Here is a 71,312-nt window from a genome sequence, read left to right on the forward strand (position 1 = left end):
TTTTCAAAGCTTCCAGAGCCAGTCTGCCATTTGCCTCACCTCCCACGTGACCTTGGGAAAGGTCTCCAATCACTTTGTCTTGTTTCTTCTTCTGGAAAATGAGAGAAACTGGGCAGGACTCTTGTGGTCTCACCACAGCAGCACACACCAACTCACCATCCACAACCCTAGAGTTTTTGTATCTTCCCAACAATTCCAGGGTTGGATGGTCTGTCTCATAAGCCACACAAGACATAGGCTACAGCAGCCCGAACAACCTCTATCAACCAAAAGATACAGGGGTTAATCTAGAGAAGATTTGACTCTCAGAGCCTTAGTCACTGTTCTAATTGTGTGAAGAGACACCAAGACCACAGCAACTCTTATAAAGGAAAGCATTTTTTTAAAAAGATTTATTTACAAGTGTTCTGTCTGCATGCCTGCATGCCAGAGAAGGCATCGGATCTCATTATGGACGGCTGTGAGCCACCATGTGGTTTACTGGGAACTGAGTTCATTTAATTAGGGCCTTGCTTATAGTTTCAGAGGCTTAGTCCATTATCATCCCATCAGGGAGCATGGTGGCAGGCGAGGCAGGCATGGTGATGGAGAGTAGCTGAGAGCTGCATCCTGACCTGCAGGGTTCGAAAGGAAAGGAGACTTGGCCCCGCATGAGTGACATCCTTCATCCAACAAGGCCACACCTCCTTATCCTTCGATTCCTGTCTATGAGTTCCACTCCCTGGTGGCTAAGCATTCAAATATATGAGCCAAGGGGGCCATTCTTATTCAAACCATCATGGTCAGCAAATAGGATACGGAAGAATTTGAGCAGATAAATCCCCTCTTCTCTCCAGGTCCATGGATTTCTGCGAGGCACCATTTTTCCAGCCCAGGACCACCGAGGAGGAGACCATGTAAGTAGCTGAACGACGTGCCGACTGTGCCATCCCTGGATTTGTCATATGAAGCATACAGAAATGCAACACCTTCCCCTGTCTCCCGTTCTCCCTGCCTCTCTCACCCTCAGTGTCCACCCAGTTAAAATATGAGTATTAAGTTCTTGTTTTAGGCTATTTTCTAGGTTACTTGGAGGTAAAGGGAGAAGAAGACATTGGCTGGAATAAACAAGAGTAGACCTACACCACTGCCAAGTCTCCTATCCCCATTCAGCTGGTTACCAAGTAACGGATAACCTGGTTACCAAGTAACAGATAACCTGGTTACCAAGTAACAAGCATTGAGAGGCCTTTCCTACTTTGCTCCCCCTGGAGCTGAGGAGATAATGGCTGTGCTGACAACTCATGACTTAGCTTAGAACCTTATTTAGACTCTCAGCAGGCTATTTCACTGACCAGTGAGCCGATAATGAGAAAGAAACTCAGACAGTCTATCTGATAGCAGAGCTCAGCTCCAAGCCAGAGTGTGTGTACTTTCTTCCCTGCAGCCCTGCTTTCTGTTATCCCTGCTTGAGCCAAGAGCTAAACAAATCACACCCAGCTGATAGCCACAGATAGATGAGTTGGCTCTGGTTCCTGCGCTCAAGTGACTCAATCCAAAGTCTAGGAGGACCACCTAAGCACAATGGCTACAGAAGAGAGGAGAGCCTGGGGAGGGTGGCCTTCCCGATCTAGTGTCCCCTCTGAGATGGAGATGCCATGAACATCTGAATGAAGGGGAAGTACTCTGAGGAGAGAATGCTGGACCCAGAGAGAGCTCAGGAGAGAGTCAGCTCCCGGTTCCTAAAATACAGGGCACACTGAGGCTATGACGCTGTGGCTGGGAACACTAAAGAAGGCATCGTAGATGAATGAGTTGACCAGAAAGTTCCTTAGTCTCAGCTAAAAGACTCGGAATTAGCCATGCCTCCTACTTCCTGGACATGCCCGATAGTAAGCGTCAGACGTGAACATGTCCCGTAGCCATGGCCCGTGGTGGATACTAAGATGCAGAGATGAGCACATGCCTCTGTTGTTCTGCAGAAAAGCTACCATTGAAAGCCATGGGTATGCCTAACATTCCCAAGGGGAAGAGCCAGGCCTCTACAGGCTCAGATTTGGTGTCTAGCTAACTGTGGAGGCTCTACAGCCTTTCTTGCCCTGCTAGCACATCTTCTCTCATATCCCCAACCCTATCCCATGGATCCACCATCTATCTATGGCCCCACACTGCTGGGCACTCAAGTGTCCTTTACCCAAACCCCGAGTGAGAACGGTGGGCATGATTGTTCTATAGAAGTTGGGAGAGATTTTTGTGACCCATTCTCCAGGCTGGGAACCTAAAAGTCCCTTTCACCTCCACCAAGTCCTTTGTATGAATCAAACCGTCTCAAAATCAAAGCAGTAGATCAAAATTAGGAGTGGATGAGTTGAAAACTGAAAGAGCTCATTTTCCCACCTAACTTCCCACCATGTGGAATGGTGGTAGCTGTCATAACACTGACCAGAGCTGGCAAAGTGACAAAGGGTTCCATGCTCTTTGTCATTTCAATCTCATTTCACATGCACCAGCTGCTGTCAGGGAGAGCCAGGATCCTCAGGGGCCCTGTTGCCAGCTCCTTCAAAGCTACATCTATTCCCAGACTGCTGCATGACCTCAGTGGGTGAAGTGGTTCCTTGATGTGGTAAAGTGCCCCAGACAGACAGAGAGAGACAGGAGGCAGGAGAGGTGGCCATGAAGCACTGTGACAGCAGCTCCCAGAGATAAAAGAGAAAGGATGAGATAAGAGCTCCGTTTAAAGAGGGAGCCTGCCTCTTTGGGTGTCATTCCCAGCTTGGGGTGTTCCCAGTTTGGTGAGTAGGTCAGTATGTACATAACAGAACAAATACATACCTGCACACACATGGAGCATTCATACATACATGATATTTTAATAATAGATAATATTATATTGAAAATTTGTCTAGGGTATAATTTTTTTCTTATCTCACTAGTTCTCTGCTTTCCAGGTAAGATTTTCTGCCCACCTCTGAGTTTCACGTGGTGGGTTTCCTCACTACAGAATAAAGGATGTGTTGTGAAAACCGATTATGAAGGGTGTGGAGGCTGTCTCTTTCAGAGTGACCATGTAGCTCTGTGATCTCCACATTTGTCTGAGATCTTAGACAAGCAAACTTCTCCTTCCTGGGCGTCTGTTTCAGCTTTCTCTGAGGCTCAAGGTATACTTTGTCATACGGACAGACCAACAGATGGACAGTCTACCAGTGATGCTTCCTGCACCGCCCTCGCTGAGTTCACTTGCCTTTCTTCCTCTTCCTTCCCCTGGCAGCTGCCACCTGTTGTTTTTCTTTTAAAAATTTTAATAAAATTGTCCTCAAGCTTCAAAAAAATTGAAAGACTTGTGCAGATTTGTCACACAGCAGCTAGAAATTGTTCTTTTTTTTTTAGTAAACAACACAATCTCAGGGTTCACAGTGTGATCAAATATCCTGCAACACCCAGATACAGAACTCTCCTTTCCCTTCCACAGATAAAATGGATAAACTAAGCAAAAAGAGACATAGAATTAAAAACCAAAAAGCAAAAGAAGTTGCGCTGAAGTACTCAGCCAAAAGAGAAAAGAGAGTTTACCAAGACAGAAGATGGAGAGTGCAGGAGACGGGGAAGAAGGAGTAGGAGGCTAGAGAGAGAGAATGCCAGGCAGGGATGGCTGAGGGGTAAACACAGTTGCTTCAAAGCCTAGTGACCTGAGTCTGGCACACACCTAGATCCCACACTATGGAACATGCACTAAGGCATGTGCGTGTATGTGTCTGTGTATGCAAACACACACAAAGTAAATAAATAAATGTAATTTTTTTACAATGAGAGGAAAGGAATGACAGATTGACAAGATAAGGAGAAGACAGCAAATCTTGTATAGAGCATCCTTCCCTGGCGGAGAAAGGAGGAATGTGACCAAGTGGCTACATCAAAGCCACCTCCGCACAAGGACTTTTGCCATCATGCCATTTGTCCAGCAGCTAACTGTCTTATCTGCTTGAACTACTGCAACAAAATACCGGAGCCTGGCCACTTTATAAAGAACGGAATTTATCTTCTCGAAGCTCAGGAGCCTAAGAAGCCCAAGTTCCAGGAAGCAGCATCCGCTCTAATGAGAGCTGTCTTGCAGCGTCCCGACAGAGCCGAAGGTGGAAAAGAGGGTGTCTTAGTTAGGTTTTGCTGCTATTAACAGACACCATGACCAAGGCAACTCTTCTAAGGATAGCATTTAATCGGGGCTGGCTTACAGGTTCAAAGGTTCAGTCCATTATCATCAAGTCAGGAACATGGCAGCATCCAGGCAGATATGATGCAGGAGGAGCTGAGAGTTGAACTTCATCTGAAGGCCACTAGGAAAAGACTGGCTTCCATGCAGCTAGGACAAGGGTCTTAAGCCCATGCCCACAGTGACATATCTATTCCAACAAGGTCACACCTCCAAANAGTGCTACTCCCTGGGCCAAGCATATACAAACCATCACAGAGAGCAAGTTAGCAATCCGACACTGAGAACCTGGCTGTACTAGTTAGGGGGCATTCCACAGGCTAATCTTTCTGAAGGGCTCCACACTCTAATCTCCACACACTGCTAATACCTGAATTTTGGAGTACCAGTCCACTTTGTATTTAAAAGAATTTCCAATGTTGTGAGTCTTGGTGGGACAGCAAAGCCTCCTCCTACATGCCATAGACACCTGCCTTGCCTGTAATCCCAAGGAGGCTGAGATAGAAAAAGCGATGCAAATTTAAGGCTAGCCTGGGCTACAGTGGGAAAGAAATTAAAAAGATAGTTGACTTCTATCCCATAATTATAAATAATCACAGTGCCTTATGTCCACTTTACTAGGACCTGTGGGAGCCAACATGGCTGTCACCAACCACTACTCAGTGATTTTTTTCCCATTGTTGTGACAAGAGCAACTCATAAAGGATAGGTTCAGGTTCGGCTTGGCCACAGCTCGAGGGCTCAATGTGTCTCCTAGGTGACTCTAAACCAGACAAATGGACACTGGAGATATAATGTAATTATAATCTCAAAAAAATGTTTAAATAGGTAAATACAAAAAGGTAAATAATTTTAAATAAATATAAATATATTTATGTGTATAAATATATTTGTTTTATAAATATATATATACACAAATAAAATAAATATAAATTTAAAATAAAAAACCATGGGAAGTGATTCTAAGTGTCTTACATAAGCATCCTTATAAACCTTTGCAGTACGTAACTCATTTAACACCCACATGTAGTAGGTATCAGCTGTCCGTTTCTAGGTTGGGTAATTATTAGAACTCAGAGAAAGGCTAGCATAGTGACACACACCTTTAATCCTGGCGCTCAAGAGGCAGAGGCAAGTGGATCTCCGTGAGTTCAATGACAGCCTAGTCTACACAATGAGTTCCAGGCTAGCCAGAGCTGCAAAGTGAGACCTTGTCTCGAAAAACCAAAAACAAAAGAGTTCAAAGCGGTTAGTAAACAAGTGTGCCTATAGTCTGACGCTAGAAGGAAACCGGACCCAAACTTAGCACTCAGGCACTTAGACTCCGCAGCCCAGCATCACACACCAAATCACCCTGACGCAAACACTGCCTGGAAACAATGCAGCAGAGAGTGGAAAGGAGGCAATCAAGCCGCAGGCTGGTATTTTTGTAGGAAGTGCAGAGGAGCCTGCGAGAATGGAGCTCCTCTGAGCTGGCAGGGAAGACCTGAGAACAGTGAGTTCAGAGACTCCAGCCCAAGATGCCACTTAGAGCTCACAGCTCAGCTGTTGCCTGAAATCTCTGCTCACATCCCTTACTCTCTCTACTCTATAAGGTGAGTCATGAGCCACAGTGTATTATCACCTCCTGCCTGCTTTCCAGTCTGCTGCAAGTCCCGGAAGTCTGCTCTGAGCACAGCCCTCATTCTCCATGTCTTCCCTGGGAGTGGGGGGTGCCCGGGGGTCTGCCAGGCCCACACAGGCAATGACTTTGCACTGAGTCTGGACGCTAGAAACACGAGTCCTCTCTTTTGTTCTCCTGTATCTCGTTATCCTCACAGCTTTTCTTGTGAACAGCTCTAATCTATATTTAGACAGTTGGTTTTTTTTCCCCCAGAACCGTGACATTTAACTTCATCCTCCTTGTTTCTAGATGATTTTCAAATTTCTGTCCAGCCATCAGTGACTGGATTCCCTCTGAGATTTGTCTCAGCTGCTGGATTATAAGAACACCCCCAAAGTCCCCACACTGCCGGCCAAGGCATAGATTAGAAACTGAGCATGGGAAAGCCAAGCTTAAGGACGGAATGAGTAGTCTGCCTCAGCTAGACCATCCCTTAAGCTAAAAAGAAAACCTGGTTACATCTGACTACAGTAGCATCTGGCTGCTCTATGTCCCTCATTCTGCCAAAGACGTGGCAGGGACACACATTCCCAAATCCCAAGTGCAGACGGTTCCAATATGCTCTTCCATGGCTTCCTTGAGCTCACAAAACAATTACATTGTTTTAAAGGGTAGAAAATGGTGTTGACTTCTTATATTCCCCTGGGCAGTGATCCTGCTATTTAAAAATACTCCTAATCTCTCCCAGAAGAGGGCGCTTGAATGTTATCTTTGCCAATAGCCCACTTATCTTCTGCTTGCTTTGTGGAACCTCCATCATCCAGTTAAACTCTAAAGGCATATCTACACATTTCCCCAGCAGAGCATACCACGCCTTCTCACCAGGGTTGAAGGAAGTCAGATGCTGTGGGCGCCACTCTCCAGACGCAGCGGGTTCCACTCTCCGTTCTGGCGCAAAGGGGGTGCGTGCGTTAGATCCTTTTTGGTTTAATCGGGAATAAATCCACTTTTCTACAGATACACTGAGTTTGATACACAGAAGGGAGAAACAAAACTTCAGGAGACAGGAGGCAGTGGGGGCACGAGTCGGCCAATTAACCACCTAGGAAACCATTAAGTCAGGCTTTCACCTTGACTTATCTTGCCAAGGCTTTGTCTCTCTTGACAAGTGTACACCCAGCGCCTAATTGGATTAAATTGCAACAATGTAAGCCATCCAAGAAACACGAAGCCTTCCTAACCAGAAAGCCTTCCTGCTGCTCCCGGGCAGTGTGTCTTTCTTGACTTCTTGAAGTCTCTCACCGCACCCTCACCCCCACCCTCACCCTAAGCATCTCTGAGGCCACCACCTAGGCAAAAGGTAAGAGAAATAAACGACCTGAAAGTTCTTCCGAAGTTATACGCTGGCCTAGGGTTAGCACTCACCCTATCAGCCTCCTCATTTGCATGTCCTCTGGAAACAGGATCTGTGGCTCAGCACAGCTATGAGCCCACCTAGCTTACATAGAGGTTTACTTGGGCCGTTTACAACATAAGCAAAGAAATCCAGTTTTGATGCACAAATGTAAAGAACTGGCTACTAACCAACCAGCATGCATTAGTCAGAGATGGAAGAAGCAGCGGGCGCTTCCTGCGATGTCTGCACCAGAGAGGAGTCTGATAGATTTGCATGGGCTGGGTGCCGTGCTGACCCAGAACAAGAACCTAAATTCTCTCATCCCAACAGCCTGGATGTGGAGAAGGTAAGGGAAACGGGAGGACTCAGAACACAGATACTGTCACCCCACTTCACAAGGACACCCCAAAAGGTGAGGACCTCCACACAGAGCCATACAGAGGGAAAAACAGGGCTTCTAGCACTCAACTCCAGCACTTTCCTGCCCTTGGGAGAGAGAGGAGGCACCTGTCAGCAGCTGCCCTGCTTCCTGTCCATGGCAAAAGGCCTTTTGTGTTGTTTCCTTGGAGCATCTGAATCCTGTGACTAAGCCAGCCATCAGACAAGCTGAAGAACTCATCTTCAGCAAGAACATTTCTGTGAGGTGACAGCTTTAACTGGCACATGGCCTGGCTTCTTAAAAGACTTTGACACCAGGGTTTTGGTTTGTCAGTTTGTTTTTTAACCTTGCTGGAATAGCAGCTTATACAGGGAGGAAGCAGGGATGGTGAGGGCGGGAGGGGGGGTAAGGATGACATGGGATGGGAATGAATAGGGTGGAGCTCCCAAGTTCTAAGGACTTGGTGGTCTGTGCCGCTTTGTCTCTGGAAGCAGACCCCAGGTTTCCAGAGCCTTAGCAGATGTGTACTTCCTGTGTCCCAATGCTTTCTTCTCCCTCTGAGAGGCAGCCTTGCAACAGGGCTATTACATATGGCGTTTGCATCGGTTCAACCCACCACCTCCCCAAGGAGCAGAGGGGCCCCAGAACCTCTCATCCTGGATTAGAATACTGCTCCACCCCCTCATCCTGACACCTGCCTGGGATTCACTTAGTCTGGTCAAGTGGGCCGAGTCTTCACGTTCTTCCCTGCCAAGAAGGCAGAGAGGGGCTCTGAAAGCCACACCCTGGGCTTCTGGCATGCCTTTCCTATACTGAATTGTCAGCAGTAAAGCACCTGGTCCATAACTGAATGTACAGTCTCCCCAAAGATGCTTCATACAGAAATGGTGGTTTGCTTTGGGGATCTGTTTATTGTTTTTTTGTTGTTGTTGTTGTTTTTAACCTAACCTAAACCAGAACACAGTTCTCATCCAGACTGTACCAATTAACTCCACAACCTTAAAGCTGCGAGTCTTATATGCATGGTGATTTCTCTAAAGAGGAAAATTATGCTGCATCACTTTTTTTTTTTTTTTTTAGTTCTGCAGCAGGAGGCCTTTACGCAATGCGGGATGTTGGCGAGTCGGGCTTTTGCTGCCCCCTCGTGGCGGAGAGTGTGTATCGTTTAGAGGCTGCAATTGCTGCGGTAGCTAGCAGGCAATGAGGTGGGTATAGATGATTTTGTGCAGAGTTCTGAGGAACATGGTTGGCTCTGGTTAAAGGGTGGGAATCACACATTTACAGCTGGGGCTGATGCCTTCCCAGCTACCCATCACCAGGGCAGGCCAGGTGACGCTCCCTAGCTCAGCAGATCTTAGAGGATCCTACCTAGATCACGTAAACCTAGTACCGGCTTCCTCACAGGGCGCCCTCCCTGACGACTACGTCGGGGAGGAAGAGGCACGGAACAGATAGTGTGCTTTTTCTCCGGCTCTACAGTCTCCCGCGGAAAGCAAAAGGCTCCAAAACCTAAGCTGTGGAGGGAGAGAAAGGTCTCCACTCGAGCCCTGACATGCACACCGTGAAGACTCTGTGCCCGACTTTTCCCGTCGAGGGCCTGGAGAGAACCCCCTCAACCACCTAAAAGCAAACACTAACAAGAAATAGCTGATGATGATGATGACGATGGTGATGGTGATGATGATGATGATTTCGCTGAAAATTAGTCCGAGGGTTACTGGCTGTCCTCTGTGACACAGAGCCCCAGCTTAGGGACATTCGCACAAGACCTCTCCCAGACTTTTAATAACCAAGCTATGAACTTCCATTCCTCAGAAGGATAGGGGGTAGGACGTTGGATCAATTTGGTTTACCAAGAACCGGGAGTTAATGAATAAACCGATTCCCTTTTTTGAGAAAGTAATTTCTGGCACGGACTGCTCTTGGAACTTCCCTGTGGCCTGTGACTGCTTCTGTTAATGTGTAAGAAGATACTGAGTTGGGCTTCTCATATTCGCTGTGGTATATGCTGTTACAGTTTAATAAAGTACCATGTGGTAGAATTTCATTCAAAAAATGTTTCCACAGATTTATCCCAGGGAATCTAAGAGTCAAGTCCTGGAGAGAGTCTTGTTTAGGTTGACCACACACAGAGAGGGGATGTGGGGTGTCCACTTAAATGGCACCCAAAAATATCAAAGCTTAGTGTCTGGAGGAGATGGATGTGGATGGTGGGATGGCTCAGTGGGTAAATGCGAGTCTGATGATCTGAGTTCAATTCCCAGAACCCTCCTAAAAATGGGAGGAAGGAACTGACTTCACAGATTTGTAGATGGTGGTAGATGGTCTACTGAGTACAACCACAGAAGAAACATGTCTACAAGCAACACTCAGCCCTGCTTGGACCAGCACAGAGAAAAGGGAGGAGCCACCTTGACTGGAACCCTGGAAATCGTGTCACAGGAGAGACTCTGAGGATGCTGAATGGCCTGGCTTCATTTCTGGTGCTGTGACAAAAGCAAACTGACAGAGAGCAGTTCAGCTGGGAAAGGGTTTCTTTCTGCTCAGTCACATCACAGTCACAACCAACAACTGAGAAAAAGAAATGTGTGCATGATCCCTCACTTCCTGCCTAGGCGCAGCATGATTTAGCCACTCTTCGGTTAAGGTTGGCTTCGGTACGTGTATTTGGCAGGAGAGTATGTTCCATGGAGAACAAAGGCTCACAGAGGCCACTGTGCCCCGGGTAGCTGGAGTTGCAGGCAGGTGTGAGCCACCCGGTATGGGTGCTGGGATCTAAACTCTAGTCCTTTGTTGTTAACCACTGGGCGGGCAATCATCCCAGCCCCGAGAGCTCCACTCGGAAACAGTTTAGGGCTCCTGCCTAAGACATGGTGCCACCCCACAGTGAGCTGAGAGTTCCACATCAATTAAGTTACATAAGACAGGTCCCTCACAGATACACCACTGGCCAAGCCAAGGTAAATAACCTCTCATTGACAGACTCTTCCCAGTTGATTATAGGTTGTCAAAATGGCAGAGCTAACTACGACACCCAGCAAAGAAGAATGAAGACTCGTGGGAAACTGAAGACATATGCTCACCATGTGGAAGGTTATCATGCAATAATTGCTTTGGCTTTGCTTGAGACAGGGTAACCCAGGCTAGCTTTGAACTCACTAGGTAGCCAAGGGTAACCTTGAATTTCTGATCCTGCTCCCTCCACAAACATGTGCCCCTACTGAAGGGTTTCTATAATGGCTGGAGAGAGAAGCCAGGGCGTGCTAGGCAAGCACCCTACCAACTGAGCTATGTCCCCAGCCCTGGATAGGAATAACTCTGAAGCTATTAGAAGAAAAACTCAAGATAAAACAAACTTACCAAGTTTTATTTAGCTAAGGAAGGCTTCGTGAGAGAGGCTGTACTGACTATCAGAAGTCTAGAGCACTCTGCTGCCACAGTCTTGGCAGCTGGCCTTGACAGTCAGGGCACAGACACAAGACAGAAAAAAACCACATTTGACTGATTAAAGTGGAAAAAGCCAACTTAGAAGTTGGGGGGTGGGCTTTTTTTCGTTTAGCCTTTTTATTTATTGGTGTGTGTGTATGTATGTGTATATAATGTGTTATTTGTGACGTGTGTATGATATGTGGGGGGGGGTGATGTGTGTCTGTGTGATGTGTGTGTGATGTGTGTGATGAGTGTGATATGTGTAGGGGTGATGTGTGTGTGTGTGTGTGTGTGGTGTGCTATATGTGGAGTGTGTATGATTTGTGTGATAAGTGTGTGAGAGGTGTGTGTGTGTGTGTGTGTGTGTGTGTAATGTACCACAGTGAGTATGAGAATCAGAGGGCAAATCTGTGAAGTCAGTTCCTCCTCCCATTTTTAGGAGGGCTCTGGGAATTGAACTCTTCAGACTTGCATTTACCCACTGAGCCATCCTACCATCCACAAGTGACTTAAAGTTTTATTTATTTCCTGTTCACATGAGGCTTCAGTTTGCTTTCTGTAGGAACTGAGAAGCCTGGAGTCAGCCAACCTACTGAACTCCAGGTTTCACTTTTACATGTGTATTTATTACCATAGTCAACTAGCAGTATTCTCAGAGGGAATGATAGCCGGGTATGATACTTCTGACCATTTAAGATTACGTTAAAGGTAACTCAAGCCTGCCCTTCTCACAGACATGGGAACTAAAGGTATAAAATGTTTGAGATGATCTTCAAATTATCCATCACCCTGGTCTCACGAATATCTTTCTCTTTGTTATCCAGCTGCAAGCCCAGAAATCGCCCCACAGACATCCCATGCTGCCTCTAGAATCGATTACCAAGTTCTTCCCTTGGCTCAGGTCCTCGTTTGCCTCCACAGATCCAGCCTGGGAGCAGATAAGCCTGGCAGGTATCTATCCTGGGACTCTAAGAGTGTTACATCTTAAACTGACCATTCCCCAATGCTAATAGAAAACCCCACCCATAGAAAACCCACATCAAATTAAGCAACTGATTCCTAAGCCCAACATCCAGCATTTGACATTTCTCCTTAAGCTGTTGAGAAAATCTAGGACAATCCCAAAATCCCATGGCACTAAGGCTAAAACAATTGTCTATTGCCTGGAAGCTCATTAGCAGACAATAACCCGAGAAGAGTGCCCGGTTCTCTAACGAAAGTGTTCTTGTTCCAGGAAATGCTTTCCCAGCTGAATTCATAGACCCCAGGTATCACAAGTTGCTGTGTATAGCGCATGCTGGTAAGGCATCTGGGATACAAAAAGCATGATTTCTTTCTACAGGATAGATACTGAATAGCTAAGGAAATGGGCCATGCTCATTAAAGGCATTTCAAGAAAATTGTCTCATTGCGTTCTTGCTCATGGGATTGTTCAACATGAATACTGGCCCAAATCTCCGTCTTTTTACAGCTGCTTCACTTCCCAACCCCAGTGTAGATTAAGTCCCTCCATAAAGGACCCCTGAGGTGTCCACTTTGTTTTTGGTGACAAGGTTCCGCTCACTGAGAGGCCCTCCAACTCCTCCATCTTTTGGAATTCTTGAATAAGATGGTTGACATTCGAGCTAAAATAACCATTGAATAGCCAGACACACAGGAACGATTCTTACCCTCCAAGACTCAGACACAGAATTAGCTGCCCCACAGATGAAGTCCTCCTGGTCTCTGCCCTGGAAGCCATCACTTCATCACCACGTTGTGCCTAGATGGTCCGGAGCGGTTGCACCACGCTCACTGCGCATGTGCCTCTCTCTCCAGAGCTCTGTCCCTCCTGCACCTGCGCATGCCAGAGCTCGTGGCCAGTGTCGTGTACTGCACTGAGCTACAATCAGGGCTATGAAGCAGGAGCTTCACAAGTCATTCATACTCCACGTCTATTTCCAGCTCACACTCATCTCCTTTGAAACTCAGTGTAGCTTGCTAAGAAGGACTTCTTCCGTTAACCAGGTCGGCCCAATCCATCTGCCTGGTTCTTCTTCCATTCTGGTGTTCTCTGCCGGCAAAGGGTCCGTAGGCGACTTTATGGAATGTGCTAGAGAATAAAATGGCTGTGCTGCACAGATTGATAGGATCAAGAACTAAGACTTCCACACTGGCCATGGTGGCGCACATCTTAATCCCAACACTCAGTAGGCAGAGGCAGGTAAATCTCTGTGTGAGTTTGAGGCCAGCCTCGTCTACATAGGGAGTTTCAGGACAGCCAGAACTATATAGAATGACCATGATCATGTCTCAAAGAAAAGAAACCTAAGACTTCCACATTACCATTGCTTTTCTGTAGCCAAGCTCATCGTATGAAATTCTCAAAGAATTACTTTTTAAAAAATAAATTTTAAAATCTTACTGCTCCGAACCATTCTTTTTCAGAAAGAGAAAGCTGCCAATTCTTTCATTCTTTCCTTCAAGAATGTCCTGACATCGGGAGCGAGTGCGTTATAAACAGCGACATCAAGAGGACTGTTTGGTTTTGACCTAGAACTGTCTGTATGTCACTTAGAGTCCCTTTCCAGCAGTTACACCACAGTATCCCGGCATGGACACCCCAGTGGCTTCTGGTGGCTCCAAAAAGAAGTGAAGGTTTTCGGTTTTGTAGGTAACTTGTGAACTAAGACTTGTCAAGACTTTATTAAATGTCTACTTGAGAAGAAAAGAGAAAGAAAAAAAGACTGTCCTGAAACTCCATGCAGCCGAATCATAGATGGGTCACTCTGCCTCTGTTGCAGCACCAAGGCAAACCCCTTGCTGGCGATGCTCGTCCATTCACCAAAACCTGCTTCAAGGCCCGAGATCAGCTCCGTGGTAGACCAGCTGCCTCACAGGAGCTAGGCTCTAGAACACTAGGAAAGTATAAACCTATTCCAAACCCCCATCACTGTACCTATCAACCCCTGGCCTGCAATATCAGAAACCTCTCCCAGTTGGCACCTTCAGCCACAGCCGCAAACCCTGTTGACCCACAGTGACATGAAGATGGTGCAACCCTTCACTACAGTCAATGCTATTCAGCTTTGACTTATCAGCAAGTATCTGTAGTAGTCTTTTTGCGGGGTCAGCAGTCTATGTACTATCTTTTTTCACATCCCAAATGCTACCCCTACTCCTGGTGCCCCGCCTTTACAGAATTCCTCCCTCCTCCTTCACTTTCTCCTCCGAGAGGATGGATATCCCCCTAGGTATCCTCCCACCACCCTGGTGCATCAATTCTCTCAGAAACGGGCACATTCTCTCCCCCTAAGGCTAAAGCAGCCCTGTTGGGGAAGGGATTCCACAATCAAGCTACAGCTCTAGGGACTGCCCCTGTTCTAGTTGTTGGGGGATCCACATGGAGACTGACCTACATATGTGCTGAACTACACATCTGCTACATATGTGCTGGGGCCTGGGTCCAGCCTATGTATGCGTTTTGCTTGGTAGGTCAGTCTCTGAGAGCTCCCAGGAGTCCAAGGTAGTTGCCTCTGTTGGTCTTCCTGTATGTACTATCTTTTATTAAACTGAATGCTGCCCAAGCTTTCCTGCTTCAGAACGGGAGAGCCTCCATCCTGTGTGAGCGGTATGTCAGTGGTGGTGTATGGAAGGGCCGCCAGACAATGAGTTGACCGACACAGCTCAGCCATTGTGGCAACTCTGAGGAATGTACATAAGTTGTGGGGGTTTTTAGTAAAACTTTCTGCCCCCAAGAAAAGAGGGGACTTGTCTTGCCTACCATTCATGTCTTAACTTGCCAACCAGGATGTCAAGTTACCCACGAACATGGCTCTTTCTGCCAAGTAGAATATCAATTCCAGGGAGGTCTTGGGAACTTAAAACTTTACTCAGCCTCTACTCAAAAAGGAAGTTTTACTCCAAATGGCTTCTTGTATTGGTGCAGGTGTCTCTCTTATGTTGGGGTCCATCCCAGGGTCAGCTTATAAAAGCAAAAACCATAAAAGCTTGTATACAGATGCAGGAAGTGCTGCCAGTTAGCTGGCTTAGGTTCAGGCTTATTGTAGCTAACGATTCAAAGCAGTTCCAACTGACCCCTTTTGTGATTGGTGTACAAGAACACCAAAGAATAGGACATAACAGGCGATGCATTCAACTTGAGTATGAGAAAGTTTCCCAGTAACAGCACATGAAAAAGTTTCCACGTAACAGTAATAACAACATAAAATGGCTGACTAGACCAGCAGCAGTTACCCAGGTCTATGTTGTGGATTTGGCTTAAAGCTTGCATTATGTTACTTGGGTTCCCAAGTTGCACGAGAATCCCGCATGTAAGTCCTTGCCCCCTGTTGGTTTTGACTAGTAAATAAAATTTCCAGTAGCCAGTGACTGGGCAGGGAAACAGAAGGCGGACTTTAGGATTCTTGGGCAAGGGAACAGAGAGAAGGAGGTAGAATCGCCATGCAGGAAAGGAGTAAGATGCAGGCTTGAGAGCCACCAAAGACATTGTACCAATCATGTAAGAGCTACAGAAGAGTGGCCCCAGGGGACCCCCTCATTGGGTCTTGGGTAGCAAGGATTAAATATAGATTTTAGAAAGTAATAATTTAGGAGTATCGATCGGAGGGGAGGCATTAGCAATGTGGATGTTTGGGAGTGGCCTAAACATTGACCTAATTAAGGCATATTAAATATAAGGCTGTGTGTGTGTGAGAGAGAGAGAGACTTTCACTCAGAACATTGGGGTGGGTAGCAAGGAACTCCACCACTGCTGCCACTGGGGAGATTAGAGTAGATGAATCCAACACAGCAGTAGGCCTTAACAGAGACACTGTATCAGGGATTAGTTACAACACAGTTAGAGCCAAGACCTTCCTGAGGCCAGAAAAGTACTGCAAATGGGAGACAGGGAGCCTCAAGTGTGAAGAGCCAGGCAGTCCCTGTTCTCTTACTAACGCCCTTGGTGTGCAGCATACTCTTTACAGAAGATGGAGGACAGAAGGGACCAAAATCAACTCAACAAGGAAACAAGGAAACAAAACGACTCAAGAACACATGAAGGTCACAGGCAGAGGCTTCTCCAAAGATATACAAATGCCCAACATCAAAGCTACAGTCAGATACCAGTTCACACCCAATACAGTAGCTATAAATTAAAAAACAGAAAATAGTGAGTGCTGGCAAGGACTGGAAACAAATGAGCCCTGTGCGCCACTGTGAGTGTGAAATAGGCACGGCACTGCAGAAAACAGGTTCACAAGCAATAAAATAAAACTGTCACCTGATCCAACAGTTCCACTTCTGAATAGACACCCAGAAGAGCTGAAGGTCTCCAAGAGACACCTGAATGCTTGTGTTCACAGTAGCATTATTATAATAGCTGAAAGGCGGAAGCATCCCAAACACCTGCTGACACATGAATGCATAGACAACTGTGTGCTTGTTTGGCTTTATAACAGAAGGAAATTCAGGCACATATTACCAAAAAAAAAAAAAAAAAATGAGGATTGTGTATACTAAGGAAAGCACTCCAAGAACCAAAAAAAAAAAAAACCTATGTGATCCCACTAATATGAGGCAGCTAGAATAGTCAGTATCATGAGGATTGAGAGTAGAATGGTGGTTTCCCAGGGTTCACAGAGAGGTATTGTTTAGTAAGCGTCAGTTTAACAACATAAAAAGAACTCAGGTTGGAGAGGATGGCTCAGCGGGGAAGAGCACTGACTGCTCTTCCGAAGGACCTGCCTTAGATTCCTCGCACCCACGGGCTGGCTTACACCTACCTACAACTCCAGTTACAGGGGAGCTAATGCCCTCTTCTGGCTTTCGTGGGCTTTGCCTCTACATGGTACACAGACATTCATGCAGCTAAAACACCCATAAACATAAACTAAAAATAGGTCTACACAGAAGACAAAAATGGTAGAATCACTATGGAGATGGGTGGTGGTGGTGGCAGTTGCTAATGGCAGTGACATGGCCTAAAGGCAGATGGGAAAAGACAGCTTTAGTCCATGAACATGGCGATGAGTGTCTCAACAAGGAAGGTATTGTGAGACAGTCCTTCCGTGTGCACTAATGGCCATCCACGTATGAATGTCAGCTGTGACGTTTACTGCTATTAACACTCTTCAATATGAAAGAAGGAGGTGGAATTCCAATAGGCCAGTGATGACCCAACCCACAACGAGGAGACAAGTCCAAAGACTTAGGTGAGGCCGGAGGGTGGTTTGTGGCTGTCAGTTGTAACATTGTTTCCCTCTTCTCATTAGCATCAGCCTTCAGAGTCAACCACAACAGACAGACGGGAAATATTTTATAAGAGGCCGCAGAGAGACATAGAAGTGTGCTGGGAACAGTTGAGAGGTGGCGTCTCTTCCATAAGTAATGGTAAGTATATATTTAATGATCATTAAATTTTCATCTGAAATGCATTTCGCATGTTACTGATTTCTCCGAACTTCATTTATTTTCCACTCTTCACTTTTTAGACACACTCATCACACCACAAAGGACACATTGTCCCACATTGGGCTAAAATCATAACAGACCGTGCACAGTCTGCATTTAGGGGAGTGACTCCAAACCCATAAGCCCGGCACACATTTAAAATTATTGGAATCCCAGAGCCCTTTACAAGGCTCCCAGTGTCTACAGAGGATAAAGTCGGGAGGCTGTGAGGTGGATCTTCATTTGCATATGGATGGAAATAAAAGCAAAAGCATCGAGCCATAGGGACACAGAACTGGGGAGATAATTTTCCAGTCTGGTACATTTAAAGTCCATTATGCTGAAACATTTATGTCTCCTGCTTTGCAAACATAAGAAGTCATATATATGCTAAACTCATAACATTATTAATTCATCAGACACTTACAGCCCCCCTATCTCCAGGAATCACAAGGAGTCTTTAAACAACAAATGACTTTTAAAGTAATCTCAGCATATAGTGCTGAAGTCAGCAGAACGGATTCTCATTAAAGGACAGAAACATGACATCACTCGAGAAGACAGTTCAGCACGAAAACCCTGATGAGACTCTGCCATCCCATGGAAGTTCAGGTTAGTTGGGGAAGTACAACGGTGAAGGGGATACCCACCCTGTCGTAGGGCTTCACCCAGTGAAGGAGAGTGCTTCAAAAGGTCACATTGGGACTATTATAAAACCAATCAGGACCTTCAAAACTCCGTAGCATCGATTAAAGCCATGAGGTTGGGGAAGGGCAAAGCATCAGCTGGTACAGGAAGAAATACTTGGAAGATTTCCTACCCACGTCTGAAGTCTCCCTTGTTTGCTTATAGCCTGGGATGACTTAGTTTCATCTATGAGCTTGATTGAGATTTGGGGGAGAGTTGGTTCAAAAGTAAGGAACAAGAAAACCAAAACTGAGAAGTTAACAGTAAAATCAATCCTGGACTGGTACAAAAGACTAATTTGGTGGTGGTGATGGTGGTGGTGGTAGTGGTGGTGGTGGTGGTGGTGGTGGTGGTGGTGGTGGTGGTGGTGGTGGTATTTTATCAAAGTGGCCACAATAGTTCCCATAGCGTGTGATTTTGTATTAACCACAACTTACCTTACCTACTGTCCATCCAAGGGTAGCACCCACGTTCCTCCTTCCCCATTGGATCTGGGTGAACTACTTCCAAACCTGGGGAATATAAGAGGCAAGAAGCCTTTTCCTGTTTGGCATCCAGCTCACTGTTTAGTCCTTGTCCACGTCTTGGGACAGGTTTAGGACAGCAAAGTTTACAAGACCGGGTTCCTCTTGACAGCCATGTGGGTGCTGGCTCGCACACGGGGCCAAACAACCATGGACAGCTCCTCTAAAACCAGGAGCCCAAATCAATCTTCTCTCCTTTCTGCTGGGTCTTTGGGGACAGCCTGAAGAGCTAAGACATCATGCAATCATACTGCTGCCATCCCTCCAGGAAAGCTCTCTCCAAGCAAGAGTCCCTAAAGCCAACAAAGGAGTGTCATCCAGAGTGTGTGAAGAAAAAATTCACGGGCCTAGAAAAATGAGAAACTTTTCAGAAAAGAGAGAGCTCTGATCCTAATAAAACTAAAACAAAATACTCACTCTCAGGTAATGTGAAAAATTAAAACAACTGAATAAAACCTTACATAATTCAAAATTGGAAAAAATTAAAAGCCATGTTACGTCATGGACCCAAAATTACTTACTACTGGGGTTGTAACCAGGTGCAATCAATTTAGGAAACATTGTAACAACAGGTACAGGGGTTAAGCTGCACACACTGAAGGCCGGCTTCTACTCTGAAGTGTCCAGCCTGTGGACACTCACAGGCATCAGCAGCAGACAGCACAAGGACGTTCGCTTCCAGGCAGCCGTTTGTAACAGAAAACAAGTGGAGCTCAACTCTTTCCAGGTGGGTAAAGATAAATATGCTAAGGTTTATCCACAGAACGGAAAGCTTCCTAAAGAAGAATTCTAAAATAATTAAAATTGTGAGGAACATACACCCTGTCCCACTCCTAACAATTAGCAAAGGAGACTCCAAGTAGTCAGAGCAACCTTGCAAGGTCAGGTGCCACCCACGGTGATCAGTCACATGAGTGTGGTGAGCTCGGGAGGGGACAACCTTTCACGTCATCTGCCACTTATATGTATGTGGGTTTATCTTGACTCTTTATGACCTGTTTAGTTTAAAGCTGTTTAAGAGTGTTAAAACACTGCACAGGACCTGGGACAAGTTGGGCTGCTGATATTTTCTTTTTACTATGATTAAATATTAGCTTATTAGGTGAGGGCAGCTAGAGTCCTTAGCAAGGACCAATGTTTTATGTTCAATGTATTTGGACCTAGGTTGACTTAAGCCATTTTTATTTTGAAAATTGACGCTCATTTTTTATTTTATTTTTTTTTACATAATGATAGCTATATTGAGGTCTATAAACGTGTATGCTATTTTAAAGTATCTGTTGAAGGAGCTGGAGTCATGGCTTAGTACTTAGAAGGTCCTCACATAGAGGACCAGAGTTTGGCTGCCAGCATCTGTAGCCAGTATCTCACAACCACCTGTAACTCCAGCTCCAGGGAGTATGATGCCCTCTTCTGGCATCCATGGGCATCTCCCTACATCGGGAATATGATGCCCTCTTCTGGCATCCATGGGCATCTCCCTACATCGGGAGTATGATGCCCTCTTCTGGCATCCATGGGCATCTCCCTACATCTACAGCCCGCACAAAGACAACTTCACATATATGCACCATTGAATTGATTTTTTTTTTTTAATTAAAGAGGAGGAAGAGGAGGAGAGAACTGGAAATGACCGAAGATTTTTGTCATCCTTCCAAAATAATGAGTTCTTCTTTCATAGCTTCATTGATGTTGGACATACACAAACACACAGAAACACACACACACACACACACACACACACACTTGCCTACTTCCTGGGTCAGAAGCAAAGGACTTCCTTGTCAGACTAGGCAGCTCATACCCCATATTCTCATCAGTTCTCCTGCCTTCAAAATCCCATAAGGGTGTTGCAGAGCGGACCAGGTAAATGCTATATCTGCAGTGGGTTTATGTCACAGCTGAGGGGCCTCTTAATCACGCATGCATGTGCGTGGGTGCACACGTGTGTAGCGTGTGTGTGTGTGTGTGTGTGTGTGTGTGTATGCGCGCCTGTGTTTGTCAATGTTCAGCATAAAGCCCAGCACCCTTTTGGAAGGCCAGGTCTTACTGGATAAGCTCCAGTGCTGTAACTTGCATGACTCAGCAAATCTAAATTTTGATCCGTTATGCGACATCTCGTCCTTTGTGGGTCATGCTGTAAGCCTGGGGTTTTACAACTTGACAAAAAGACCTTCTTAAGGACACAGGTAAATGATCCTAGGGCTCAGGGTGCAAACAAGGGTTTGGGGGTGCTTCCAATAAAACTGAGATAAACATACAGGGTTGACTGCACTACAACAGCTGCAGTGGCTGAGTCTGTCTCCTTCCAAAAACAGATGTGTTGAGCAACAGCCCCACCTACAGACGGCTTCTGGAGCTGCAACAGTAAGAACATAAGGCGTCTGGTAGCTTTCTCTACTCCTTTTCCTCTCCTCTACTTTTCTGGTTTGTTTTCTTTTGGTTTTCCAGACAGGGTTTCTCTGTGTAGCCCTGACTCCTAGAACTCGCTCTGAAAACCAGGCTGGCCTCGAAATCACAGAAATCCTCCTGCCTCTGCCTCCTGTGTGCTGGGACTAAAGGTGTGCACCACCACCTCTAGAAAGACAAGTATTATCTTGTTCCCTACCACCCTGAAGGCTGCCTCACCAAACAGTGACCTCACGTGGCACTGGCCTCCGCATCCAAAGTCTCCTCAGGACAAATGCAAAGCTTTGCTCCCACTTAAACCCTTTAACTATAAAATGAGTTCTTAAAGCGCTCTGAATGTTTTGCCGGCAACACAGTTTTTGCTAAGTGACAAGAGCTCGTTTTTATAATCTATCCCAAAATCAGTCACCTCTTTTCTACTTATAATTAATATTTGCAAGCTTCACTAAGCAGGCTCTGAGATCACATTTCCATTAATAATCCAAATTATAAAGAATTCAAAACCCATAGTCTACGGTTCCAGGAAAGTCAGTTTTTTACCAGAACCTGCCCCAAAGGGATTCTAGGAGACTCCCAGCGGCAGTTTTTTCCTGCCATGTAAGTCCTTCCTGGAACCAGCCATCTGCCACCAGGCCCCTTATATCTACAACCCCTGAGGCTCTGCTCAGACGGCCATCTCTCTGCCTCCCACTCCCCTGCTTCCTCTAACAAGTGTATTCCCAGGAGCCGGCCCTTTGGTTTATTAGAGTGTCCCTAGAGACCCGAGTTGACATGGCGAGAAGCTAAGGGAAGTACCTCCAGAGTCATGTGACCACCCCTGCTTGGGTCCCCTCCCAGTACAGCAATGACACCGAGTTGTGTGCAGGGATGTGTAATTCTGTCATCAGAGACCTGAGTCTAGCTTCCTAGTAGCTGTATGGCTTCAGGAAGCCCAGCTTTCTGACTCTCCCTCCTCATCTGTACAATGGAGAGTGAGCTGGCAGCCTGTAGGCCACAAAGGAACTTACACACAGATATTAAAAAAGCGACACCAGACCAGATGCTCACTAACCGAGTAACCAATAGTGTGAACACAGTGCAAGTTTATAGGACCGAATATCGTCTGCACAGAAAGGAACAGGCATGCTGCAGTGCCCTGCATCAATGAACCGGGATGCTGGTATGTCCTGCATCAGGGGATGCTGGTGTGTTCTATATCAATGAACATGCATGTTGGTGTGTCCAGCATCAATGAACCTCTAAGGTTACACACTGAGTAAAAGAGGTTCCCCAGGAAAGTCACCAGAGTCACGTGAATCCGTGTCCATGAAGCATCCAGGATGGGGAAGTCTATAGAGGAAGTACACCCATGGCTGCCTGGGGCTGGGAGTTGTAGAGAAACCGGAAGGGAGCAGGGATGACAACCAATACAAGAAAGTTATCTTTATAGGCTGATGAAAATGACTTATAATTAAATGGTGCTTGTTCAACTCTGTAAATATGCTTTAAAAACCTATAAACTGAAGCCAGCAAGATGGCTGGGTAAGTGAAGGTGCTTGGTGGCAAGTCTGCTGACCCCCACCACCACCACATACATACATACATACATACATACATACATATAAATAAACATAATTTAAAAATTAAATATCACTAACTTAAATGCTTTAAATTCATAAAGTTTCTGCTTTGCAAATTAGAAATTAATAGATCCATTTAAAATGCTAAGTACCTTTCAAACGTATTTAGTTTGATAATGCATGCAAAGTACTTAACACAGTAGTGTCACAGAGTAAGTGCTCAATAAACATTAGCAATTCAACTCAGTAGTCCAACGTCAAGGCATTTCAGAGAGTCGTTCTTCCTCCCCCCACCCCCCTGAAACAATGGTAACTCAGTCTTTGGGCACAACTAAAACCTAATCTTGTAACCCTTATTTAAATCTGACTCCTCCAATGGTGAATCCTTGTGGGTCTGCCCTGATACTGGGAAACTCTAGCAGCTACATCTTACCCATCTAATGTCCCATTCCCAAAAGGACCAGAGAGTCATTCTTAAATAGCATAAAATACAAGCAAGCACTGTGTAGGCTGGGCTGCAGCAAGTGTGTTGTGTGAGCTGGCTAGTTTTTGTCAACATGACACAAACTAAAATCACTTCGGAAAGATCATCTCACCCACCAGACCAGCCTGTTCTCATGTCTGTGGGAGCATTTTCTTAATTAATGACTGGTGTGGGCAGGTCTAGCCTACTGTGGAGTTCAGAGACTCGTATGAACCCAACGTGGACTCATGCAGCCACTGGGATATTGGCTGCACCAGTAACTGAAAGAGGTGATTCTCAGAGCTTTACCTCTTCCAGCATGGGCTAAAAACTGCTAGTTATGCTTCTTGGACGGAGCGTCCAGGGCCTCAGCAGTAACTCACAAGAGGAAGGAGGAATTCCACGGTTTTCTAGGAACCTGAACAGGTGGGTGTTGACGGTCCCAGTGGCCTAAGGTTTAAATTAGAACAATGATATGACCTTCTTTCTGCTTACCTCATTCCCCTCTGTTGCTGTGATAAACACCATGACTCCAAGAAACCTGGGAGAGAAAAGGCTTTGCTTCATCTTATAACACCTAGATAATAGTCCATCACTGAAGAAAGTCAGGGCAGGAACTCAAAGCAGGAGTGTGAAAGCAGGACCGGAATCAGAAACCATGTGGGGGTCCTGTCTTCTCACCTGTTCTCTATGGCTTGCTCCGCCTGCTTTCTCATACAACCCAGGACCACCTACTCAGGGGTGACTTAAAGGGAATAAATTCCCAAAATTAGTCCCCTGGCCACACATAGGGCATGGCATATGCCCCCCAACACTCATAAGTAAATAATATGTGTAATAAAAAATTTAAACATCAGTAACTTAAACACTTTAAAAAGGTAAGCTTTGTAGCTTGTAAACTAGAAGTTGATAAGGTTATTTATGTACTAATGGAAAGTTACTGACTAGCTTGCCCTCCGTGGCTTCCTCGGCCTGTTTTCTTGTGCATCTCAAGATCACCTCCCTCAGTGGGCCAGGCCCTCCCACAATCATCAACTGAGAAAATGACCCGACAGAACTGCCTACAGGCCACTCTTCTAGAGGCAATTCATCAAAAGGGGTTCCCTCTCTCAAGGTGACACACCATGTATTTTGTAAAAGAGATTTTACTGAGACTTCTAGTCAATAGCTCAGGTGATGGAAACAAATCCCTCTCACGTCCTGCCTCTCCACAACTCCCTCCGAGTTCAAGCGGTGCCCACGGAATGGTGGGAAGGAAATTAGTAGTCTCCATAGCAACTGCATCCAACATGGGACGCAGGGTTATGTGGACCACAGGTTCACAGGGAGAGAAAAGTTGGTAAGGCTCTCACCAGCCCAAATAAAAGCCAGGAAAGGAGTAACAGGGCTTTGGGCTAGCGTAGAGAAGAGAATAAAGCAGACTAGGGAAGAGTCAGATCTACTCTGTAGCTAGAAGATTGTGTGATTCTTTCTACCCAGGTGGGGTTTCATCTCCTCAAATTTTACACAACAGGACTGAAAACTTGATGTGGTACAGGTTTTGTTTTATCTGGGTCAAAACACGTGAGTAAGAAAATGGGAGGCAGGCTCCAAAGTGCACCTAACATATCAGATACCATCTTATTAAACCGATTTCAAGAAATGGTATTATTGTTCTTCCCAAGCACAAATTAGCCCTTGAGTGTTCAGAGAAAAGCTCCGAAAGGCAGTGGCTCTGGCTGGCTAGCTAACTGTAAGGAGATCCTACATGCAGAAGGATTAACTGCACATGTGAATTTCCTCAGCTTCCGAGCCAAGTGTCCCACCACGCTGATGAGACCTCCAGCTCAGCTGCTACACACCGTAGGGCTATGTGAAGGATGGGAGCCACTAGGGCAAAGTGAATGAAACAAGAATGAAGGTGATTGGTCCCTTGCCCTTTGGCGTCTCTGGACTGTACGTTCTGTTCGCTCTAGGCTGGGAGGTCTAGGAAAGATGAAGATGGGCTTTCATATTTTAATACATGTAGACAACGCATCCATTGGCACATAGAAATGGTTTACAGCAACTGGGGACAAGGCCTTCACTCAAAGCGCTGTCAGAAGAAGCTATGGCCACTTCTTAAAACTTATTAAACTACCTCCTGGCAGAGATGCTAATGTTTTAAGACCTTAATGTTGTCTAATGATGTCACAGAGTCACTGGGGACCTGGGTACAATACAGCCATGGGAACATGACAATGGAGCAGCCTTTCAAATAATAGTCACATGAGGATAGCCTGCCTTAGTCATTCCCACCAATTAGTGGCCCAGAGCTCTAGCCTGGCAAGCCCAACTGGAGCAATAAATATGGCCTCCCAGGACACCACGCAGCTGAGGTGTTATTGTTTCCAGAGATCTGAAGTGACTTTTAAAAGAACCTCAATTAGTCACATGTTATGTGGAGACCCAGCAATGCTGCAGTTGGCACCCACAGGTTTAGCGTGGAGAGAGCTCAGCTGATGGGGTAGTGGTGGGACCACTGGGCCTCCGCTGGGATGGAGCTTTGGGCTACCTCACTGGCAACCTGACGACTGCTCAGTCAGTGTAGGCTGATGGCGATGTGTGAAACACTCAGATCTGGAAAGCGCGCTCCTACAGTGATGAAGTGATGAGCGCAGCCAGTGGTGGGTAAGAGCGGGAGAGATGAATGAGGGGGTGGTGCCTGTGCCCGCTGACTCCAGCAATGACCTCGGTTGGGGTAGGAGTTGAAAGTCATGAACTAAGGCCCGGAATATTCCCCATTCTTCTTCTCTGTTTGAAATAAACAGTCTTCAACTACTTTTGGAAGTACAGATACCTGAATCTCAGCCCAGAGATTGTACTCCCACAGATACAGGACAGATACTCAGGAATCTATATTCCTATACGTGTCCCAGGGATCCCAGCACAGCAAACACAGAGAGCCATGTTTGGACATAACGACTCAAGCTTGTTCGTTCCCATGTATCATAGCAATCACAGAACTGGCTGTGCCTCAGATGAGGAGACTGAGAAACCAGCATGCCCCTGGCTTTCACAATGACTTGTTTCTGTGTCACAGGCTAATGTCAGACTTCTCCCTCCCAGTCAACTCCTCACAGTCCTTTTGGCAAACACACACATCACACCAACTCAACTCAGCAAATGTTTATTGGGCACCTACGGTAGTCAAGGCACAGTACCAGGGGCTATGGGCACGATGAGGAGGGCTAGCTCTCACCCTCAAGAGGCTCACAGTCTATGAGGGAGACAGATACACTCGCAGAAATATAAGGCAGAATGAAGCGAGCTCTATGCCTGAGGTAAAAATGGCGGGAAAGCAGGGGACAGAGATAGCCAAACATCACCTCAGGTGATTGACAGCAGAATGGCCTTTCAACCAGTCCTGGCCAAGCAGGTACAATTCACACAGGTGGGACAGGAGAGAGGATGCTTCAAGCACAGGAAGCAAGTGTTCAGAGCAAGGAGAGCTGTCTGCCTCGAGCGGAGGGTGCTGAAAAGTTAACAGGAATCAAAGCCAGAGGCACGGAGCAATGCCAAATGGTAGAGGCTGTCTTTAGAATATGGGGTCATCGAACTTCATTCTGTAGGCAATGGGAGCCACTAATGATGGCCTAGTGAGGGCTCAGCCTCGTTTCCTGACTTCCCAGCACACTTCTGTGAGCAGCACAGGACTGACGTTAGTGCTAGCTTGCTGTTGTTAACTTTATGGCCTCTCATCTTCTCTAGGTCTCAACGCAGAAGCCAGCTCGGGTCTTAGGGCCACACACTCTTTCCAAGTCTGCACAGAGCTAAAAAGCAGCAACCTCCATAGGCAAAATTTGAGCTCTCCTCAACACCATGCACTGACTCCAGAAAAAAGGGAGCGAGGCTTCCCAGCACGGCTTGAGAGTAAGGAGCAGGGCACTTAGACCAAGCTGACTTTTGCAACCTAAGCGTGGCCAAGATAAATCAACTCAGAGAAAGCAGGAGAGCCACAGGAAATGGTGAGAGACACAAGTAGTAACATCAGAGTCACCTAGACTAAACCTTTTTTTTTTCCGGGAGGCTTTTGGGCATCACCATGCACCGCTCCAGGCCTCTGGGTCAAGAGACCCTGCCGCTCAACTCTCTGGAACCATCAGATTAGGTTGCCATGCACACAAATACAGACAGTTCTCTGCTGGCAGCGGCTCCTAGGATCCTGCCTAACTATCCAATGAAGAGGGGGAATGGCGCCCAGCTCCACCTGGGCCACCCCAGCCTGGGAGGGGGTGTGAGGCCACGGCTGTCCAGGTGGACACAGCAATGCTGGTCAGTGAAGGTTCACCCAAGACCTCCACACCAGCTGAAGTGGTCGCTTGGGAGGGGAGCAAAGAGGAAGGTGAAGTGACAGCAGGGTTCCCAAGGAGAAACGTTCCTGAGGTGCTGGCGTGCACCTCTGAGCCTGATGCCACGGGGCCCCCACCTCCATTGCTGATGGTCCACAGGCACGGGTAGGGGCTGCAGAAATGGAGAGATGGGAATCAGAAGTGATACTTGAGCAACGAAACACTACCAACAAGCACACATACATTGCCGAGAGGGCCGGCGATATTCCCAGGAGGACTTCTGGCAATGACTGTGTCTCTATTTCTACAGAAATCCAAGAGTCCCAGTGAAATATAGATGTAGTGAATAAGAAAGAAAAAAAAAAAACGGGCTAGATTCTGGTGCTGACCCTGCTAGTAATAAAAGCTACTCAATCTCAAACAGTGTTTCATCTCTCTGAGACTCCCTCCCAGCTGTCTACAATAGTTAAAACTGTGAATGGAAGGGACTTGGACTGTATGAGTTGTGACATGGTCCCTCTGTGGCCAAGGCAGGGAATGTGTGACAGACCAACAGGATACTGCCCCCAGAAGCCCTTGGCTATGACTCTTCTGCCATCATTAGCTCTGTGACCTTGGTTGAGTTATTTCCTATCTCTGAGGCCCATCTTCTACATCCTCCAAAAATGAAGAAACAATTCTGTACACCACAGAGATTGTTGTATGCAATGCCAAACCGTCCGTACCCCACCCATGGTGTGTCTATCATGCTCACATCCCAGATCCTCACCTCTCAACTTTGCTCCCTGGTCCAAAGCCTGGAGAGATGGGCCAATTGCATCATTGTCCCAACCCATCAATGATGTGGCCACAAAATTAAGAGCTTATTGCTAAACAGGGAATTGCCCACCACCCTTTCTCCATCAGCAAAAGAGCCATCCATTGTCACCTTCTCCTATTAGCTTAATGTCAGAACAGTGACTTAAACGGACTGAAACGGACACATCCTGGAAGCAACGCACAGAATCCTCCAAGTGCCCCTAGGAGCGAGTTCCTGGCGCTGCTCTTACCTGGGCCCTGGGTTGATTGGGCCATTGCTGTGGGGTACAGACAGGATGCTGGCATGGGGTGTGGAGGATAAGGAAGTCCAGCTGTCAGGTCCGGAGAAAACTTGCAGATTGTTGCTTGAGCTTTCTATCAAATTCACTTTGGGGGAATAACAATAGTTCAGTTGACAGGACATGTAAAGACAGCGGCCAGTGACTTTATCTCAAGGCAGCTTATGCCACAGGCAGAGCCGTTTGTTGGCAGCTTCTGAAGTACACAGACAAAATAGGAAGGTTGTGTTTATTGAATGCTAACTACAGCCCAGGTGCTACTGAGTTGATAACCTTCCCCAAAGCCTCGATGCCATCACTTTATCCACAAGCCTGGGGGGAGAGAGGCCACTTTGCTTTGTGCAATGCACACCTGCCTACTCCCTTCATCGTGTTCACTACCCTTCAAGAATGGACCATATCAGCATCCCTCACACAAAGCCCAAGGGATGCCAAAGCCCAAAGTATATTTCTCAGGTCCTGGCCTCTATTCTCCTTAGAGATCCCAGAGATTTGAACTTTTCAAGAGCAGCATCTTTTCACAGGAACAAAGCACTGCACAGCCTCGTTTTGTGTGTAGACTACAGAAACATTGGATATGGAGAAGCAGAGGCTGCATAGAAGTACCAGGGGAGGGGAGACGAGGAAAGTAGGCAGGTATACGGAATGAGTCAGTCCAGAAATCTAGCACATGGCATGTGAGCTAAAATTACTGTTGTGTGATGGGCTGAGGGTATAGCTCAATGGGCTGAGTGCTTACCTAGCATGAGTAAAGCCCAAGATTTGATCTTGTGAACTAGACATGATAGTATACTGCTGTAACCCCAGCACTTGAAGATGGAGGCAGGAGAATCAGAAGTTCAAGGCCATCCTTGGCTATGTGAAACATTGCCTCAAAATAAATAATAACAATGTACTATGTCCTGAAATTTTACTAAGAGAATTTTTTTCTTGTCCGAAAAAAAACAGGGTTTCTCTGTGTAGCCCTGGCTGTCCTAGAACTCACTCTGTAGACCAGGCTGGCCTTCAATTCATAGATATCCCTGCTTCTGCCTTCCAAGGGCTAGGTTTAAAGGCATGGACCACCACTGCCCGGTGAGAATCTATTTCATATTTTAAATGAATGCTGATTTGCCTGAACATAGTAATAATCCACCCACCCCCTCTGTGTGTGTGTGTGTGAGTGTGTGTGTATGTATGTGTGAGTGTGTGTGTGTGTGTGTGTGTGTGTGTGTGTGTGTGTGTGTCAGTATATTACTGTATATCTGTGGTGGTCCAAAAAAAATACAGCCCCCATAGGCCCATAGGGAGTAGCACTATTGGGAGCTAAGTCCTTGTTGGAGAAGTGTATCACGAGGGGTCAGGCTCTGAGGTCACTGCCACTCCCTGCTGCCTGTGGATCCAGAAGTAACACTCTCAGCTACCTCTCCACACCATGTCTGCCTGCATGACAGACACAGAATTCAGAGAGGAGAGAGGCATCCCCCATATCGTGAACGTCACTCACTCATTGTATTTAGTGTGGATCACTCGTGTTTAGAACAGGAATCTCCATATTGGTAAGGTATTTGACCATCATGTGCCTCAACAGAACCTGGCAAATAACAGGTCCTCAGTAACTATTTAGTGCATGAATAATCAAAATTAAAAATTAAACTTTGCTTTCATCCCCATTAAAAAAAAAACAAATCTAATATGCTGAGGGCTCTGAGCATGTACAAGGTAGACAAGACTCCAGTCAATAAAGAAAAATAACAATGCCAATTTTAAAAATTAGGCTGAAAAATTACAGAAGTTGAGTTTGCATGACTCCAACCCAATTGAGAGCCTGAACAGCCCAGGCTGCAGTGCCCCAGAGGTGTTCTCAATAGTTCTCCCATATAGACCAAGAGTTCATAGACCAAGCCTTGAACACAGTGATAGGGCAGAGCCCTGGGGGGCAATGGGATGAGTGTCTCAGACCCCACAACTTGACTTAGTGTCAAACACCAACCTAAAATGGTCAGTACACTGACCCTGAGTCAAGACCTGGGATCAATTTAAAAAATGAGACTAAATCTACTATCAAATATATACCTACATTGTGTGTGTGTGTGTGTGTGTGTGTGTGTGTGTATACTATAGATGAAAAGAACTCCATCTTCAGGTACTTCTTTTTTACCAGCTGTGTCCCCACCACTGCCGTGCCCAAGGGTTTAATTAGTAGGAGCACACACCTGAGGGAGAATGGTTTCTATGCATGTAGGCAGAAGGGTAGGGAGCCTGCCGATGACCTCGGAGGCCAGCGTAGTGCTCACAGCCATGGTGTGTGTGCGGAGCAGGCAGAGGCAAAGGCGTAGCATACTGGTAATTGGTGTTTGCTGCTGTGCACACGCCATCCGGATTGGAAAAGATCCAGCCTCCCACTAGAATAGACAAGAGAAGAAAACAGAGATTTCCACACCAAAGTCAGGTGGCAGACGTCATTCTGGCTTAATTAAAGTAAACGTTGGTTTAGGAAACATGAGATGTGTGTGTAACTCGCTGACTGCAGGTACATACATACTAGGGCTGTTTAATATGGTTCCACAGAGGAGTGAAGGGGCCTCTCTTTTCTACCCAGGGGGGAAATGATACCTTCTGGCAGGAGCCTACAAGCAAGATCCTGAAAGCACAGAAAATGAACTCTGCACAGCAAACGTTTTACCGATTTTTTTCGGAAGCCGGCAGAACGCATCATAGATATGGTTGATGAAGATTCTGACCAGGATACCTTTACTTCTAGTGTGTTTCTAAGCAAAACAGGTGTAGCAGTATCAGCGCTGAACCAAGGAGCCTTCTCAGCTGAAATGAGAAATGGACACTAGACACTAGACAGGGCCCCAGCCGCTCACGCCTTACGTAGTGGCTGAAGATCGCCACCGAGACCTCAGTAATGTGAAGTTGGGTATGAGAGCCCGCTCTTCTGCCTGAAATATCGTAGATGTAAACAAAGTGTGCAGCATGCCTATTGCCTTAAGCTCATGCCAGACAGGTGGGCTTAACTGTTTCCAATCCCTCTGTCGTCTTCATTAGCTCTGCCTGGTAAGGGAGCTCAAAATAGCCCACCCCAAAATGCACATTTTTTATTATGTTCTGAGATAGCTATTCAGAGACCTTCTACCTAGGAAGAGCTCTAAAAACTGTCCTTGTCGGAAGATCCAGATGTGTAAAATCAGCAGCAATAGTGAACACACTTCCCTGGGGGCTCCCCCTAACTGGCCTTATCTAATGCTGCCCGAAAGACTTTCACAGGACATCACAGATTCCTCAGAAGTCTGCCAGTGGTGCGGCCTGACCTCCAGAGTGGAACTGCTTGCTCTCTTCAGCCATGCACAGAAGCTTCGAGGCTCTCTCTGTAACCCAACATCCTTTCTAGCCTTCAACCATGCAGCTCTTTCTTTGCGTCTCAGATTTCTCTATGCCCCCGTGCTCATGCATGGGCGTAACCTGTAGGCTTTTCCTCTATTTATCAGTCTGTTTCTTAGATTAAAATTATAGACATCTCAGAGAAAATTGAAAACTTCTCTACATTGATTAAGAGAATCAGGGTTCAGGTGTCTACTAGGCAAAAGCAAACCAGAGTGCTCTACTCCCAACCCCAAGAGCATTGAGTTTGCCCCATAATGTCTACACCTCAGGATGTTTGCTGAGAATATTACGGCTCCTGAATACTGAGAAGGCGTGCTCCACACTGTCCCTAACCTAAACAAGAAATCATTCAACTGAAGTTCCTTTAAAAGGCTTTCCTGGTAATTTCTCTGCAAGACTCTACCGACACAGGTGCATAGAACACACCGTGCAGTTTGGAGCTGCAGCTGAGTAAAGAATTCCATGGCTCTCACGTGGCAGCAGGGGTCATTCATTCCCAGCAATCCACTCGCATCTGAATTAAAGACTGCGCCAGCCAGAAGAACTCTGCCCAGTGAATATTCAGGAGTCAGTGGTCTTGGGGTTGGGAGTGGGGCACTCTGGTTTGCTTTTGCCTAGTAGACACTTGCATCAACTAAGCAAGTCCTATCTGGGCTCACAGAGAACAAAGCAGCAAGCCCTGGGCCTGTATGGGTCTGCATCAGGTCTTCTGCGGATCTGTATGGCTGTTAGCGTGGGGGTTTTGTGGGACTCCTGACAGTGGGAGTCTCTGACTCTTTTGCCTGCTCTTGGGACTCTTTTCCTCCTATTGGGTTGGCTTGTCCAGCCTCAATATGAAGGCTTCTGCCTTGTCTTATTGAAGCTCGTTTTGTTGTATTTTGTCTCTTGAAGGCCTGCTCCTTTCTGAAGGGAAATAGAGAGGGGGTGGATCTCAGGGAAAGAGGGAGGAACGGGGAGGATTGGAGGAGAAGTGTGTCAGAAGGTCAACTTTACGCCCACGTCTCTGCCCTTGGGTTACCATTGTCACTTCAGAAGCCTGGCTCTGCCATGAGGCCTCTGCTGTGCTGGGTGTGGATAAAGCAGTACCACCAGGAATACCAATGCTACCTCAGAATGCCAGGTGTGATGGCCAAGCTCTCCCTGCCCTCCAGTCAGCTCAGTGGAGTCCTAACACCCAAGACCACAGCCTACTGAGGCACCTCATTGGCACTGGATGCCAGTTACAGAGCTCTTTCTTACAGGAGACCTAGAGAGTGTGGCATGTGTTACTTCCATTCAAGGCTCCTACCTAAGGTGTGCTTGGGCCTCTTCAGCCCACATACGTGGCTTCTCTCTGAGAACCCTGGAAAGGGCATAAACGTGCCCCTGGGGTGGGAGAGAAAAATCTCTAAGGGGACAGGTCTCGCTAGAACTTACACAGTCAGGACAGTAAAATGAACAAGAAAGGAGCTGACTCCCATGTGACCCCGAGTGTCCCCCACAGACTGTCCACTCCACTCACAGTGAGAGTAGGTCACATGCTGGCTCTCAGAGATGGCCTCTGGAACGTCCTTGAGGTGGTTTCTGAAAGAGTAACGAAAGTCACAGTGTCACTTACAGTCCAGCATTAAACACGTGAACCTGTCTGCAGGGCGTGATAAACTTCCTAAGTAAGAGCAGTCAAAGCTGCCACCCTCCCCAGGTTCACCTTCCTGGAAGCGCTGCTGAGACACCGTAACCACGGCAACCCCACCTTTCCTTTCCTGTCATTCTTGCAGCCATCACTTTTTACTTTGACTTGATTGGTTTTGTGATTCTTTTACATGCCTGACAAGATTCAGGCAGTAATCATAGCAGCTGGGCTCTGCACAGGGCTTTGAAACAATCCCAATCCTATACATGATATAGTAGATCCACCAATGCGCTTCTGTGGGAAACACTACACATTTCTTCTCTCTTCCTTCCTTCCTTCCTTCCTTCCTTCCTTCCTTCCTTCCTTCCTTTCTTCCTTTCTTCCTTTTCTTTCTTCCTTCTTTCTTCTCCTAGCTGTCCTGGAACTCACTCTGTAGGCCATGCTGGCCTTGAACTCACAGAGATCCATCTGCCTCTGCCTCCCAAGTGCTGGGACTGAAGGCATGCGCCACCACTGCCCAGCAGGTTTCCGAACTCTTTCCCTCATAGCATTGCTACTATCTATTTTGATCTAGATTCTGTCACATCCTGGATCTGTTTGTTCTTTAGGACTTCTGTTATCTGAATGGATGTATCCAAGTATGTCCTCTGCAACATCAGAAAGTTCTCACACATTAAGCAGAACAGACTCCTGTGGCATAGCATTTAAAATGGCCATCCCTTAAAATGATAACCTTTAAAAGGAAAAGGAGAGACTACACATTAAAAGTAATGAGTGGGAGGCTAGGCGTGGTGGTGCACGCCTTTAATCCCAGCACTTGGGAGGCAGAGGCTGGCGGATTTTTGAGTTCGAGGCCAGCCTGGTCTACAAAGTGAGCTCCAGGACAGCCAGGGCTATACAGAGAAACCCTGCCTCGAAAAAAAACAAAAACAAAAAAAAATAATAAATAAAGTAATGAGTGGGGACTGGAGAGATGGCTCAGAGGGTAAGAGCACTGCCTACTCTTCCAGAGGTGCTGAGTTCAATTCCCTGCAATCACATGGTGGCTCACAACCATCAATAATGAGATCTCATGCCCTCTTCTGGCCTGCAGGCATACATGCAGGCGGAATGCTGTATATGTAATAAATAAATCTTTTTAAAAAGTTAAGTGAAAAATATTCAAGCTTGGTCAGCAAAACTGGAACAGTGCAAAAGTGACTGTAGCTGTTCGTCAGGAGCCATCCGTAGAAACAGGAGCTGGGGCCACTGCTCTATTTCATTTTATTCTTCCATGGAAAGGAAAGGTGGGAAGTTAGCGAGACATTCACCCAAACTCAATCACAACCTGCTGCAGAAACAAACACCCTTGACTTGGTTTGAATTTTGTTGAGTTTGTTCGTCCCCTGCGTATTTCTGGCCGAGGCAGGACAAGTGTCAGCTCAGCTCAAGAAGCCTCGAGTCTGCAGAATTCAGCTTGCTGGCGAGCTCTGACTGAAACCTCACTCACCTCTCCTTGGCATCCAAGAAGGCCTTGGCGAAAGGGTTGTACTTGATTTTGAGAGCTGTTATCTTGCAAAAACAAGAAGTGTTAGTGAGACCGTGTGATACAGACAGAGCTTTTGTCTCCCCTGAGAACGTCTGTAAACTCACAATTCCCTCCACATGTCCCGTTGCTCACTGCCGCACTGACTAGTGCACTGTGGCATGAAAATGGTGACCGGCGTGCAAAGCGAGCAGGTGAACAAGGTGGGCACAGTGTCAGGAATCAGGAGAGCCCCACAGGGCTAACAGACTGCTCTCCCTTTTCCATTCCTCATTTCCATTCTTATCCAAGAATCCCTGAGCCCTTTCCTATCACACAGTGGGGAGCACAGCTCGGGTAATTCCCACCTCACTTACACTGTTCAGTTCAGTATCAAGTCCCTTGTTTTCCTGTAACCACTTACCCACCAGGCCATGTAAATACAAAGTCACTTCCCATCCACCATCCCTGTACATCATCGAACTCCACTCAGTCTGTGAACAGGACAGAATGCTGTGACATACCATTATATGCATCTGTCTGCTGACACGTAGCATTTACAATGAGAGGGAAATCTTATAAAGAAAAGGGAAAATGCAAAACTTTACAGTCCCGAGTCTGCATTTTCTCTCACCAGCTCCATCTGTCATAATGATCAGGACAGAGACACAGAGACATACTGAAAGACAGCCAGAGATAGAGGCAGAGCTAGAGAAAGAACCAGAAGCAAGGAGAGAGTATCTGCATTCATCTCCCACCAACTGGTACATAAGTGCCCTGAGAATGTCGTCTGTACCTGTTTTGTTCATTGCAGTGTTTCTAGCATCTGTGATAAGAGCCAGCATGTGCTGATATCCAGAAAATACTTTGAAGAAATAGTGAAAAAAAATATTGATGTCTGCAGGAGCCTATGACTCTCTGGATGAGAGGAGAAAAGTATAAAAGTCCAGCTTTTTCTTAAAAAAGGAGCAGAGCAGCTGCCCTGGTGTTTCTCTTGGGTAAAGCCTAGAGAGGTTGGGTGGAAGTGAGGGAGCCCTGGGTGCAGAGGAGATTCTCTCCGCCAGCCCCATACCTGCTCAACAACCAGGAAAACCTGTCTCCAGGGGATGCTGCTCAAATCCAAGGAGTGGCTAAGTCAGACTGAGGGCCTGTTTGCTAAAGGGGTCACTACTGACAGGCAGGTGGTTCAGAGAGAACTGTCTAGCACCTGTGGCCAGGCAAAGTTTCTGAGAATCTCCCAAATCAGGAATGACAAGAGCCAGTGGCTAAGAGCAAGCAGCAGAGAGGTGGGCAGGGACACTTCCCAGAGACACAAAAGCCACACTGACTTCCTTCAACCAGACTCCACCCAGAGAGAAGTGGAGAAAAAGCTGGCAGAGAGACTGGGTGTTGCCTTGAAAGACAGCAGCAGTGGGTGGGGTGGGGGGTCTTGTGGGAGGGTCTGCTCCTGCTGGCCCACTGCCAGGCTTCTGCCAAGAACCCGGACTACTTTATAAAACAGGAGCTACATATTCTCTACACACTTGCCCTGAACTAGCTCTGCAACATCGGTTCACCTATAGAAACCAAGATGCCACTTCCCTACCAGATGATTTCCAAGGCCCTTCCTGGGAAACAAAACACTGCAGATTCTAGAAATCGCCCCCTGGGGGGCTAAGTTAAAGCAGCCAGAAGTTACTGGATTTTTAACCTATCAGCTTGCCAAGGAGGAAGGGGCTGTTTCTGTGAGGGCTGCCAATGTGATGCCCTTTGGGGGGGGACAGTCTTGGCATAGTTATCAAGGTCTTCAACACACACGTTCCTCACGTGGAGCAAGCCTGGCTCTAGGTGCTCACTACACAAGCAAATTATGATAGATTACCTAGTGTGCTCACTGCAGAGTGATACATAATAGAAAATGAAACAACGTAAGTTCTGCTGAGGGCAGGAGGTTGTTTACATGAAATATCATGGTTCTGGAAGTATTATAAGAAAAAAGAGATATGCCTGACTGTAATTTCATAGAAAGAGAGCCACTATAGACTATAGAGTTGTTTAAGGCAGGAAGGAAAGAAACTTCCAAGCTAATGTTCACAAGATGAGGTCATTTATATGAAGAAATCTCTATGAAAAATCTCCATACATATCATAGCAAATGGGGAGGGGACACTTTAACGATGGCCGTTATAACTTCCATAAAGAGTACACTTCCAAAAGCAAAAATAATGCATTTTGCCTTTTACTTCTTATTTTTACCTTGCATACTCTGTGCTATCCATCATTGTGTGTCTTTTTAAATAAACCTATATTATCTTTTATGTTTAAGCTTAATCAAAAAGAATCCAGTGCTGCCCAGTTGCTCCTGGTGATTCTCGGGACTAACAGCCCCCTGAAGAACCGGATGGACTCAGAGCGGTTCACCGGGAGGCCAGGATTGAAATTCTAAAAACCCAGTCAATGTTTGAGATACTAAGAAAGAAAAAAAGCTGACTGTGCTCAGAGAGAGAAAACTGGCAAGCAGAAAAACCACAGGAAGACACACGTGTGGACCCCACAGCCTCCAGAACAGAAAGGAGGAGCTGCCCGCCACCCTGCCTGTCACACTCTGCTCAGAAAGGTCGGCAAAACAAAGACTCCAGGTTTCCGGTACAACTCAGGGTTTTATAGCACTCTACAACTGTGTCTTATTGGCTCCAGGAGAGGCTGCTTTTTGTAGGCTGCTATAGTGTGGATCTTGAGAATGTCCCAAAGGCTCTTGGCGCCCTGGGAGCTGGTGGAATGTTGAGGAGATAGGGCGGAGTCAGAGGTCTTCAGATCACTGAGACAAGCCCTTGGAAATAATTTGGGGAGGTGTTTCCCCCATAACAGTAATTTAGACCTGTACTGGAGTCTCCAAAACAGCCTACTAGGTGAGCCTTTCTCTGTATTGTCTCCTATACCTGTAGTAGTGACAGAAAAAGATTACTAACATACGGGCCTTTGGCAGACAGGCATTGGAGCCTCTACCCGCACCTCGCTGTTCAGCCCTATCACTGAATCCTCAAAACTCTAAATTCCGTTCAGTCTTGCTTGCAATAAAAAGATTCCCCACCAATTCCGACACATGCTCTTCCGTGTGACACTCACACACATCGATACTCGGGTTGGGGGCGGGGGGGGGAGATGTAGGCACAGGCACAGACACAGACACAAACGCCCGTCTACCTCCTCATTCTGATAGGCAGTCACAGCGATGAACTGAGTTTCAGGGAATGAGCAGTTCATGACCATTCGATGGGCGCCTCCAACACGGACTATGTGCACCTGAGGTTCATATTTATGCAGAGAATTCAGCATTATCTGTTGGATGGGAGAAAATGAAAAGTTTTGAAAAGCAAAGCTAAGCCCGGTGTATGTATCACCGTTGCTCGGCTAGCCAGCACCTTGGGTTCCTCCCAAGCTCAGCAACCCACCCAGACTAGGGACACACACATGAAATCCTGTGTCAGATGAATGGGGAGATGTTTTTCAGACCCTCCCAGCCAGCACTGCACTGGAGTCAGAAGCAGACAGCCCAGGAAAAGGTGTTCTTAAGTTTTCCGTAGCTGCCTAAATCCAGGCTCCCGTTTTCTTGATTCATCTACGTTCAGCCCAACCACGTATATTTCAATCCATTCAAATATGTATTTGTTCATATATGAAGAATCCCAGTAACTCGAAATGTTAACAGTACCTACAGGCTAAGGAGGTCTGACACCAGAGGGTTGTACAAAATGTCCCCTTCATGATTTAAATGAGAGGCTATTGAAAGCCTCGTGCTGTGAGATCTAACAGAGCAGGGACAAGTAACCTTCACATTTCCACTTTAGTAAAGAACGGTCTGGCTCACCCAAAGCCTGGAATTTCGCGACTTCTGCCTTCTAAACTATGAACTCCCATGGTCCCCGCCACTTAGCACAAAGAGAAAGGAGGAGGACAGACTCAGCACAAAGCCAAATACGAGGGCTGGGGAGAGGAGCAGGCTGTTCTTTCCCCCCCCCCCCCCCCCCCCCCCCCCCCCCCCCCCGCCCCCAAGTCCCATCTCCCGTGCCCCCAAATAGTCTGCATTTTATAAAGTAACTAAGAGCCTAACCCAGGGAGCTAGATTTGCAACCTGCCACAGAAATGGAGGGGGGAAGGCTCCACATCATGTTTACTCTAATTGGAGATTTTAAATAAAACCTTCCTTATTTAAGGTTTGTTTGGATTTTTTTTTTCTGGGAAAAAAAAACCCACAAAGCTGATTCAATATTCTATTGATAATTATCATAATGCCCAAGCAGAAGAAGTAATTATTTCATTTAGGAGCAGCTTTTTATTAAGGTATTTGTCTGTTGCCAACATGCCACTTATACCAAAAAAAAGAGTGGGGGGGGAGAGAGAAAAACAAAAGCCCGGTACCCACAAACATCTCCCTCCCTAGGCTGGGTAAAAAGCACCACACACAAGACAAAAACGGAAAAGAGCCCAATGATTAAGTAAACTAGCACACTCTCGTTCTCTTAACATCGGGAAGTCCATTAAAAACTGAAGCACCAATTAAGAGCTGTTTATTCCTGTTTACATTTGGACTCCAGGAAATAACCGGCTTCTGTGGGCAAAGAGGCTGGTGAGGACCTCTCTAATTGCCTAAATGCACCCTTGATATTTCTTGATTGGTGTGTGGGGAGGCCACGCGTACCTGCCCACCTCCATTGAGCTTGTTGGTCAGCTTCACTTTGCTGAAGGAGATGGGAGCTTTCATCCAGTGAGCCCCGAAGTTGGGGGAGTCGGGGTGAATGTAGACACAGCTGTGGCTAGAGACCTCTGGCTTGCCTGCAGGGACCCATTCACCATTGACGTACTTCCAGCGGTGACTGTCGGTCGGGACGAAGTCCAGTAGGAGAGAGTACATAGCATTGGGGTCCAGCCCTGTGACACTAATCTTCAGGACAGGGAACATCCTTCTGAAAGAAGTCAGAAACAGCCGTGTAGGGATCTTAGTGAACCCCTTCCCCTCCTGGCCCCAGAGGCCCCTCACCTCTAAGGAGACCTTCCATGAAACGGTCTGTAAGGGAGGCTACATAGATAGCAGCCGAGAGCACTGTTTTACCAGAGCCTCCTTTTAGGAACACGTTTGCCATCGAGGTTTGACTATAAAGCAATGCTCTGAGTGTTAAAATCTGCAGACCACCAGTCTGGTCATTTCATACAGAAGGACATGCAGACAAATATGTCCTCAGATGCTACATTCTCAGATAGCTTTCTCTCTCGCATCCTAATGCTGCAGACCTGCTCTCCCCAGACTTACATGGAACCCTGGTTGTGAGTAAAGATGATATAGTGTGTGGATGGCTGTGTGGAAAAGCCAGGGGAAACGGGATTTCAGCTGAACATTAGAGTTCCTTTCCTGCAGACTTCCCAGAGTCTCCCTCTACCCATGCACAGGCTGAACAGGGAGGGGCGATGTAAATATGGATATACTGATCCTTCTTCCACCCTTTAGTACACTGCCACTCTTTGCATCTACCTAAACATCTGGCTTCTGATCCTATTGCTTGTTGAGCACACACAAAGAGAAACCACATAGCAGCCATCACTCAGTCCCCGGTTTTTTTCTAGACTTCCTGTTTCCAGAAGAAAGATCAGAGGGAGGTGGTTCCTGCCAGCCAGGGGCAGGGTTGATAATGCATGTGCTTATAATGTCCAAAGTGACCCAAGGTGAGATTCTAGAATGGCAGCAGGGCTGGCCAGATGGAGGCCATAAGTCTAAGGGCAGCTTGCTAGTGCTTGGCGCATTCACTGGGCATCATAGTAAACCCTTCCCAAGAGTCAGCTCACTGAATTCCTGCAACTTTATGAAACTGCCCTGATGAAACATGAGCTTTGATAAATGAGACTAAACATGCATCAAATAAAACGTCTAGGGAGAAAATCCATCCGATAATGTGCTACCCTCCCACATTCCTGGCTGAGAATAGAGAGTCCCACCTCAACTTCCCTTTCAGGTCACCAGGAAGGCTGGTGATGTAACATCTTCCCTGTTCCCATGTCTTTTGACTTTTCCTTCATAGAAGCAGTAGCAGGAGGTTTCTCCATTGTTTTCTCATGATATCAGATTGAACTATTCCTCTTCTCTGTGAATTTTAATGTTTTCAATTATTTTGATAGTCTTGGCCCAGTGTAGAGGAGTTACTGAATACAAAAGTGTCATTTGCAAAGAAAGATAAACATGGACATTAGAGCAGTGACATGGAGACCCATGAAGTCATTCTAACAGCTGGGAAGGTTTCTTATTCATAGGAGGTATGGTTGCAAGTGGTCTCTGTCTTCATATCCCAAGTTTCTCCTAAAGGGACACATTTTGGGGTTTATTTTTGCTTTCTTCTACTTCATTTTACATTATAAACACACACACACAAGAATAGAGTGTGGTCAATCATTATTAGTGGCAGTGGTAAAGTGAAGGGAAGAGTCACATTTAGGAGTCAGAGGCAGGTGGATCTCTACAAGTTCAAGACCAACCTGGTCTACATAGTGAGTTCCAGGCCAGCCAAGGCAACATAAGAAGACCCACTCTGATAGATAGATAGATAGATAGATAGATAGATAGATAGATAGATAGATAGATAGATAGATAGACGGATGGACAAACAGACAGACAATAGCACAAGCATGACACATACAGTCATTTTGCAAACTAAAGCACCATGACAGATATAACATCAGTAGCATGGTATTGTAAGTAAGAGAAAAATCTGCAAAGAATATCTGTTCCCCAGACACACAGGACGGAACGATGCAACTGCTCAAGACATCAATGTGACATCAGGTCTACAGTGTGGCATCAAACACAGAGAGTCTTTGTATAGTTCTCACTTACCGTTAACAAGATAATTTAATGCAAGGTCACTATCCAGTGATAATAGTTACCATATGCGCTCAGGGGTTAGAGTAAGTTACACCTCGTTTAAGTCTTCCTTCTCCACAAGGAGATGCTTCTATGCCCCTGTTTTAGTATAAAGGCCCAAAGGTTTTAACAAGCCTATCAGCCAAGAGACTGGAAGAAAAAGCTGTATCTGCTGGGGCAAGGAGATGGAAACGTCCCCGTAGGGGTGTCCATAGAGGATGCTGTTCTTAGTCTCAAAGCTCAATAATGTGTGAAGAAGAAACCCATAATGGTATTTCCTCCTTCTTTCTAAAGTCAGAGATAAACTTGATACGTAAAGAAACCACGACTGCACAAGTATCACTCAGCATCACCAGCCATCCTAAGAGCAGACAACTAAGATGCCACACCGTGCCTTCAGGGACAGCTACAGCCGAAAAGCAGGGCAACAGAACATGTTGGTGAGGACGGCGAGGGACTGGAGCTCCTCTCAGAGTGCTGTGGAGGGATTCAAATGATACAGTCACTTTGAAAAATGGTCTGTCTGACTAAATATGGAGTTCCACTCCTCGTTTGTATGTATGCAGGAAAGATGAAAACACGTGACTGCAGACATGTCATAGCAACATTTTTACAAAAGCAGATCCACTGAATGATGAGTAGGTGCAAAATACGTTACATCCACTTGATAGGGTTTTATTTGGTCACAAAAGATCTGCAGTACTCCTGTGTGCTACAGTATATAGGAACTTTGAAAGCCCTGGGTTAAATGATAACATTTTCACAAAGCGTCACATGGCCAGAATAGCTAAATCTACAGAGGCAGAAAAGTAGACTAGTGGGCCGGTGATGGCTAAAAGATATGAGGTTCTTTGATGAAGGAAGACAATGAAAATGTCCTAAAATGAATTTTGGAAAGGGATTCTCAATTCTGTGAATATGCTAAACCTACTGAACTGTGTGTCTTACATGGATGAGTAATATGTTATATGAACCATATCACACAGCGATGCTGTTAATTAAAATCAAGAAGCATGGGAGGAGGTCCTATATGAAAAATGATCGAAAGCCGGGCGTGGTGGCGCACGCCTTTAATCCCAGCACTCAGGAGGCAGAGGCAGGCAGATTTCTGAGTTTGAGGCCAGCCTGGTCTACAAAGTGAGTTCCAGGACAGCCAGGACTATACAGAGAAACCCTGTTTCGAAAAACAAAAAGAAAAGAAAAATGATCGAATGATCAACTGTTTTATACCCTTTAGTGTTCCATTTGCCAAGAATTTTATAATTGTTCTTAGTTTTGAGATGGACATGTGAATTTTAATCACAATTATGGCCATGAGGAATGACTAAATCTGTCAGCTTGCCAAAGAACTGGATGAGACCTGTCTCTTAACCGAGCTAACCTCCTTCCATCTCATCTCCCCTGTCCCTTTCTTTGTCTTAACCCACAATGACCTTTGACACATTATCCAGACCCCTGCGGTTATCACTCAGGGCAAGGCTTTGCTATCAGGGATGAAATCCACATCTATCCAAAGTGGTTTTCTTCCTTCCTCTTTCCCCCAAAACTTGACTAAGCAGAGAGGGTCGAGAGTCTTTGAGGAGTTTAAAAGCCTATGGTGAATCAGCCTCTAACTCAGACTGCCAGCACTTAGTTCATCCTTGAAAGAGAGTCTCTTCAAAGCGGGGTGGGGAGTTGTGGAGAGGGGAGAAAGAGGAAATGTGACAAAGTGAGCAACGTGTCCCTAAACACCATAAGGGATGGGTCATGGGTATTGGGTTTTACCTGCAAACCTGGCTTTGGTTTCACTGTGAAGCTAGCTCTTCAGTATTCATTTCACTGACAGCAGCAATCTAGGGAGATAGCCTTGCTGAAAGAGGCTAGGAGGAGACAGGGCTTCAGAGAGGGGAGAGATGAGGCAGGCTCTGTAAGGAGAGGAAGAACAGAGGCAGTCCAAGGCAACCTTCAGGTCTTGCTCAAAAGCACTTTCCTCACTCTGATAACCAAATAGTAACTGTCATCAGATGTTCACTAGAGCTGTCAGGATTGAAGTGTGTGTGTGTGTGTGTGTGTGTGTGTGTGTGTGTGTGTGTGCGCGCGTGAATATGTGTGTGTTCATGTGCATGTATGTTGTATGATTATGGAACACATGGCCCATGAATGTTAATACATGAAAGTAAGCAGGCATGAGCCCAGGTGCAGCTGTGAAGTCCATAGAAATCAGAGGTAAAGAGAGAAGTAGCATCAGGTTAGAAGCAGATTGTGCAGATAGCTGTGATATCACTTGTAACTGTAAACAGTAGAGAAAGGAGTCCCCAGGCTACCCAGACATGGAAATGACCCGGCTAAGGGGCAACCTTCACTTCTTCCTCCTCTGTGCTGCCATGGGAGCAAGGCAGAAAGAGGAGAGAAGGGAGCCATTCAAGTACAAGTGTTCAGGGCTTGGCTCGCTGATCTAAGCGAACGAACGTTCTAGAAACTCCACACATTGGTAATGCACAGAGCCAGGCAGCTCCATCGATGTTACACACACACACACACACACACACACCCGAAGCCCCTCCTCCTCTAAAGCATAAAGCACACTGCCCAACGCCTGGGAAAATCTTGACCCCAAAAAGCTCAGCAGAGGTAAGGTAGTTTAAGAAAAAGATTTCATTCATAGCAGAGAACTACTTTAGCCACAAGTACACTGTTTACACGCACACGCACGCACGCGCGTGCACACACACACACACACACACACACAAATTCACATAATTAATAGGAATGACGTTAAGCACAAGTAACTTTAAATACTGAAAGAAATTTTTCTGAGGTTTTTTTTTTTTTTTAAAGGTTAAGAGACACTCTTTTCAAGTGGCAAAGGTATATTCTGCTATAACTTACTATCAGTTTGAACTGAGTAAAGCCTCTGAAGATCCTATTGCCTTTAGGAAAATACTTGAACCATATCTTAGTCTATTGGCTGTACTTCTTTAGATCATCGTACAGGGCCAAACAATGGAATGTAGCTAGCAGCGTGGTGACCCAGTAAGCCAACACACACAGAGTGCTCCCCATACGACAGCTACGAGTCACAAGTGCATCTGCGCTCATCTTTGGAAGGGACCGAATCCGCTTGAGAATGTGGGGTAGACCTTTGAAATTAAAAATATTTTATATAAAGAAAAGAAACATGTGAAATTAAATTTTCAAATATTCAACGCCATAAATGTATAGTACACACACGGGAGTCTGTGTGGAAAGTAAAAGACTGTCACTTTTACACAAGGTTGATAGCTTTGCTACTGTAATTGCAGTGTATAAAATGTGCGTGTTTACCGTATAACTTTGTCTTACAGTAGTTTATTGTCATGCAACAGCTCTCACATTCATAATCCTCCCAGCTGTACAAGAGACAGCTCTCTTTCCTTGCTGTGTTTTATTCAGAATTACAAGGCTAAGACACCAGAAATTAAAGGCTTTTTCTCAATGACAAAAGCCAGCCTGAGGTTCAGCTAAATTTCAACTTTTCTCTATAAGCAAAATTTCTCTCAAGGTGTAAGAAAAAGAGTCTGGGCTCAACTAACACTACTGAAAATGTCCTTCGGGTACTTTGTGTCCATAGGTACCCAAAGATGTGTGAGCACGCAGTGGGAGTCTCTTTCAAAACATTTGCATCTCCTCTGCTAAGCTCAATCTTTAAAGTTCCCCCAAAAGCCCCATAACAGGCTAAGCTTCACAGGATCTGAGAAATACCAGCAGGGAGCGGTATGGACAATTCCCACTCTTTGCAGGGAGAACGGAAGAAGAAAACTTCTCTTTCCTAAAACTGGGCATTAGAGCTTCATTCCCTGCTATACGCCAGCTTTCCTAACTATGTGAAACACACAATCAAAACTCATTCTCCCTCAACACGCACAAGGAAGCAGGCAGAGATAGGCCATGCGGCCCTTTCAATCCCAGTCTTCAACTAGCCAAAATCGTCTGACAGACAGGTTTGCTGTGCTTAAGAACAAACTATCCAGTTTCCAAATAAAGTCAACTTTCACATTATCTGAACAGGACTGAACACAGGTCTGCTCCAGGGGACAGTCATTCAAAAATTAATACCAGTTTCTGACAGTTGAGTCCACTTCCCCAATGCATGGGGCATGCTCCCCTGCAAAATAATTCCCCATATAATACATGTGTGTAAGACAGGTGGCCTCCATCTTCCACTGCTCTGATTATCTCAAAGAAATTAAGTTGGCTGAGTGACAGCCAGCTGAGACTGTCTTTAAGATGTTCAGAGCCTGCTGCCTCTTCTCTACCAAAGGTGTCTTACCTTCCTCGCCAAGCGAAGGCTAGCACAAGTGGGCTGCAGTCAAACTCACCTGCCGTTCTTGGTCACAATCATTTCATTAGTGACTTCCTTGAATCTCTGCCAGAGGGGAGCATCCTCCAGGATGATCTGAAGTTGCTTCTCTGTAGGGTCTCCCTTCTCTCTCCCTGCCTGGAGCTCACTTTCCACCACGTTAAGCAGGCGAGACACAGTGCCTTCACCAGCCTTCTGTGTGGCCAGTTCACTCATGGCTGTAGACCCTCTGAAACTTTACTGAGAGCTGTTCCCACTTTCTCTGCCTCCGGCTCCTTCCTTCCCTCACTTGCTGGCTTTTCGACCCCAGCTGGTCAGTGTCTGGGAGTAGAATAAGATGTCTTGGCTCTTGCTTAAGCTTCCAGTGTGACACCCCTGAAAGTCTCCAAATTATACCACCAACCTGTTAAGCTTCAGTTGGGGAGCAGGGAGGAGAGGGTTGGGGGAGGTGGAGAAGAAAAAGCGCTCTCTTAATTACTCACTGGATCAGGTGGGAGTCAGCCTGGCTTTCCCATTGGCCGCCCTGCCTACAGTAGACGTTTAAGAAGAGTACTCCATCCAAATTATCAGGCTTTTATCTTGTTGTACCTGAAGAGGTCTAATCGGTGTATTGAGGACCGTTTTCCCGTTAATTAAAATTATTCCAGGCCCGGACTGCAACAATCAGTCAAATCATGTCTGCGTATAAATTGTGGCATGTGGCACCTATAGAAAAGGAGGTGCTGGCAGGGGAGCCACAAACTTGCTGTCTGGGCAAGCTGTCCTGACAGAGTAGTCAGCTGAACTCCCTCCACCCTGATCTAGCAACTTGAACAGACACAGAAGCCCTGCAGACAAGAGCAGTCTATGCTGAGGGTGAAGGGCTCTGTGCCAAGACACAAGACCTGAGAATAAAGGAAGTTTCTCTGCACGCTACACTCAAGAAACTGAAGTCAGGAGGAAAAGAACTACAGACCTCTTTCCCCTAGGGGGCTCCTCTGTCATCTCCCCACTGACTGTACCCACCCACATTCATACCCTATTTACCTCTAAGGTCCTTTTCATTTCCAGCTTTGAACTTTGATCTTCCTCCCTCGAATCCAGACCCCTAGTCTCTCTTATCTCCAGTCCTAGTGAAAGGAAGGGGGGAAAGTAATTTGTCCTGAATTATTCTAAGAAAAACTCTGTACCTCCTGGGTGGGAATCAACGTTTTACATCATTGGACTAAGTGATGCTAATCGTTGGTCCAAAAAGGCTTCCAGTTCTCTTTTGGGACAGCCATGGCCAACGCTGTCCTTCTGGATTGAGTCCCCCTATTCCCTGAGGATGTAATTAGTAGAAATAGTTCCTTCTCCTAAAGACACAGCACAGTGTGGCTGGATGGGGAGGTAGAAACCATGAAGGAGACCATGAAAACAGCTGGAACACCCCAACCCAAGGAGAGCCTAGGGTGCTGGTTTATCTTGTCATAAAAGAAAACAAGAATGTCAGAGCAATAGGAAAATAAAAGCAGAAAACTTAGGGGGAAGTCTGAATGTGGAAGATGCCAAACACAAACTGAGTACCTACTAAGCACTCCACAGAAGTGATAGAAGAGAAGCCATATCTTCGTAGAACGGCCCATCTGACAGGGGAAAGAAGTGACATGAAGTAGTTTGGTTATCAACCATGGTAAGAAAATAAAGATTATGCAAAAGGGCGAAGTGGTGGAGGAAGCTATGCAAGGTGAGGTGGGGCGGGGGTGGGGAGGGTCCTGATTAGATGCCGTGCTGTAGAAAGGCTATTTGAGACGGCATCTCAACAGTGACGGAAAGAACACAGGGGAAGTTGAGTATCCAGAAGAGGGGACCCAGTAGTCATGGCTAGGACCAGGCAGGGACCTGCTAGAGGGCAGAGTAGTAGGACTCACTGCTCAAGGGGGGAATGTGGGCAGTGCTGAACTGGGTATGAGGGAACCAATGTCTAACATAAATGAATTAGTCCACTTACTGAGGCAAGGACGCTGAGGGGGATGGGGACTCAAGCAGAGCCACACTTTATTTGGAAATTGATGTCTCAATTCTACACATATTTATAATTTAAAAATGTGGTAGGCGCCAGGCGTGGTGGGCGCACGCCTTTAATCCCAGCACTTGGGAGGCAGAGGCAGGCGGATTTCTGAGTTCGAGGCCAGCCTGGTCTACAGAGTGAGTTCCAGGACAGCCAGGGCTACACAGAGAAACCCTGTCTCAAAAAACCAAAAAAAAAAAAAAAAAAAAATGTGGTAGGATATATACTGACCCAAAAGATAGTCACACCCTGACCCACAGAGTGTGTGCTGTGGTTTAAGGTGTGTTTTAAGAAGGGATCTGAAAACCTGCTCCCAGGGACATACCTCCTCTAAAGAGGCCATATCTCCTAACCTTCCCAAGTAGGTCACGTAAGCAAAGCCTGAAAGTTAGCATGTATCTCTGAGAGAGAACACGTGGCAGCTGGTTTTCTGGCTCTGGGTAACTTCCCTTGGAATGATTATTTCCGGCTCTATACATTTACCTGCAAGTTTCATAATCTCGTTTTTGTAGTTTTCTTTAAAAAAAAAAAAATCTTGTTTAGTTCCATGCCTCGTTTCTAAACTTGGGTTGTTTGTTTTCTTGCTCTTTAGGGTTTTGTAGTTCATTATATATTTTAGATACCCTGGTAAAGACTTTTTCCCATTCGTAAGCTGCCTCTTCACTCAGATGACCATGTCCTTTGCTGGACAGAAGCTTTTAGGCTCATGAAGTCTCCTTTGTCAATTTTTGGCCTGCTGGGGTCCTGTTCAAACCACCACCCCCCGCCCCTTTTTGTGCCTAAAAGTTGAAGCATACCCCTTGATTTCTCCCCTGTCTGATCCAGAATATCCAGCCTATCTTGATCCACCTGAATCTAGTTTTGTTCCAGTGACAGATGAGGGTCTACTTTCCATTCTTCTATATACTATCCAGCACCTTCTGTTGGCGATGCTGTCTTTCCTCCAGTGTATATTGTTGGAAATCAGGTGCTTATAGGGATGTGGACTTATGTGTAGGTACTCAGTTCTATTCCATTGATCAATGTGTGCCATTTTTATGCTGATACCATGCTGGATTTTAATTAATATATATACTATACCTTGAAATCTGATGATACCTCCGGCAGTTTTTGCTTGTTTTATTGTTCTGGGTTGTTTGGCTATCCAGTTATTGTGTTTCCTTCTGAAATGTAAGATTACCTTTTTTTCCGTAAAAAGAAACTACATTGCAACTTCAAGTGACTGCATTGCCTCTGCAGTTTGCCTTTATAGGGTGGCTTTTTCACAAAATTAATCCTACTGTTCTATGGAGTATGGGAGGTCTTTCCTTCTTCTGTTTTTTTTTTCTTCTTCTTCAATGTCTTCCTTCAGTGTCTTAAAGTCTTCAATGTACAGTCTTTAGGTTCCTTGCTTAGATTTATTCCGAGGTGATTTGGGGTCCACTGTAAACAAAATTGTTTTCCTAATTTTTTTCTCAGTGTAGTTCCGTTGGTGTATAAGAAAGTCACTAGGATTTATGTGTTAGTTTTGTATCCTCCTATCTTGCTGAGTGTGTGTATCAGCTGTAGGAGTTCTCTAATGGAATCTTTATGCTCTTTTATGTACAGAATCATATAATCTGGAAAGGAGGACACTGTGACTTCATTCTTTCCTATTTACCTTTATCGCCTTTATTTGTCTTACTGCTCTAGCTCAGAGTTCAAGACTATACGGAGTGGGAAGAGAAAGAGTAGAGTTCCTTACCTCAGTCCTGATTTGGGTGAAAAATGTTCTGAGTTTTCCTGTTTAGCGTAATGCTGTCACTTTTACTGTGTTGAGATATGGCCCCTGCATCTCTAGATTCCCCAGGAATTTTATCATAAAGAAATGTTGGTATAATTGATAAGTGGATATCTTCCAATGTGGCATGTATGTGCAGTGAAACACCCTTCTGCCATAAAAAGAATAAAAGCCGATCTATAACTCACAACAAAACAGATGGGACTGGATACTCCATTAAGTGAAACTAGTCACCAACATCCTCACCCTCACTGATAATCGTGTTCCTCTTAGTGGGGGCTGTCCTTCAAGCCTGGGCTCCTTCTAGAATTCAAAGCTACTCAAAAGGAAGCCTTTCTCAAAACAAATAAACAAAAGTAAAAGACAATGAAATAAAACTGGAGTCGATTGCTTGACTTCACTAAGATGCACCATTACCTTGATGGAGAATTAGAAGTTGAGTTGATAACAGATGTATGGATTGCTGTGGGGTTTTATTTTATCATTGTTGTTGGCTGTTGCACTCTTACACTTCGCTACAAATGTAGAGCTTAAAAATGACATCCTTTGTTATCTCACAGTTTCTATGGGTCTGAAGTCCAGAAAAGTATAGCTGGGTTGGTTCCCTGCCCCAGGGTTCACATGGTACAGTTAAGGCGTACATATCACCTTAACTGAGGGTGGGCTTTGAGGTTTCAAAGGCCCACACCATTCCCAGTAAGCTCTTTCTGCCTCCTACTTGCGGGTAGGGATGTAGGCTCTCAGCTACTGCTCCAGCACCCTGCCTGCCTGCTGCTATGCTCCTTGCCTTGATGGCCATGGTCTCTGACCCTTTGCAATCAGAAGCCACAAATTAAACACTTTCTTTTATAAGCAAAGATAGATAGATAGATAGATAGATAGATAGATAGATAGATAGATAGACAGATGTGTCAAATCAGGGTGAGGTGTTGCTCTTCTGCCCGATGACTTGACTTCTGTCTCACAGGCCCAGCAGAGCTCATTGTCATGGGAGGGTGGGGGTGAGGTGATGCGCCGTTAATTAAAGTGTTCAGTGTAGCTGACACCTGATAGTACTGCCATGTCCTAAGGCACATAGTGGCCCACGTGTCCAACTTAAAGGACAGAAATTAAAAGGAACACAACCCGAGCTCACAAGCTTGAGCCCCACTGAACGGTGCTGTTCTCCAGACACACACCAGGCAGAATCACGTCTGCACACTCAGTCCCTGCAGAAACCTAACACCTCCTTCTCCCTCAGCCAGCGCCACCAGGAAATTAACACCCACCCAGGTACATGGACGGAATTAAACTGAACAAAAAGACAGCTGTTCTTACCCCTCTTTTTTAATCACTGACACACAGCCCCAGGGATTACTAGCTTTGGGGGAGGATTACCCTTTCATTAGTGTCCGGGGTCAGTTCCAATACAATGTCATGGGAGCCTTTTAAGATAACCTCCCAGACCAATAACGCATCCTTTCCACGTCTGAAAGGTTAAATTTTGCAAGCGGCCAGCAAACTTAACTATTCATCAGATTCCTGGATGCCTCTTAGTTTTCAACAGAAATATTACACAAAATTCTATTTCTGCACCGAGTTTCCAAGTGTCTGTGAAAACAGCATTCTAAATCTCCATTGTAACCTCCAGTAAGGGACAAGGACTGGGAACTAGGCAGGTGGCTCAGTGGGTGAGGGCACTTGTTCTTCCGGAGGACCCGTGTTCAGTTCCCAGCACGCACATAGAAGCTTATGAACATCTGTAAAGCCCGATCCAGGGGATCTAGTGCCCTCTTCTGGCTTCTGTGGACACTTCCGCAAATATGATGTACATACACATAAAGACTCTTATACATAAAACAAATTCTTAAAAGAAGGAATAAATTCAACTGATCTTCTAGGTGGAAAAAGCTAAGAGAACTTGACTCCCCGACAGTTGTTACCAAACATCTACCATACTTTTGTGGAGCTGACCAGAGAATACACATATACTAAGAAACAAGTAGAGGCTAGGGCATGATGAGACTGCTCTTTGAGGAGCATCAAAAGATGCTCCAATCTTATATGCAGAAAAACAAACCATCTGCAGGCTGCTTGTGCATTCAGACTCCTTTACACATTCATACTTTCATTCATTTGGCAAATCGTTCAAGTGTCTTCCCTATGTTAGATGGTATACTAAAGAAATGAATGAATGGACTGTTTTGTTTTGTTAAGAACAATCTGCCACCAGCAAGACTACAGGAAATAATACGGCATGTTGTTCAGTCAAAAGGAAAATTATCTCCGATGAAACATCAGAGGAATCGGAAGTAGAGAACAATGAGAAGTGCATTCGCTGCGCTGAGCGACACCAGTCCTGACTAGGTCTAAGTACAAACTGAATGAAAATACTTGAAATCGACATGGAAGCTGGAGGAGGTAACGGAGTCAAAGTAAAACGGAACCTGCCAAATGTCTGAGAAGAAAGGAGCCTGGATGTGTAAAAGAAGTGAACAGTGCTATCGAGGGTAATCAGTACAGAATGCGCCAATACTGCATGGTTTTCATTGCTATTGGAGTGGGGGGCAGAGGGCAGGCATGCCTTTAACCCCAGCACTCGGAAGGCAGAGGCAGGAGGATTTCTGTGAGTTCAAGGTCAGACTAGTCTACAGAATAAGTTCCAGGACAGCCAGGACTACAGAGTAAAATTCTGTCTCAAATAAATAAATAAATAATAAAAGAGGTGGAACTTAAGTTTTAAAATAACCAAAAATAAAACAGAGAAGGAGATATGAAGACAGTGTAGACAGATATGTGAATGAAAAGACTGGCAGAATAGCAGAGCCTGGAAGTGCAGGTTAGGACAATTTTACTATGGTTTACTAACCCAAAACACTCAAACTCTACACTGATATTTAAAATTTTTAGTTTGCATCAACCATGAATATATTTTGCAAATAGAGGGGAATAAGAAGCAGACCAGGTCGGCTGGAGAGATGGCTCAGCGGTTAAGAGTCTGAGTTCTTCCAAAGGTCTGTCTGTTCTTCCAAAGGTCCTGAGTTCAATTCCCAGCAACCACATGTTGGCTCACAACCATCTGTAATGGGATCTGATGCCCTCTTCTGGTATGTCTGAAGACAGTGACAGTGTACTCATGTACATACAATAAATAAGTAAAATATTAAAAAAACAAAAGAATAAAAAGTGAACCAGGAAGCAGCAGCACTACCAAGCTAAGCAACTAGAGAAACTGCAATTATTTAATTTAAAAAAAAAAAAACAAACAAACAAAAAAAAAAAACAATGTTCCACTAAAAGCCACAAAAGAAGTCAGATGTGGTGGGCCAGGTCTCTGATCCCAGCACTCCAGAGGTGGATCAGGAGCTAGAATGCTGAAGAATGTTCATTCTATTCCTAGTGGGTTTTTTTTTTTTGGGGGGGGGGGTCTGATGATAAGATGTTGAACCTTGTCAAAGGCCCTTTCTGCATTGGGTGAGATGATCAAGCAACCCCTGACCCTCAGTCTACTTATACAATGATCTGTATACGTTGAGGTAAACTCGCATCCTTAGAATGAAAGCAGCTTTGTCATTTGTGTGATGGTTTTAATGTGTTCTGGAATTCAATCTGCAAAACATTTATTGAGAAATCTGCATGTATGTTTATAGGAAATGTTTTTTTCCTCTTTGTTGTGTTCTTACCTAGCTTTGGTCTCAGGATGGTATCGTCTGTGTAGAGTGAGTTTAGGACAGTTCCTTCATACAATGGTTTGTAAAGCGTGGAGTTCGCTCTCCTCTAAGTAGAGCAGATTTCACCAGTGAGTCTATCTGGTCTGAGTCTTTGTGGGTAGACTTCTTATTGCTGCAGTCTCATTGCCTGTTATGAATTTTTTTACAGTGTCTTCTTGACTTACTTTAGTAGGTCATGTGTATCTCAGAATATATTCATTTCTCTAGACTTCCCAGGTTTGTTTTTAAATGTTCTTAAAATAGTACCAAGTGATCATACTTCAATGGAATATGTTGCTCTCTTCCTTTATATCTCTAATTTTATTGATTTAGTCTCTCTCTCTCTCTCTCTCTCTCTCTCTCTCTCTCTCTCTCTCTCTCTCTCTCTCCCTTCCTCCCTCTTGCCCCCCCCCATGTGTTTGGCTAAGGGTTTGTCAACCCCATTTATTTTTTTTTCAAAACCCAACTCTTTGCTAGTTTGATTCTATATATTGTTTTTCCTCCATTTCATTACTTCTGTCCTGATCTTTATTATTTCTTGCCGTCAACTATTTTCTGAGTTTGAGTTGACCTTTTGTCTACCTGAGCTCTTTCTGGATTTTTAATGTGAACACACATAGCCATGAACTTTCCTCCTAGAGCTGCCTTAGCTGGATCCCCAAGATTCTGGCAAGTGTCCTTTCATTTCCCTTTGATTCTAGGAATTTAACTTCTCTCCACGATTTCTTCAGTGCTCCCCTGGTCACTCAGAAAATTATTCCTTACTCTATTTGTATAGCTTCTCTTACTATTGATTTGTAGTTTTATTCTTCCATGATATAAACTATTTTGATTATCTTATGTCTTACGATTTGCTGCATGTCCTAGAATATGCTGCTTTAGGGCTGCTGAGAAGAATGTGTGTTTTTATCTAGTGTTTGGCATATTCTAGAGTATTGTTAAAATCCATTTAACCTATGTTTAACTCTGAGGTTTCTTTGTTTTTTGGTTTGGATGGTCTATCAGGCTGGAGACTAGAGTATTGAAATCATGATCAATGAGTTAAGACCTATCTGATCTTTTATGTCCATTACTCGTATGTAACTAGGAGCTCCAATACTGGATGCACATGGACTTATAATTATTATAACATCCTGGTCCCTTTTATTAATATGTAATGGCTTTGTTTATCTCTTCTAATTTTTGTTTGTGTCTACTCCAGCTTCTTTTTAGCTTCTATGTCCTTTATAGATACTTTCCATCCTTTAGCCTGGAGTTGATGGGTATCCATCAGTGTAATTCATTTCTTGGAGACAACAAATATTTGGATGTAATTTTTTTTTCAGGACAGGGTTTTTCTGTATAGCCCTGGCTGTCCTGGAACTCACTCTGTAGACCAGGCTGGCCTCAAACTCAGAAATCTGCCTGCCTCTGCCTCCCAAGTGCTGGTATTAAAGGCTTGGGCCACCACTGCCTGGCTGGATGTCATTTTTTGATCATGTTAATCGGCCTGTATTTCTTGATTGGAAGCTGAAGCTGTTTACATTTAAGGTTGCTATTAGGAAAGCTTTACTAACTTCTGAATTTTTTTTAACTTTCCAAAATTATTTATTTACTTAAATTATTAAGTTGGACAAGGTAACACATACGAGGTAAAGAATCATCAGAGCAGGCAAGAGTAAGATACACCTGTTCCTACTATCAGGAGTCCCACAAAAATGCCAAGCTAACATCCATGGCACCGATGCAAAAGACCTGTAAAACAGCATGCAGCCAGAATGCTCACTACTTCAGTCACTGTGAGCCCATATGAGCCCCGCTTCATTAATTCAGTGGCCATGTTTCCTGGTGTCTTCTATTCCCTCTGACAGTCTTTCCTCCCCCTCTTCCTCAGTTCCGAATCTTTGAAGGGAAGGGCCTGATGGAGGGCTCCATACCCTCTCTACATACCATCTGCCTGCGGATCTCTGCATCAGCCCCCAAGTACTGCTGGAGGAGCCTCTCTGATGACGACTGCACAAGGCACCGTTTAGGAATCCTCTTTTTTTCTTTTCTTTTTTTTCTTCTCTTCTCTTCTCTCTCTCTTTTTTTTTTTTTTCCCTGTTGTGCTTGTTTCAACCCTTGGTCTCTGAATTTCTAAGAGACTACTATTTAAATACATTTACTTTCTTTTTTTATTGGATATTTTGTGTACATTTCAAATGTTACCCCTTTTCTGGTTTCGTCACAACACACCCCCCCCAAACCCCCATCCCATTCCCCCTCCCCCGCTTAATTTCTGTAATTTTATTGGATGTTTTTACGGTTAGATTATTCCTTCTTTACCTTATTCTCTATAGGCATCTTTCCTAGTTTACTGTGTTGGACGTGACAGACTCCTTGATCGCTCTCCTTTACCAGTTCCTCTCATGACATTTCTTTCCCATGCTCTCATGGTAGAGACTTTCTTCCTTCTCTGTGTACAGCATTTCTATAATTTGCTTCTGCAGTGGATTGGTGTGATCATGAACTGCCTTAGACTATGCTTGTCTTGAAATGTCCTATTTTTCCACCACTTAAAAAAAAAAACGTGTGATAATTACTTCTCCTTTGCAATGATAAAACCCCATGAGCAAGAGCAATTAAACAAGTTTCTTTTGGCTATAGTGTGAAAGGGCTGGATGTCTATCATAGCTGGAAAGGCATGGCGGGAGGGACAGGAAGCTGGCCAGTCACAAAGCTTTCCTTCGCATACCGGAAACAGGGAGAACAGGAAGTGTGGTACAGTAATACACCCTCAAAGCCTTTCCCAGTAACATACTTCCTCCAGCAAGTTTCCACCTCCTACATTTTAGGACTGAAAAGTTCTGTAACCTCCCCAAACAGCACCCCAAAGTAAGTCTTCAAATATAGGAGCCTGCGGGACACTTCTCATTCAAGTGGCCTCAGCTATGGCAATCTTAGTTACCTACTGTCTAGGCTTAAATCCTATGTTTTCCTGGCTTTTATAGTTGCTGGCAAGGACCCTGCTGTGATTCTCTGCCTTTGTAGATGGCTTGGTGTTTATCCTACAGAGTTTTGTATTTCTTTGTTTTGTGTTTTTATTATCTGGACTATTGTGAAGACGTTTCCCCTGTAAAGTTTATGGTTGGTTTTAAATGTCTCTATGTCTGGAAGTCTATTTCTCTTGGTTTGGAGATGCTCTGCTGTAACTTCATTGAATAGACCCTCCACGCTTGCGGCACTTACCTTAGCTTCTTCCATCCTATAGATTCTTAGGTTTGGCATCTGCTTTTATCAAGTTATGGGACATCATAGCCATGCCTGCCTTTTCTCTTTATTGATGTCTAGATGAAATATTTCCTCAACCTTGGGCTCCATTGCCGACTTTCAGACTTTCTTTTTCTGCTTGGTTCAACCCGTGGCATTTCCAGCTTTTGCCTGGTTTCAGTTTATGTAGTTTTTCATTTCTAACATTTTTGGCTTCGGCTTCTGTTCTTCAGAATTTTCACGTCCTGCCTAGCTCTGTCCCGCACTGCTCTTTCCCAGGCTTCTGATCCTTTCGTCTATTCTGCTGACCTTTTTCTTCACACTGTTCCCTTCTCTGCGGGACCCAGCCGTAATCTCCCCTTGTCTTCTAAGTAGTTCTTTTCCACTAGCAACCTTACAAATCTTACCTGGCGTCTTATCCATTTGAGCATCTTAGGATTCATAGATGCAATGTTGTGATCTTCTGAAGAGCCATATTGTCGTGTATGTTGGTTACCTTTAGCACTGCTGGGACAGAACACCTGACAAGAAGCAACTGACCTACGGAACGGCTTGTCCGGCTGTCGGTCTGAGGGGGTGGCCAATCACAGCAGTGGAAGCATGGGGTCACTGTCCCGCTGTATTCTGTGTCAAAGAGGCACGAATGCTGGTGGTCCTCACACCAATGTTAAACTCTAAGTCATTTGAGAAAAAGACTAAACACCAACTGTGTGTGTGCGTGGGGAGGGGTGGGTAGGAGGTTAAACAAAACCACAGTGTGTTCTGTACACTAAGACATCATCCTACAGTCGTTTGCTTCAGTGAGTCCCAGTGAAACAGACATGAGTAAGAGACAGCACTACATTTGTTAAGGATCATAGTGCTACCATTTATTGGAGAAAAGAAAGGGGAGGAAACAGCTGTGCAAGGGAGAGGTAGCCTCTCCCAGCAACACTCTTTCTCTATGAAGTGAGGAAAATGAAACCGTATGAACCAGATCCTCAAGACAGAAAAGGCAGTATTCAAGAATATATTTTTATATATAAAAATTCAGTTATACAATCCGTAGCATTCAAAATCAACTATACCTACACAATTATAAAAATGTTTGTTTTTTTAAATAAAATGTTTTGAAACCCCACTGTATGAGAACAGGTACAATATTCTAAAGGCATACAAATCCACCACAGGCATTTGAATTTGGTTTTACTCCTGGGGAGTGTGCCCAGGTGCCCAGGGCCCACCCAAGGAAGCCAGTGCCTTCATCACTGGCTTCTGCACACCCTCACTGGCAACTTCACAATCAGAATTACAAAGGATGGAGTTCAGGAAAGCTTTGTTTGTTTACCTTGCCTTATTCAAGGTAAAGCAAACACAATGAAAAAGCCAGAAAAAACATTTTTTGAACATTTAACAGACGGAGCCATGTGCATGGGTCCAAACACCAGACTTGGTCTTTGATTATTATTATTATTATTTTAAAGATAGAGTCCAATATACTCTAGGTCCTCCTGCCTCTCTCTACCTCCCAAGTGCTGGGATATTGGCATGCACCACCATGCCCAGTGTATGCATTTCCAGGGATTGAACCACAGGCTCCATGCTAGGTAGGCACTCTAGACATGTAGTCCCATTGTTCTGAGTACAGAGCATGTGTCATTATTTGTTCTGATGCCATGGGCTGACCTCTCAGCTTCAACAGAATTCCTATATACTGGGCCTATTTTTCTCTGGTTTCAGATCAGCCAGTTTGCAGAAAGCCACTCTGTGCATCCCCGAGTCTACCTTGTCAGTTACCAGCTCCTGACAGAATGTATCTGACTTGATATTGTCAGCTTGTATGAATGAAGCCTCCACCACCAACTAAGTTCAAGTGTCTCCCACATGTCACAGCAGGGCTGGAAATAATCAAAGCAGAATACCCCATCCCGAGCAAACTGGGATTAAACATACTCTACTGAGTTCCCCCTTCGCTAGCCTAAAAACACACAAGATCTCAAAGGAAAAAATGAACTGACAGGTACCTTAAGATCACCCCCACCCACAAGCAATCCTTTTAATAAAACTTCCTAAGCAACTTAGATTTCTAGGGGAAAAATGTATATTTGCAATGAACTTCAGCTAAGGTTCATTCACTTTTAAAAGGATGTTATCTATAAGCACATTATTAAACTTATAAAAAAAAATACTTGAACAGTAAAAACAAAACTGCCACAAAGTCTAGCAGGCATCTTTATACTGCTTTAAACACTGATTTGATTTGATTTGATATTTTTTAATTAACTAAAAATAAATTTTAGGCTTGGTTGTAATTGACTCTACTGAGAAGTTACCAGAGGAAGAGTAAAGTCAGAAAGTAGGCAGCGGGTGCACAAAGGAAAGGAAAGCCACAGCCATGGGTGCACCTCGACTGACCAAGTCATTCCACCACGTCTCATCCCGTGCACGGCGAAACCTGTCACTCACAGGGATCCCAACCACAAAAGCCAAACCAGCCCGGCCCTTCACATCCATTTCAGATACTGCCCCGCTGCTAATTATTTATTCTAACCAAAGTATTAAAGAGTAATCTTATATGGAATGCAATTCATGATTTCATTTCTTGTTCTCTCAGCCTACGGTGACTATATTGAAGGGAGGTGGCAATTAAGGCATAATCCACAAAGTCACCATGAGAGTAACGGACACCCAAGCACCGAAAAGGCCAAGCTGGGAATGCATCTCACCCTTCCCCAAGACAAGATGCCTAAGAGCTGGGGTCTGAGCAGCAGCCCCCACACAGAGGAGCAGGAGAGACAAAAGCTGCCTTAGGCTTGATCTGTGAAAAGGAACATTGAGAGACAGAATACAGTGAGCAGGTCCCCAACCCACAGCATCCCAACAGTCAGCCTGGAGTAGAGGTTGGACCAGCCAAGGGGATCCGAAGCTACACTCCTGGTCCAGAAGGCACAGTGGTGTTCTCAATGAAGCACTCCAGACTGCAGCCCAGGGAAGGCAGCATCAGGCCAGATGTCCTCACACCTGGAAACACAGCCTGGCTGAGGACCACACTGCCTCTACAGTGATCACTCAACAGTTTCCATTGGTTGGCAACACAGGGATGCCCTGCTCGCTGGGTGTGAATGGGGAAGAATTAAGGGTAGGGAGGAAAAACAGATAACACCAACAGCCACAGTCAGAGGCTAGTTCTCCACTTCAGCCTCACTCACTAAGTTACTTTTAATCACTACTACTGGCTTGGTAGGAGACTTTAGCAGATATGAAGTGGCTTTCTTCCTTCCATAGTCCAGCAAAAGCAGGGTCAGAAACAACCAAGGGATAAGGCGACTGAAAAAAAAAAAATCTGAGAGTCTGGAAGATTCTGGAAGACAGTCATCCAAAAACTGCTTAAACGTGTCCAGATGCAAACTGCTGAAGCAAACTGGCCACAGGCTGTAGGAATTAGGCCAAAACCTTTTATCCAGACTTGATCTCAACCTAGACCACCCTCACTGAGGCCCCTGCTGGTGGGAGTTTCTGAGGCCACTACTACTTTATGATGAAGGCAGTTATCCGTTGCCTGACAGTCACTGTGACCGTTCAGTGAGACAATGCATGACAGTCTACAGTGATGGACACAGAATATGCTAGACAAACTAACAGGCAGGCACCCATCCTGTCACCTTTAGCACTCATCAGTTAGTTCATGGAGACCCAGCTTGCTGTGCCACATGCGCACCAAGCACTTGATGCATTCTCTTCCACCAGCATCCTCCAGTGAGCCAGTGGACTTGTCAGTCCACTATTAGGAAACAATAAAACTGAGGAACCAAACATTAGGTAACTTCCAAGGACTCCAACAGCATGGGACTGGACCACATCTGGATCTGCTTATTTTCTAAGCCCATGTTCACACTGCTATGCTCTTCATCCTTGCTACCATCTTTAAAAGATACCTGGGCTCAAGCCTAGTCACTGATAAGGGTATGGAGAGGTCAGCTTTTTAGGTACATAACTACAAGGCGGTTGGAGCTTGCAGCAATGACCCTAACCCTCCTGTCAGCTAGGATCCATGGGTTTCCCTAAATTCTCCAATGACCCTTCTCACATCTGAGCCCTTCTGAGCCCTGAACTGATTCCCAAGGCTCCCAGGTCATGAATGTGCCTCACACAGCCAGAGGGTTGCATGTAACTTTGCTTCCTGACTGAAGACCTCATCTATGCCTTCAACAGCATGGCAGGAATCTGGAAAGACTGAGCTCCCCTCTGCCCTAATCCTGATCAACCTATCAACAGTTCTCCATCTCAGAAGAAAAGACAGTCATTAGCCACAGTTCAGCAACTGGCCACAACTGCAGAGATGAGTGCTCTCGCCTCCTGTGGTCTGGTGGTGAAAAAACAGAGGTCAAGGTAGAACAGCTGGCCCTGAGCAAAGGGCAAACATAGACTGCCAGGACCTCAAGCTGTCAAGACAGGGTACTGATGATGCAAGGGATGCACTGAGCAGCTGAAAGGGACCATGGGATGCTGGCCATCCTACAGGTGCAGACGTAGCTGCCGAAAAGCAAAACGGGGGAGCGGGTAGAAGGTGGCACACTTGAAATAGATGCTGAAATCAGAAAAGGTACAGGCCAGGAGGATGAAAGGAACAGTTATGAGAGACGACAGACGCTCTGAGAAGAGCCATGCCAGGAGACTCAGTGTCAAAACAGAGGCTGAGAGTCAGGCCACAGCTGGAGCTGTGACATAGAAACCAACCTGAGCCCCGGTTCCTTGACTGCAGTTGAGACAACTCACATGGCTCTCACGAGGACCAGATGAGGTCCCCAACACAAGAACGCTGTGTGTGGTTAGGCACTAGGCTGCAGCATGCCCACCTACAGGCTGACCACTAGTGTCCAGTGCAGGCTGAGAGTCAATGCTGAAGCATTTAAGTTGCTTGGTAGGCATGCCTACTTCTTGCTGGCCCACGAGGGATCTTTCTTCCATGCACTTTCCTTATCTCAACTCCAGCAAAGAACAGAAAGTAAACACTTATAAATAATGAAGACAAATAAACAAAGCAAGGAACATGAAGATGTTTCACTTTCTAATGGCTCTTGTCCAAAAGGAAATAGCTTTTCAGGTCACTATTTCACTCTCAATTAACCAGTGTCACAAGGTCACAAGACAAAACAAGACGTAGGAGGTGAGGGCAAGAGAAAGAATCCACAGTGAACACTAAAAGTCTATTTCATCGCCAGCTGAATTCAGAAGAGCAAGAAGGTGCCATGCAGGGAAAGAAACAATGTATCCCGGGCAGGCTCTCCAGGGTCTGGCAGAATCACTTGTTCTCAAACAGCAGGGAAGACGCTGTGCAGGGACTGTGGCAATGGTTTTCTTGGTGAGGGGCAAATCTTCAAAATTCTGTACTTCCTGCTGCTCCGCTAGAAGCCCTGCTAGACCTTCCTGCTGCCTGCTACCTGGGAATCAGTTGCTCCTGAGACTGATCTGCTGCTACCAGACAAAGGCTGCTCCGTGAGGACTCAGTGGAATACCTCCCAGAGGTGAACGGTCACAAGAAGAGTCGTCTACACAAGCCACAGAGCCTCAGATTGTGTTACAGACATTAGGGTCTAGGACTCATGACTATTCCCACAGGCAACCCTCAAAAATGTCCAAATTGCAAGCCACACACCGCTGCAAGTAGAAGGCACGTGTCTGTGAGACAGAGGCTTAGAGGGCATTTACAGAATTGTCCACCAGCTTCCGTCCACGGAGCTCCCTGCACACTGGCAGTGAGTTACGCAAGACACACAGCAAAGCACTTCTTCACGGCATCCCTAGGAAGGAAAAACACAGAAATGAATGGGAGGGACACGAGCACTCAAAGACCTTCTTTGAGCATCTCCCAGGGGACCGTGCTGCTGAGGGGAAACAGGGAGGTCGGACCTATGACATCATTAAGGTGTAGTCACCAGGGCTGTTCTTCATTGCTGGCGAGCAGCAGAAGGCTTTGAAGGAACATCTTCGGGTCCTGGGCACAAGGAGATGTGTGCAGGCACTCAGCATTGCTAACAGGCTGCCCAGGACTTAGTGTAACTCAGGTAAGCAAAGAGTGGGTGCTCAGCAGATGGCTTATCTGTAGAGCAGACCCTTCTCTTCACTACACCCAGCTGAGTAAGGACACCTAAGCTCTCACCCTCACCCTGCTCCAAGTTTGACACTGTGTTCTTGATGTACAGGAACTAAGGACTCGGGGGGAGAGGGGGCCACATGAGGTGAGTGAATCCAACTGCCTGAGCAGGCAATGAATTTTAACATCAAAAGCCATCAAGGAGTAATGAATGCCATGGTGGCACAGGCCTGAGATACCAGCATACAGGGTGCTGAGGCAAAGGATTTTAAGTTTGAGGCCTACATAGGCTACACAGAGAATTTGTCTTTTAAAAAAGTTTTGTTTTTAATCTAAAAAGATTCTAGTGAAAGAGTTTAAGGTCTGCTACATACTAAAGTCCCAGGAGTATTCTGTAAAGTCAGGGGGCTTACGGCCAAACCCCAAATCAGGTCCCTTCCTGCAGCCTGCTATAGGACCTGGGAAGTTGGGCAGCAGGAGCCCACCTAATTTTGCTTAACCTATTTTACAAACTCACATTGTCTTACAACTTTTACTGCTGTGTGATCTGCTCTGTGGACACTAGGAAAACCTATTCTAAAAGCCACACTTAGAGCTCACTTTGTGATTTCTTCCTACTAAAGGAAACATTTATCTGGCTCAACAAAACTCACTAGTTCAAAAAGAATTATATCAGCCGGGTGTGGTGGCGCACTTGGGAGGGAGAGGCAGGCGGATTTCTGAGTTCGAGGCCAGCCTGGACTACAGAGTGACTTCTAGGACAGCCAGGGCTACACAGAGAAACCCTGTCTCAAAAAAACAACAACAAAAAAGAATTCTATCATTTCCACCCCCCATACATGCCCATCCTGGTCAATTCAGAACCCCTTAAAAAGACGCTAAATAACTCCAGTTTTGTGGGTAACTGTGACTGCACTAGGCTCTGTGCTTAGAAAGCTCCACTCTGGTTAATACCTTGATAGCATATCTTAGCCCTGGCTGTCCTGGAACTTGCCCAGAAGACCAGGCTGGCCTCCAACTCTACCTGCCTCTGCCTCCTGACTGCTGGGATTAAAGGCATGTACCACTATACACAGCAAGAGCCCACATTTTCATTTTCACCGGGTCTAGTAAATTATGTAGGCAGCTGAGGCACCAAGATATGGTCAAACTGTTGCCAAATTGATAAATACTTCATTGGATGCTCAGATAAAGAAGACCTTGGCTTCTTTCACATAGCAAGCTAACTCCTGGGATATCCCTGCCCATAGTCTCAGAATAAGTTTCTCTCTGCCCCAAAGGCAGTATTTCACAACTGTGATACCCCTGGGACCTGTACATGTAAGTACACTTTAATTAGTTTGTTAGCCTCACTCCAAAACACCTTCAAATCACCATGAGCAGTGGACCTGGAATGTATAAGTCATAACGTCCTACCTCTTCCCCAGCCCCTGCACAATCTCTCACTTCCTCAACACGATTATGGAAAACATTTTTATTTAGTAGATGACCAAGAAGAATGAAATTAAGAGGCTTCATTAGAATGGAATCAGAGGCAACCGTCCTGTGGCTAACTGTGAAAAGCCCACCATCAAAAGCGGTTATGTAACAAACTCCCAAGCCTCTGGGGAGGCCCAGCCCCACGCGCTCCGGGTATCAATGTCTGCTCTGAGTCTTGGTGGTCTGGAGCCACCAACCTCACTAACTAGGAAACACTGTGCCCCTACGGTCCTGGCCCTACTTTCCCTTCAGACTCTTCTGAAAAATTTCAGAGTGAGGCCCTGTAAGAAAACAGGCAAGCACTAGGGGCCCCACAGCTCTCATTTAGTTACACTAAACTGATCACCTTTCAAATCATCACCTCAAAGCTACAGATTAAAGGAACACCCGTGTGCATCCGAGTACTTTCCATTAGAGGAGCCTGCTCCAAACACCAGGAACTCAGTCTGGCCAGCACAGCACTAGCTAAATCGTGATCACTAATGAGATCAGGAGACGAGTGGCCCTTACCATACCGGTAGATCTATAAAACAGACGTGTGAACTGTGCCTATCTAGCGCAAAGAATTTTAGTAAAGACAGATAAAGAACATGCGTTCTCTGCAACTAAACTAAAATCTCCAAACTAAGCCCCACATCAGGAGCTGGAGGGATGGCCCAGCGGCTAAGAACACTGATGCTCTTCCAGAGACCCCAGGTTCAAATCCCAGCACCCCAATGGCAGCTTATAACCATTTGTTAATTCCAGTTAATTAAACCCCTTCTTCTAACCTCCAGAGAAAATGCACATACATGGTAAAGAGATATACCATGCAGGCAAAATACACATTAAAAAATAAATAAATAAACCTTTTTAAAAAATTAAAAGCCCCATGTAAACACATCATGGCTTACAAGTCAAAGAAACCATATATCCAAACACACAGTCTTACCTTGCGTACGGTATATAGGAAAGGCTATACCTACAAAGAAAAACAAAACAAGGATTGAGTTGAATGGAAGCCATGGAAAGCCTCCAGCAGAAAGCTCCCGAGGCTCTGACAGCACCCAGTGATTGATCCCGTCGTGTGCACTCATGTGTGTGCTCACACTTTACATAAACACTGTGCCTGCCCTTGTGAGTAGCTATGTGGCAGAGGAGAGTAAGGGGCCCATATAACTACAAGCCTCTGACCTTAGCTTTACTTGTGGCACTGTTTAACCACACGAGCCAGAAGTGACCACCTAAACCAGGCAGGCTCCAGGTGCCCATATGGTGGCAGAGTTCGATTTGTAGAAAATAAAAATAAATTCCTCAACAGTTGTGTTCTAATGCTTTATAAGTTCCCAAGAGAATTTAACTTCAACCCAGGTGAGATCAGTGTTCTATCCTGCTCCCACTAATTTAAAAAAAAAAAAAATGTAGCTTGGCTCAAATGCTTCAAGAACCCAAGCCACACTGCCTGTAAGGAAAACTACGCAGGGGAGACACCTGCCCTGTGTGTTAGCCGTAAGACAAGTGGCGCAATAGTCAGTTCAAAGGGAATCACCATTTTCCTGAGCCCAGAGGAATGCTGAGTCCTTGAGATTACTTGAGAAGGAGACATGTATATGTAGAAACCAATTTCTACAGCCAGAAGGACACCAGAGAATAAACGCAAGCCATCAGGCCAGGCTCTTACTAACGTCTACTGGCAAACGTGTCTCATACTAAAACCAGGTGCCAGGCTTCTGCATGCCTCCCTCTTCCCAGGTACACACACTTATTTACCTGTGAGCATGGCCAATTCTGAAAGGCAATTTGACAGAGTATTTCTTCACAAGTTCAAAGTTCCAATAAGAAGACTAGATCAAGTTTACACTCTCAAGATCCATGTCTACTAACGAGGTAGCCAGGAGACGTTGATTTAGAATGCCCACTGGCCTCCCTTGTCTCTGATTCCTAGCAGACATTTTATCCTAAGTAGAAAAATCACACTGTACTGAAACTATACATTGTTACTCATGGATTAAACTTTCAGAGCAACACAGAAATACCTCAGATTAGATACATACCACCCCACTCACCTTGGATGTTATAGGCGGATTTAAGTAACCAAACATTCACAGTTCCATTGATGGCTTTAAAAGGCCATGTATCTGGTCACCCTTTAGCTAGACTTGGCCTTTGAGTTCCCTGATCTTCACCTGAAGCTCCCCGGAGCCACTGGCCCCCAGGGAGTGTGCTGCCACCACATCCACGTGGGTTTCACTGGCCAGCTCCTGCTCCCTTGGCTTAGCTGACAATGCCCTCTGTCTTTCTACAGAATACATTCTGTCACAGTCACTGATTTTCTCACCAGCATCCTTCTCAGCTAGGGTCTCTTTGACTCCTGGACTCTTTTTATAAGCTCCTGTAATACTTTCATTGTCTAGGCACTTAACAGACGTGAATAGCTGAGTATATTTGTACATCTCTCAACTAACCATGAGCTCATCAAAAATGCTGTGACCACAAATGAGCAGCCTCTAGTGACCGCTCAAGGAGGCTAACACCACCTGTTGGTGGTGGGCCGAGTCAGCTGGCTGGCTTCTGACACCTGCCTTCCATTGCAATAGTGACAGATCTTCAACTAAAGAGCTTCTGGGTGTTCCTAACCCTCCCATCCACAACACACGGGTTCTCCCTCTTTCCCCTCCGTGAGTCAGAGGCTGGACTGGGGACAAGGAAGGGACACTGATGTCACTTACCACGTCAAGGCCAAAGACTGCAAAATACAGAAGATGAGTGCAAGTCCCTTATTCCACTAAGAGAAAAATGACACAGTTACTGGACCATGTGTGACAAAGGCTATAAACCAAAAAGGTCACAGAAGACGAAAGTTCACACTTACCAAAAAGGCAGAGCACAGGGTAAGTGCAAAACACAACTAGAGAGAGACAGAAAACACTCATTAATACAATGCAGCTCAAAACATTTAACCCATCCAAACCACCATGTCAGGAAATAAGATCCAACTCAACTATAAAAATGTGTGCAGGATGAAGAAAAGAAAGCTGAGCTTCTACGGTTCAGCTTTCCCTAAATGTCTGCAAATAAGAGCACCTTTCTGGACAAGTTGTTCAACCACCAACCTCCTCATTCAAGACGTAAGTTAGCTGACCACAAACCTCTGCAATTTAGCCCTTGTCAATTCTAGCCTCCAGAGGAAATTCACCTGAGAACAAAGATCAACTGAGATGTCAGCCTCACAGTCAGGAAGCCTGCTATCAGTTTACCTGTCACCTGACATTACACTATGTCCTTTCTTACACAGTTTTTCCACAACACGCTTGTTAGGCCATCTACATCTGAAAGCTGGGGGGAAAAAAAGTAGGTGTTCCAGCCGCCTACTGCTTTCTGCTCACTCACCTATAATTCCTTAATCAATGTGCCCTAAGCATTCTCTGTGCCCATCCCTGTACTCTGAAAGGACATAAGTCAATGGCAAATACAGTCCTGGCCTGGGAGAACATTCTTCTATGAATGAATGAGAGACGCACAAGAAGTCAAATTTAAAGTATGCTGATCAAGTTCAAATCCCACAATACTGATAATTATGCTAGGAATCTAGAGAATGGGGTCTGGAAAGATTTTGACAGCTATATGGATAACTGGGTAAAAAAAAAAGATATAGTCTGTGTTGCTAGGATAGAAATAAAACCTTCCGGCTGTCCATGGCAGTACTGGCCTGAGATCTTCGCGCTCTGGAAAGTGCAGCAGGGAACAGTAAGTTCAAGGCCAATCTCAACAACCTATAAAGTCTCAAACAGAAAGTTTGAGTCTCAAACAGAAAACCTCAAAGGAGTGCAGCTCAGGGGTAGAGCGTTTGCCTAACATGCACACAGCCATGTTGAATTCCCAGGGTAGAACAGGAAAAGAAAGGCCAGGCTGTCCTCTACAGAGCCCCCGTGGAAAGCAGCCTGTCCTTACCAGCACCAGGATTGTGGCGATGAGACGAGTAGGCTCAAACATGCGCTTCAGCTGCTTCAGGGGCCCCATGAGGAAGACGGTACTAAGAGGCAAACACACAAGCCGTTACAGGCAGAGCAGAGCCACAGGAGGCAGGGCAGCCACCTCCCCAGGAGCTCCTGTGGCAGTGACAGGAACAGTATTAGTGTGAACAGCTCCTGCCCAGGCACTGGACTTCCAGGCCTTTTGTGCACTGCCCTCGTTTAATTCAAGGACCTCTGAAGTAGGGACAATTAGTACACTCATTTTAGAGAGGAAGAAAAAGTCCAGGCAGTTACATAACCAAGGTCACCCAACTATATAAGAGCAGGGCATAAGTGTTCTGCTGCAGAACAACTCTCTACGCGCTGCACACCACCCTCTCTGAAAGGTGCTGCTCTGCCTCCCTGACTACCTACCCAGAGAGGCAAACCATGACTCAGACTTAATAACATCTACTACGGTTGCTGGTGTGCCAGCCTACAGCCTGCTACGTGCCAGGTGTTGCAGACAGTACTCATTTAGTCCCCTCAACAACTCTGGGCTGGGGGTTACTGTACCTATCTGATCACATGGGAAGACAAAGAGCTAGTGCTCAGCCCACATCTACTTTGGAGGCCCCATAGTGTGATTCCATATGAAGGGAAGGCCAGAGCTCGCTAATGGAAGAGCCGTAACAAGGGAAGCACTTGTGACCTAACACAACAAGTGAGGCACCAGGCTTCGGTCACACTTCCCTGGATCCCAAAAGAAGTGCCCAAGTTGCAAACAGTGGGAGCACCTTACAAGTGGCACTCAATACAAGGGACAGGAGATGACATTAACTACTGAGCATTCAAAAAAAAAAGGCAGTTTGTTGTTGTTTACAATATGTCTGCCTCTCTTTGAAGTTAAGCTATTTTCTGAGCTCAAGTGTCCAGGCTCAGAAATTTCTTTACCTAACAAAGTAAGAAGCAGACACAAGGCACATGTGTATAAATAGAATCTGTATACGGTCAGAAACCCCTTGTGACACCAAAAAAATAAGGCCCCTCCACTGCTTCCCTCGGCCCTGCTATGGAGTCTGTCCCATTAAGATAAATTCTTTTGGAGTAAGCACATACATGTGCAATTATGCTCACAATAGACTATATATTTAATCCACACTTTAGGCCCAATGCAAACCCACAAAAGCCGGTATCTGAGAAAGCTTCAAGGGCAACATCACTGAGGGCCAGCATCTTACTCAAAACTCAAGGTTGGTGAAGCTAAGACCAGCTGGGTATGGTGACACACAAATGGGCAGATCTCTGTGAATTTCAGACCAGTCTAGTCTACGTAGTGAGTTCCAGGACAGGCAGGGCTATGTAGAGACCTGTCTCATTAAAAAATAAATAAATAAATTGAGGCCAGATCATACATTCCACCATCCACCTGACTCTGCTGGGTAGGAACAGTGCTGGAGTTTGGGTAGAACTGCGGACAAGTGAGGTACACATGCAGGCAGCCCTTGACAAGTGTTTTACCATGTTAACAAGTCATTGCAACCTGTGCTGTCATGTAAGTATAGTTAGGACAGAAGGAGTCCGGGGGGGCGGGTGGGTTACCAGTTCCAGGAAGGAGACAGTAAGCAGCAAAGCTTCACACATGTGCGCACACAAGCATGAGTGTGTATGTGTGCGCGCGTACACACACACACACACACACACACACACACGCGCGCGCGCACTGCACGAGAGGTGAGATGAGAGCCAGGATCTGACAAATGAGCAAGTTATCTCACAGACTGGGGAGCAGAGAGGTGGGCAGGGCGGCAGACAGAGAGCACGGCCTGAGAAGCAGCACGGGGATGCTTAGAGATATTCCAGCAGCATCCTTTGGATTCCCCCTGCAGAGAAGGGGCAGGGAGTCACATGGAGGGCTATGAACAAAGGCTCCCTAGGCAGAGGTGAAGCGTCTGCAGAAGGGCAACCGAGAAGGATGGAGTAGCTGCGTAAGGAGGAGATGGACAGAGCTAAGAGCAGTCCGTAAGAAACTGCCCCTGACCCGCTGATGGTCAGCTCTCTCAGAGCTTCTCTTCCATTATCTGCTGTGTCACTGGTTCACGTCTCTCAGCATGGCTAGTGAGTCCGTTCCACTGTGCCTGCCTTTTGTAGTCTCTGAGTCCAGGTCGTAGTGCTTACCCAGTAGGCCCAAAATCAAGCAGTCAGGGCCAAACAACCACAGGGATGAGGGAAAAAGCCAGGTAAGAAAAGACAACAGCGACTGAATAATTATGGCTGAGTAATTATGGCACATGGGAAAACTTGGGCTCCTGGACCCCCTCCCCCAGAGGACTCTGAAGTTATTTATAGAAACATGGGGAAGGGAGAGGAAAGGGGAAGGAAAGATGGCCTAGTCAGGTTCTGGAACTGCATTCTGACAGGGCCAGGCTGGCATCACCCAACTGCGGCACTGTCGGAGTGAACGAGGTCAAGCCTGCATCTGTGCACCTGAAGTAGGCTGAATGGGTGGCCTCCTCTGGAAAGCACCCATCATGTGCCTGCCTCACCCCAGGAGGATGGTCTGGTATCCATGGTAACCAGCTGCCAGTCTCACAGGCACTCGCCTAGGGAGCCCTTTCAGAAGCAGCAGCTGCATCTCAGTCTCTGAGGGCAGAAAGAGTCACCCAGGGAGGGCTGGGCTGGCTACACCGTGTACCCAGGAGAAAACATTCCAGTGCTTTCTGTCATAGTTCCCTCATAGAAAGCACTGGTGACACCATTTCGGCTTTCTTCCAGGGGTGTCAAAGAGAAAAAAAACTACAACATAAGATGTTTTTGAAATAAGATATGTGATATACGCCAAGTATCTACCTTCCTTCTTTCTGAATCCTTAAAAACACGGAGCATCCTTCTCCCTTCCTCCCTCAAACGCGGTGGATATTTTATTGTTTAATAAACAGCATGGTCGAAGCAAAGAGAAA

The 71,312-nt window shown here is 45.7% G+C and overlaps 2 protein-coding genes and 2 long non-coding RNA genes across 4 annotated transcripts in view; 1 reads left to right on the top strand and 3 right to left on the bottom strand.

The window, feature by feature from the left end:
* Positions 1 to 12,767, bottom strand: part of LOC110305395 — a 27,526-nt gene extending 14,759 nt beyond the window's left edge. Inside the window, exons 1-3 of the long non-coding RNA XR_002379153.2 lie at positions 12,664 to 12,767; positions 6,672 to 6,737; positions 1 to 91 (exon numbers count right to left, since the gene is read on the bottom strand). The exon at positions 1 to 91 is cut by the window's left edge and continues 27 nt beyond it. This is a non-coding gene — a long non-coding RNA (uncharacterized LOC110305395). The remainder of the gene's footprint in view (positions 92 to 6,671; positions 6,738 to 12,663) is intronic.
* A 4,424-nt stretch (positions 12,768 to 17,191) lies between these two features.
* Positions 17,192 to 18,978, top strand: LOC110306605. The gene is made up of 3 exons (XR_002379325.1): positions 17,192 to 17,365; positions 17,870 to 18,037; positions 18,857 to 18,978. It is a non-coding gene; the product is annotated as an uncharacterized LOC110306605 (long non-coding RNA).
* A 7,254-nt stretch (positions 18,979 to 26,232) lies between these two features.
* On the bottom strand, positions 26,233 to 46,541 carry Tbx19 (T-box transcription factor 19). The gene is made up of 8 exons (XM_021168336.1): positions 46,183 to 46,541; positions 39,638 to 39,902; positions 38,143 to 38,277; positions 34,945 to 35,006; positions 33,345 to 33,406; positions 30,670 to 30,858; positions 28,427 to 28,562; positions 26,233 to 27,549 (listed from the first exon to the last, which is right to left on the bottom strand). Exons 1-8 carry the CDS (start codon positions 46,377 to 46,379, stop codon positions 27,255 to 27,257), a joined length of 1,341 nt encoding a protein of 446 aa, XP_021023995.1. The 5' UTR covers positions 46,380 to 46,541; the 3' UTR covers positions 26,233 to 27,254.
* Positions 46,542 to 57,715: 11,174 nt separating this feature from the next.
* The window catches only part of Sft2d2 (SFT2 domain containing 2), a 20,311-nt gene continuing 6,714 nt past the window's right edge, over positions 57,716 to 71,312 (bottom strand). Inside the window, exons 4-8 of the mRNA XM_021168579.2 lie at positions 68,351 to 68,432; positions 67,272 to 67,307; positions 67,129 to 67,184; positions 65,352 to 65,381; positions 57,716 to 62,648 (exon numbers count right to left, since the gene is read on the bottom strand). Coding sequence (XP_021024238.1) covers positions 62,609 to 62,648; positions 65,352 to 65,381; positions 67,129 to 67,184; positions 67,272 to 67,307; positions 68,351 to 68,432 — 244 coding nt within the window. The 3' untranslated portion in view covers positions 57,716 to 62,608. The remainder of the gene's footprint in view (positions 62,649 to 65,351; positions 65,382 to 67,128; positions 67,185 to 67,271; positions 67,308 to 68,350; positions 68,433 to 71,312) is intronic.

The sequence above is a fragment of the Mus caroli genome, chromosome 1 (genome assembly GCF_900094665.2).
Source record: "Mus caroli chromosome 1, CAROLI_EIJ_v1.1, whole genome shotgun sequence".
NCBI classification, from domain to species: Eukaryota; Metazoa; Chordata; class Mammalia; order Rodentia; family Muridae; genus Mus; species Mus caroli.

Coding starts and splice junctions, on each gene's coding strand:
- Tbx19 (XM_021168336.1), bottom strand. CDS start 46,379: ATGAGTGAACTGGCCACACAGAAGGCTGGTGAAGGCACTGTGTCTCGC. Junction 39,903..46,182: donor ATTGTGACCAAGAACGGCAG/GTGAGTTTGACT, acceptor GACTTCTTTCAG/AAGGATGTTCCCTGTCCTGA. Junction 30,859..33,344: donor GCATGTGACCTACTCTCACT/GTGAGTGGAGTG, acceptor TGTCTATTCTAG/TGGGAGGCTGGATCTTTTCC.